The sequence below is a fragment of the Mustela erminea genome, chromosome 3 (assembly GCF_009829155.1).
Source record: "Mustela erminea isolate mMusErm1 chromosome 3, mMusErm1.Pri, whole genome shotgun sequence".
Taxonomy (NCBI): Eukaryota; Metazoa; Chordata; class Mammalia; order Carnivora; family Mustelidae; genus Mustela; species Mustela erminea.
Genome location: NC_045616.1, coordinates 23,748,649 through 23,820,737, shown reverse-complemented (window position 1 = coordinate 23,820,737; position 72,089 = coordinate 23,748,649). Strand labels below are relative to the sequence as shown.

Below are 72,089 nucleotides of genomic sequence, written 5' to 3'. Positions count from 1 at the left end.
ACTCTGAGATTATATCTGTATGGTTCTTGAGTTAAAGAAATAGCGTGTTTGCTTACCTGCCTTCCCCATGAGAGGGGGATACCCTAGAAGGAGGCATGCCTTCCAATGTGTGACAGCATGGGCTACAGAGTAGTAGTACTGAGAAATACTTATCCATTTATTTGTTGAATGGATGGACATTCTTTTTTTTTTTTTAATCAGATGTCTTTTTTTAAATTTATTTATTTATTTATTAGGCATACAGAGATCACAAGTAGGCAGAGAGGCAGTCAGAGAGAGAGGGGAGGCAAACTCCCTGTTGAGCAGAGAATCTGATGCATGGCTCCCTCCCAGGACCCTGGGATCATGACCTGAGCAGCAGGCAGAGGCTTTAACCCACTGAGCCACCCAGGCACCCCATGGATGGACATTCTTAGCACCGTGTTAGTGGTAGGACATCATGGGGTAGCATACATAGACTCTAATCTCAAAACACTTAAAAAATTTCTCAATACTTTTCTATGTAGAAGTTGTCCTTGCAACTTTTGATGATGTCCAAAGATAACTGGATTATTTCTGAAAACAAGATAGCATCATTTTGGATTCAAGGACTACTATTTAGGTAGAGTATTTTTACCAGTTTCATAAAATTTCATGACTCATTGAACCATTTTACTCTTGCTCAGTTTTAGACCAAAACCCTATTTAGTAGTTGAATTTTAGTTAGCTCTTAATGGAAATTTGTCCCTTAAAATTCTAATATTCAAGAATTATAGGTTTAGAACCCTGTTTCTTGTTTTCCCTTACATCGTAAGATAGTTTTATGCAAGAATTTGTTTGTAAATGACTCATGTAGGTGAAAGAAATTGATCGATATTTAGAGGAATGATACTGCTCACAAATTATTCCTTCTGTAGTCTTTCTTTGAGGATACCTTATTTTCTTTCTTTCTATCATATATTCCATTATCTATTCTATTATCTACTCTATAGCAATAAACAATAGAAGAGCAAAGCAAGCATTTTCTTTGCTATGTTCATTTTTTTCCCTTTGCCCCAAAAGTTTTTATCCCAGTCTTTATCTATTGAGAATATGACTTATTCTCTTTTCTTATCCTTCCCCCATCTCTTATCCTTCCCCCATCTCTTTCTCTGCCTATCATTCTTCAAGTATTCTTGAACACTAACAGTACTAGGCATTGGAGATACCATGATGGACAAGACAGATACAATCCTTGTTCTCATGAAACTTACATCTAAATTGGAGAAGATACACAACAAGTTGACAAACTGGACAGCTAACATTTGTGGGAAGTACTCTTAATTAAATAACCAGGGTGATGCAGAGACAGGGGCTGAGAATTTATTGCCATAGTTCTTCAGAGAAGGCTGTCAGGGAAGAACTTTCTGAGGAGCAGATATATAAGATAAATGTACTCTGTCCCCTTTATTTTTCCCTTTCTTCAGATTGAATTAATATGTTTCAAAATCCAAATTTCATCCATTAATTTAAGCTTTCTAAAATTCACATATTGTGACTTCACTGTTGGCTGCAGGATGTGGGGCATAGAAGGAAGAGCTACACATCTTCTTTCTCATTGAGAAGGTCATTTTGGTATATGCTTGTAACTTGGACCATGAACTGTTTATTGTCAGTCAAGGACAATCATAGAACATAATCCAGTCAACCGCAATAGACTGGATACCTTAGTTTTTTCAACTGAAAATAAAAGTAAAATTGATAGCATCTATTTCAGGAGTTGGCAGACTTTTCCTGTCACAGGCTAAATAAACAAATATTTTAGGCTTTGCTGAATACATGATCTGCTACAACTACCCGACTCTGCCTTTGTAGGGTGAAAGCAGTCACAGATGCTATATGTAAATGAATATGACTGCATTCCAATATGACTTTTTTTTCTTTCTTTCTTTCTTTTTTTTTTTTTTACAAAAACAGATGGTAGGTCAGATTTGGCCCCTAGGATCCAGTTTGGCAACCCCTGACCTAACTAATAGCTCCAAGTTGTAAATGAGGTATTTGACTTTCTATACTAAGCACATTGTCACAGTATGAGTCCTCAGTAAATGTGCTATATTTAGTAAAATTATGATTAGTATTATTATGGATCTTACAAAGGTGTCAAATCCAGAGCAAAATTCTCAGTTTGATCCATCATCAAACGTTTACTGTTGTGCTCTTTCATTTTCCTCATTAAAATTCACTTGTATTTGGGGTTCCTTTGAGCCTTAGCCAAGTGAGCAATAGATGAATAAGCTGGGAAATTTATGGGTAATCCTTATTGATTGTTAACCTAAATATGTTTTTATTTATTTATTTGTTTGTTTGGTTTTGTTTTTGTTTTTGTTTTGTTTTTGTCAGACCAACTTTTAGTGCCTTTAAATAACATTAGAAATAATAAATGTCTTACACATAATTCCCTAAATGGCCATGGGCTATAATCACTATCCCTAAAAACAGGACAATTTGTAGTTCACTTGGGTATTTTCTATTCTCTCTGTTCTCCGAGTCCTTTTTACCTTTATTTGTGTCTGTTCTTACAATCAATATCATCAATATCATCCCTGGGCCCTCCTGTATTTTCATTTTCTTTGTGTCTGTTATATTTAACCTCATAGCACAATGTGTAGGTTAGAAGCAAGATGATTTATAAATTGCTGCTGCAGGTTGCCTGGAAAGTTCTTTCAAGTTAGAAGGAAAGGTTTTTAAATATTTTGCCATCAAGAACAATAGAATGCTTAATTACATTAAGCATGAAGACTCCTGTGTGTATCAATTAATGTATACTCTTCTATTTTGTGTGGGTGTATGACTAATTTTGAAATGCATTTAGGTACATTGACACAGAGCAAGTGAAAAATGCAAAATATTTTTGGAATGGTTTAAAGACTTCCTTCCCACCCCTGCCATGAAATTAAGTATTAGGCCAAAGAAAGCAGTGCTAATGTTAGGGAATACACATAATTTTACCTTTTGTTTTACTTCATTTAATTTAATTTTATTATGTCATGTTAGTCACCATACAGTACATCATTTTTTTTTTTGCACCATTAGTTTTTGATGTACTGTTGCATGATTCATTGTTTGTGTGTAACACACCCAGTGCTTCATGTAATACATGCCCTCCTTAACACACATCACTGGGCTAACCCATCCCTGGGCTAACCCATCCTTAGACAGTCCTCCCCTCTAAAGCTCTCTGTTTCCCAGATTCCATAGTCTCTCATGGATCTTCTCCCCATCTGAGATCTGCCCCTCCTTCATTTTCCCTCCCCTCTCCTAATGTCCTCCATGCTATTTCACATATAGGTGAAACCATATGGTAGTGCTATCTTCATTTATTATAAATACTGGTGGGACAATCAGCTGGATTTTAGTTTACACTGGGTATGATTTACATTGAGAAAAAATTAATTACATAAATTCAGTTACATAAAAATATTGTGGTTACTAAGATACCTCAAAGTATATATTTAGTGATCCTGGAGAAGAGAAAAATTCAAGTGTCTGGAAAGCACATCAAACTGGAATGCTGAGACAACTGGAAACGTTAAATGTGTGAAAGAGAAGACCAGTCAGTTGGGGGAGAAGAAGATGGCTGCTTTCAAAGTAATGAGAAGGTTGATATACTGAAGAGGTACCAAATTTTTAGGCTATAAAATTCCTATGGCACAAGTAGGCGGAATGAGTTTTTGCAAGAGAGCAGAATTCATGTTGTAAATCAATGGTTGTGGACCTGTTTTGAGTTGCTGAGTTGATGGCAGATGTACTTATCAATGATATGCAAATGTTTGCTTAGGATTTCAGCCTTGTAGATCAGCTACAAGCTACATTGGAGAAGGAGTTTGTAGGGACCCCAGACAAAGTGCATAGAATAAATGAGAAAACTTTTTAATAAATAGAAGTTAATACACAGCCTGATGAATTTCCCATCACCAAAAGAGTTCAGGTGGGCAGGAGTGAATACATGATGACCTGTCTCAGATTTCACAGAAAGAACCATTGTTTATTTAATTAATTGCATACTTGCTCTTCATTGGTCCTCCCAGTGGTTCGTTGACCAAAGATAAATTTAGATACGTATTTTTTTTTACAGATAATATCTACTACTCAGCAAGTTTGTTGAATCCTTTTCTCCAAGTATTTAAATTAGGGTAATTGAAATCTTCATCCATATAATAGTGCCTGCACAGAAATGAATCAATAGTTAGTGCAAAATCCTTACCAAGAACCATTTGAAATCATTACAGGTGTTGAGTGTGCTATCTATCTAGAGCAGTACAGACAGTAGCATTCTACAATGAATATCGTGCTCATTTGGACACTTTATTAATTCTTCAGTTCTAACCATACAGCTCATAGAATCATTCTGTTCAGAGAATTCTCTGAAAATTCTGATATTTGGCTTACTCGGGAATTTAGGAAACCATGATTGTTTTGAAGTGTTTTTGTTTTTGTTTTTGAAGGGAGGGAATTCAGATCTCCATTTAATAAAGGGAAATACATTTTGCCCTATAACCAGTCTTCAGCCTGGATTTTTAAATGATGAAATTGAATACAGATGCATTATCTAGCCTTTTCACATATCCATCTACAGGTTTTTAAAAAGGGCCTTCTAAGAGAGATGCAGTTACCACCAATTTATCCTGAATTTTCTGAGAGACTATATGGTATGGTTCAGTCAAAATGTGGTCTTTCGAATAGGGACATCATGTGAAAGCTGGTTATAAATGCAAATTCATGGCTATCCCCTTAGTCTTCTCAATCAGAACCTCTGTTGATCACATCCAACAACTATTTTTGACAGGATTTCCAGGCTTTTTATTACACTGAAGTTTGGGAACCACTGGTGTAGTTGAAGCTAAGTGGGCTTTGTGTTAATTCATTTTATTTATTTATTTATTTGTTTGTTTTTTTTATTTATTTTAAATATTTTATTTGTTTGACAGACAGAGATCACAAGCATGCAGAGAAGCAGGTAGAGAGAGGGGAAAGCAGGCTCCCTGCTGAGCAGAGAGCCCGATGCCGGGCTTGGTCCCAGGACCCTGAGATCATGCCCTGAGCCGAAGGCAGAGGCTTAACCTACTGAACCACCCAGGCGCCCCAAACATTCATTTTAATCTGAATTTCTCTACTTACTAATTCTCTAAGCTATTGGATCTGTCTGTGCCTGTTTTTTATAAAGCAGGGATAATGAATTTTTCAAGGATGCTAGAGGGCTAAGGAAAATGTATGAAAAGTAATCAAGTCTAGCCAGTGTATAGTATTGGCAGAGTTGTTTTTTTTTTTTTAATTGGAGTAATGATATGTACTATTATTTGAGTCTTTACTTGGTATGGAAGTAATTACTTTGCATATATTGGCTCACTTAATCCCCATTGCCACCTTATTTGTTATGTATTCTTTTATCCATTTTATAGAGGAAGAAGGTAAGGTATAGGATAGTGAATTTTCAGCTACATGATCTGCTGAAAATTGAATGAATGTTAACTTAAAGTTCCAGTGGTAACTATTTGTGTTGAATTTCCAGGTTTTAATTAAAGATACTATGTTTGGGATTGGTACTTTGGGTTCTATTTTGAATTTTAAAAATGCAAAAAAAAATCATTTGTCACTAAGTGCTAATTCTCAAATGAATGTTACCTTCTTATATCTCACTGTATCATCTACATGGTGGTTTATTCATTGGTTTACTAATGGCTAATTTAATTTCTTAGAGTCTTTCCATCAGCTTTAAAACATTGTCGATGATGCTCTGAGTCAAATAATACCCGAGGTCTCATTGAGAGATAATCATTTTTCCTTAATCATTTTTCCTATTTGTGATTTGAATAGCCCTTCTTTAGTACATTATTATTTTTTGCAGTATATGGATTGAACCTAGGGTTAATTACATATTTTTGACTTAACCACCATTTCCAATTTCAATAGACTCCAAGTAGAATGTACCTAGAGTGTTGATTTCTTTATTGTCACACTAAAAGGATAATATATTTTCTTGAGAAAGATGTCCTGAAATCATGGAGGTTTTTGACTAGGGGAAAAAAAAAAAAAAAGGCTGGGTTGAGTTCAAGGCTAATAAATATGTAAAATATTCCTTCAGGACTGGGTCATGAACTTTTCAAATGAAACGCTCACGTGATACTGCTGTGAATTGAAAATCAGTGCCCTCTGGCCTGCCAGGTTCTGATGGCCCTCTGAACACTTTTAATCAGCACTGCCTTCCTGACAGTGATTAGTGAGAACTCAACTATTAGGAATTACTTTTTTCATGATTCCTAATATTTTCCCCACCTCTCTGTTGAAATTATTGCTAGCTCTGTGGGATATAAAGTTTATAGTCTCAAATTTTTCTCTAATACAGATGAGACGATCTCATCACTTCTTTAGTTCTGAGCCTGTGGGAAGTTAGACTTCTGACTAAGGAATCTTTCGAAGTGAACTACAATATGTTTTGTGTATTCTCTTGAATATAGGAACAGTGAAATGGAAATAAGTTTCTAGAAAAAGAACACCTTATAATGTACTGCTCTCAATTAGCAAATTAATTCTCTTCTTGGTTGAAACAAAAAAACACAAGCTACCCCATTGTCATCGTCAAAATTAGTATCCTTGCTGCTGACATAATACTTGATAGGTGTTCATTAATTCTTAAAGTGCAGTTTTGTTTCCCTTATATAATCTTCTAGAACAGTATGTTTCCGTATGCAATTTTAATTTATATTATACAGGAGATTTTTGTTCTTAATTAGTTCTTCAAAGCTGTTAGTTACTTTAATTGATAAATTAAACAAACTTTTCTTTGTTAGGTTTTATTTTTATATTTAGAATGGTTTCCCTTCTTAATTTTCCACTTCCTCAAGAACTATGATCTTTTTTTAAAAATTTTTTATTTTTTATAAACATATATTTTTATCCCCAGGGGTACAGGTCTGTGAATCACCATGTTTACACACTTCACAGCACTCACCAAAGCACATACCCTCCCCAGTGTCCATAATCCCACCCCCTTCTCGCAACCCCCCTCCCCCCAGCAACCCCTTGTTTTGTGAGATTAGGAGTCACTTATGGTTTGTCTCCCTCCCAATTCCATCTTGTTTCATTGATTCTTCTTCTACCCACTTAAGCCCCCATGTTGCATCACCACTTCCTCATATCAGGGAGATCATATGATAGTTGTCTTTCTCTGATTGACTTATTTTGCTAAGCATGATACGCTCTAGTTCCATCCATGTTGTCGCAAATGGCAAGATTTCATTTCTTTTGATGGTTGCATAGTATTCCATTGTGTATATATACCACCTCTTCTTTATCCATTCATCTGTTGATGGACATCTAGGTTCTTTCCATAGTTTGGCTATTGTGGGCATTGCTGCTATAAACATAGTTCTATTTTCAACATTTTGAGGAACCTCCATGCTGTTTTCCAGAGTGGCTGCACCAGCATGCATTCTCACCAACAGTGTAGGAGGGTTCCCCTTTCTCCGCATCCTTGCCAGCATCTGTCATTTCCTGACTTGTTGATTTTAGTCATTCTGACTGGTGTAAGGTGATATCTCATTGTGGTTTTGATTTGTATTTCCCTGATGCCGAGTGATATGGAGCACTTTTTCATGTGTCTGTTGGCCATCTGGATGTCTTCTTTGCAGAAATGTCTGTTCATGTCCTCTGCCCATTGCTTGATTGGATTATTTGTTCTTTGGGTGTTGAGTTTGCTAAGTTCTTTATAGATTTTGGACACTAGTCCTTTATCTGATATGTCATTTGCAAATATCTTCTCCCATTCTGTCAGTTGTCTTTTGGTTTTGTTAACTGTTTCCTTTGCTGTGCAAAAGCTTTTGATCTCGATGAAATCTCAATAGTTCATTTTTGCCCTTGCTTCCCTTGCCTTTGGCGATGTTCCTAGGAAGATGTTGCTGCAGTTGAGGTCGAAGAGGTTGCTGCCTGTGTTCTCCTCAAGGATTTTGATGGATTCCTTTCTCACATTGAGGTCCATCATCAATTTTGAGTCTATTTTCGTGTGTGGTGTAAGGAAATGGTCCACTTTCATTTTTCCGTATGTGGCTGTCCAATTTTCCCAGCACCATTTATTGAAGAGGCTGTCTTTTTTCCATTGGACATTCTTTCCTGCTTTGTCAAAGATTAGTTGACCATAGAGTTGAGGGTCTATTTCTGGGCTCTCTATTCTGTTCCATTGATCTATGTGTCTGTTTTTGTGCCAGTACCATGCTGTCTTCATGATGACAGCTTTGTAATAGAGCTTGAAGTCCGGAATTGTGATGCCACCAACTTTGGCTTTCTTTTTCAATATCCCTTTGGCTATTCGAGGTCTTTTCTGGTTCCATATAAACTTTAGAATTATTTGTTCCATTTCTTTGAAAAAGATGGATGGTACTTTGATAGGAATTGCATTAAATGTGTAGATTGCTTTAGGTAGCATAGACATTTTCACAATATTTATTCTTCCAATCCAGGAGCATGGAACATTTTTCCATTTCTTTGTGTCTTCCTCAATTTCTTTCATGAGTACTTTATAGTTTTCTGAGTATAGATTCTGTGCCTCTTTGGTTAGGTTTATTCCTAGGTATCTTATGGTTTTGGGTGCAATTGTAAATGGGATTGACTCCTTAATTTCTCTTTTTTCTGTCTTGTTGTTGGTATAGACAAATGCAACTGATTTCTGTGCATTGATTTTATATCCTGACACTTTACTGAATTCCTGTACAAGTTCTAGCAGTTTTGGAGTGGAGTCTTTTGGGTTTTGCACATATAGTATCATATCATCTGCGAAGAGTGATAATTTGACTTTTTTGCCGATTTGGAAGCCTTTAATTTCCTTTTGTTGTCTGATTGCTGAGGCTAGGACCTCTAGTACTATGTTGAATCGCAGTGGTGATAATGGACATCCCTGCCGTGTTCCTGACCTTAGCGGAAAAGCTTTCAGTTTTTCTCCATTGAGAATGATATTTGCGGTGGGTTTTTCATAGATGGCTTTGATGATATTGAGATATGTGCCCTCTATCCCTACACTTTGAAGAGTTTTGATCAGGAAGGGATGCTGTACTTTGTCAAATGCTTTTTCAGCATCTATTGAGAGTATCATATGGTTCTTGTTCTTTTTTTATTGATGTGTTTTATCACATTGACTGATTTGCAGATGTGAAACCAAACTTGCAGCCCTGGAATAAATCCCACTTGGTCGTGGTGAATAATCCTTTTAATGTACTGTTGAATCCTATTGGCTAGTATTTTGGTGAGAATTTTTGCATCTGTGTTCATCAAGGATATAGGTCTATAGCTCTCTTTTTTGATGGGATCCTTGTCTGGTTTTGGGATCAAGGTGATGCTGGCCTCATAAAAAGAACTTCCCCTCCTGCTTTCGTCTGATGTCCATTAGCATGGTAAATTCTTTTCCACCCCCTCCCTTTAAATCTGGAGGTGTCTTCAGGCTTAAAATGAGTTTCTTGGAGGCAACATATAGATGGGTTTTGTTTTTTTATCCATTCTGATACCCTGTGTCTTTTGACAGGGGCATTTAGCCCATTAACATTCAGGGTAACTATTGAAGATTTGAATTTAGTGCCATTGTATTGCCTGTAAGGTGACTGTTACTGTATATGGTCTCTGTTCCTTTCTGATCTACCACTTGTAGGCTCTCTCTTTGCTTAGTGGACCCCTTTCAATATTTCCTGTAGAGCTGGTTTGGTGTTTGCAAATTCTTTCAGTTTTTGTTTGTCCTGGAAGATTTTTATCTCTCCTTCTATTTTCAGTGATAGCCTAGCTGGATATAGTATTCTTGGCTGCATGTTTTTCTCATTTAGTGCTCTGAAAATATCATGCCAGCTCTTTCTGGCCTGCCAGGTTTCTGTGGATAAGTCTGCTGCCAATCTAATATTTTTACCATTGTATGTCACAGACTTCTTTTCCCAGGCTGCTTTCTGGATTTTCTCTTTGTCACTGAGACTTTTAAATTTTACTATTAGGTGACGGCGTGTGGGCCTATTCTTATTGATTTTGAGGGGCATTCTCTGAACCTCCTGAATTTTGATGCTGGTTCCCTTTGCCATATTGGGGAAATTCTTCCCAATAATTCTCTCCAGTATACCTTCTGCTCCCCTCTCTTTTTCTTCTTCTTCTGGAATCCCAATTATTCTAATGTTGTTTTGTCTTATGGTGTCACTTATCTCTTGAATTCTCCCCTCGTGGTCCAGTAGCTGTTTGTCCCTCTTTTGCTCAGCTTCTTTATTCTCTTTCATTTGGTCTTCTATATTGCTAATTCTTTCTCCTGCCTCATTTATCCTAGCAGTGAGAGCCTCCATTTTTGATTGCACCTCATTAATAGCTCTTTTGATTTCAACTTGGTTAGATTTTAGTTCTTTTATTTCTCCAGAAAGGGCTTTTATATCTCCCAAGAGGGTTTCTCTATTACCTTCCATGCCTTTTTCGAGCCCGGCTAGAACCTTGAGAATTGTCATTCTGAACTCTAGATCTGACATATTACCAATGTCTGTATTGATTAGGTCCCTAGCCTTCGGTACTGCCTCTTGTTCTTTTTTTTTTGTGGTGAATTTTTCCGTCTTGTCATTTTGTCCAGATAAGAGTACATGAAGGAGCAAGTAAAATACTAAAAGGGTGGCAACAACCCCAGGAAAATATGCTTTAACCAAATCAGAAGAGATCCCAAATCGTGAGGGGGGAGAAAGGAGATAAAGAGAGGTTCAAAAGGAAGAAAGAAAAAAAAAGAAAAAAAGAAAAGAAAAGAATTAAAAAAAGGAAAACCAATAAAGAAAAATATAAAAAAGAAAAAAATATATATATTAGATAAACTAGTTAAAAAACGTTAAAAAAGAAAAGGGTAAAAATTAAAAAAAAATTTTACCAGAAGGCGAGAAAAAAAACGAAAAATGAAAAAGAAAAAAATTAAATTAACCTCAAGACTAAAAAAAAATCACAGTGTCAAAGCCATGAGTTCCGTGCTTTGCTTTCTCTTCCTCTGGAATTCTGCTGTTCTCCTTGGTATTGAAATTCACTCCTTGGTAGGTAGACTTGGTCTCAGCTGGATTTCTTGTTGATCTTCTGGGGGAACTGCCTGGTGTTGATTCTCAAGTGTCTTTGCCCCAGGCGGAATTGCACTGCCCTTACCAGGGGCCGGGCTGAGTAATCCGCTCGGGTTTGCTTTCAGGAGCTTTTGTTCCCTGAGAGCTTTCCGTAGAGTTCCAGAGGACGGGAATACAAATGGCGGCCTCCTGGTCTCTGGCCCGGAGGAGCTGAGAGCCCAGGGCCCCACTCCTCGGTGTGCTCTCAGAGAACAGCGCCCAGTCACTCCCGTCTGCCTGACCTCCCGCCGCGCTCCGAGCTCACCGAGCCTGGTTCAAGGTAACCCCGAGCTGTGATCTTACTGTTGGCTCTGTCTCTGTAGCCAGCTTTCCCGTTCCAATACCCACAAGCTCTGCGACTCTCAGACACCCCCGATCCTTCTGTTACCCTGCGGGACCTGAGGTCACGCTGACTCCGCGTGGGCTTTGCCCCGGTTTAGCCTCTGGAGCGATGTCCCTCAGTGGAACAGACTTTTAAAAGTCCTGATTTTGTGCTCCGTTGCTCCACCGCTTGCCAGGAGCCAGCCCCTCCCCCTGGGGTCTATCTTCCCGTCACTTTGGATTCACGTCTCCGCCAGTCCTACCTTTCAGAAAGTGGTTGTTTTTCTGTTTCCAGAATTGCTGTTCTTCTTCTCTTCGATCTGCCGATGGATTTGCAGGTGTTTGCAATCTTTAGATAAGCTATCTAGCTGATCTCCTGCTAGCTGAAGTAGTCTCAGCCTGCTATTTCTCTGCCATCTTGACTCCTCCCCCAAGAACTATGATCTTGATGGTACTTTAGGTACTGCTGTTTAACTATGATACTGTTAGTTACATACTCACTTTTTTCTCTTTTTATTTTCATTTCCATCATTGTCCTTTGGAGGGGGAATGTTCTTTATTAAAGTTATGAACTACAGAATTTTTACTAGAAATAGCAGTTGAGTGTTTGCAAAAGAACACTTGAAATCAGGAAGAAGAGGGAAAGAGAGGAAAGAATAGGGATTAACAGAAAATCATAGCACACACTCTGAGTGAAGGAATGACACGAACACACTGTCCATTGATGAATTTGTGGCCTTATGTTAACCTAATAATAGAAACTATTTCTCTCTGGTACTGCTTATGTCCAGTACTGTTTATGTCTGTTCTAATAAAAAGCTTTTAAAACAGGAGTTAAGCTTTTAAAACATGATTCTCTTTACATGTCACATTTCCTAGGGATTGTCTCATGCCATGTAAAGAATCATTTTGCCTTTGTATTAGAAACTGTGACTAAGAATTTTTTTGGTACAAAATATGTAAATGGCCAAAAAATATTTTTCCAAGGCACCCACACAAATGGGCTTTCTATTGTTTATAGTTTGGCTCTTTAAATGAGTGTATGCATGTTCTTTGTGTTAATTACAACAAGTTTATAAAACAGTTATTGGCTTACCATTTTGGAAAGCAAACATTAGTATTAGGTCTATTTCTTTCATTTTGTTTTTCTTCATTAGTTTGACAATTCCTTAGAAAGTGATTATACAATCTTTTATTTATGGCCAGGTCAGAATTTGCTGTTTATATATTTAATAGAATGTATGACAGTCTAGTTAACGGGAGTGTAGACTGTGGGATTTTAGTCTTCTGTCATGTTGTATGTGTTAATTTGACAAATATGGAATGTTTGCATATATCAAGAAATATCAAAGGTTTGGTCTCTATATTCTTGAAACTGTATGTGATATTTTCCACATAATTGTAAAAGAGCACCTTTCAAGATGTTTATCTTTATCTTTAGACTCAGTAATTTTAAGTATAATTAAAATCTATTATTTTTCTATCACTGAATTAAAATAAAACTTTTAAAGCCAGTATTAGGCAAACTTTTCTTTTGCAGACAATTCTATTCTTACTACTATTCCTTATATGCCCTTCTGACATTTGTATATTTTATTTTAAAATTGGTGCTGTTGAGCTCATTGGAAAATCTGACTATCTTAGGCACTCAGTGGTTCTAACTTGAGTTGTCGCTCATTACGATTTCAGTATAAAATATAAGCCGGTGTAATGTTTCATGATGGATTCTTTGTATACAAACATATCAGGAAAAATAAAAAAATATATAAAACCCTAGATAAGATTTTAACTCTTCCCTGAACTAACCATTAGCTGTTTTTCATCATACCTATTCCAATTTTATTTTATCCTATTGTTAATATCGTCTAGGATAACACATGCATAGCATCTTACCCTACTCCTAACCCCTTGGGAATTCAAAGCATCATTAAAATTTCATGAACAAGCAAGTCAATTAAAAAAACACATACCATTTTGTATCCTGTTTATCAAATTGCTTTGGAATCCTATTTACCTAGTATTCTATTTCTTTTAAAAGAATAGGAATTAGTTGGAATATCTGCAGCAAGTTTGTTTTATTTTGTTGTTTTGTTTATTTTTACACACTGTTTCTAATTCCTTTCTCTTTAAAACTTCTGACACCAAATATGTGGAAGTTTTTCTTCATATCAATGAGTTCTCTTAATTGTCTGGACATGAACAGGGTGTCCTACAGTTCAATTCTGATATTAACTATCTAGAATAAGAACTCAGTCCCACAACACCACTCTCACATCAGATACAAATTGCAAGTCCCAAATTTCTACCTGTGCTCCTGGCCACGTGGCTAGAGATTGGGGGTTCTTTTTTTTTTTAATTTTATTTTTTATTTATTTACTTTTTATAGACATATAATATATTATTATCCCCATGGGTACAGCTCTGTGAATCGCCAGGTTTACACACTTCACAGCACTCACCAAAGCACATACCCTCCCCAATGTCCATAACCCCACCCCCCTCTTTTCCACTCCCCTCTCCCAGCAATCCTCAGTTTGTTTTGTGAGATTAAGAGTCACTTATGGTTTGTCTCCCTCCCAATCCCATCTTGTTTCATTTATTCTTCTCCTACCCCCTTAACCCCCCATGTTGAATCTCCACTTCCTCATATCAGGGATATCATATGATAGTTGTCTTTCTCCAATTGACTTATTTCGCTAAGCATGATACCCTCTATTTCCATCCACATCTTCACAAATGGCAAGATTTCATTTCTTTTGATGGCTGCATAGTATTCCATTGTTTATATATACCACCTCTTCTTTATCCATTCATCTGTTGATGGACATCTAGGTTCTTTCCATAGTTTGGCTATTGTAGACATTGCTGCTATAAACATTCGGATGCACGTGCCCCTTAGGACCACTACCTTTGTATCTTTAGGGTAAATACCCAGTAGTGCTATTGCTGGGCCATAGGGTAGTTCTATTTTCAACATTTTGAGGAACCTCCATGCTGTTTTTCAGAGTGGTTGCACCAGCTTGCATTCCCACCAACAGTGTAGGAGGGTTCCCCTTTCTCCACATCCTCACCAGCATCTGTCATTTCCTCACTTGTTAATTTTAGCTATTCTGACTGGTGTGAGGTGATATCTCATTGTGGTTTTGATTTGTATTTCTCTCATGCCGAGTGATATGGAGCACTTTTTCATGTGTCTGTAGGCCATCTGGATGTCTTCTTTGCAGAAATTTCTGTTCATGTCTTCTGCCCATTTCTTGATTGGATTATTTGTTCTTTGGGTGTTGAGTTTGCTAAGTTCTTTATAGATTTTGGACACTAGTCCTTTATCTGATATGTCATTTGCAAATATCTTCTCCCATTCTGTCAGTTGTCTTTTGGTTTTGTTAACTGTTTCCTTTGCTGTGCAAAAGCTTTTGATCTTGATGAAATCCCAATAGTTCATTTTTGCCCTTGCTTCCCTTGCCTTTGGCGATGTTCCTAGGAAGATGTTGCTGCAGCTAAGGTTGAAGAGGTTGCTGCCTGTGTTCTCCTCAAGGATTTTGATGGATTCCTTTCCCACATTGAGGTCCTTCATCCATTTTGAGTCTATTTTCGTGTGTGGTGTAAGGAAATGGTCCAATTTCATTTTTCTGCATATGGCTGTCCAATTTTCCCAGCACCATTTATTGAAGAGGCTGTCTTTTTTCCATTGGACATTCTTTCCTGCTTTGTCGAAGATTAGTTGACCATAGAGTTGAGGGTCTATTTCTGGGCTCTCTTTTTTGTTCCATTGATCTATGTGTCTGTTTTTGTGCCAGTACCATGCTGTCTTGATGACAGCTTTGTAATAGAGCTTGAAGTCCGGAATTGTGATGCCACCAACTTTGGCTTTCTTTTTCAATATTCCTTTGGCTATTTGAGGTCTTTTCTGGTTCCATATAAATTTTAGGATGATTTGTTCCATTCCTTTGAAAGAAATGGATGGTATTTTGATAGGAATTGCTTTAAATGTGTAGATTGCTTTAGGTAGCATAGACATTTTCACAATATTTATTCTTCCAATCCAGGAGCATGGAACATTTTTCCATTTCTTTGTGTCTTCCTCAATTTCTTTCATGAGTACTTTATAGTTTTCTGAGTATAGATTCTTAGCCTCTTTAGTTAGGTTTATTCCTAGGTATCTTATGGTTTGGGGTGCAATTGTAAATGGGATTGACTCCTTAATTTCTCTTTCTTCTGTCTTGTTGTTGGTGTAGAGAAATGCAACTGATTTCTGTGCATTGATTTTATATCCTGACACTTTACTGAATTCCTGTACAAGTTCTAGCAGTTTTGGAGTGGAGTCTTTTGGGTTTTCCACACAGAGTATCATATCATTTGCGAAGAGTGATAGTTTGACTTCTTCTTTGCCAATTTGGATGCCTTTAATTTCCTTTTGTTGTTTGATTGCTGAGGCTAGAACTTCTAGTACTATGTTGAATTGCAGTGGTGATAATGGACATCCCTGCCGTGTTCCTGACCTTAGCGGAAAAGCTTTCAGATTTTCTCCATTGAGAATGATATTTGCGGTGGGTTTTTCATAGATGGCTTTGATAATATTGAGGTATGTGCCCTCTATCCCTACACTTTGAAGAGTTTTGATCAGGAAGGGGTGCTGTACTTTGTCAAAATCTTTTTCAGCATCTGAGAGCATCATATGGTTCTTGTTCTTTCTTTTATTAATGTAGTGTATCACATGGATTGATTTGCGAATGTTGAACCAACCTTCCAGCCCAGGAATAAATCCCACTTGGTCGTGGTGAATAATCCTTTTAATGTTCTGTTGAATCCTATTGGCTAGTGTTTTGGTGAGAATTTTCGCATCTGTGTTCATCAAGGATATTGGTCTGTAGTTCTCTTTTTTGATGGGATCCTTGTCTGGTTTTGGGATCAAGGTGATGATGGCCTCATAAAATGAGTTTGGAAGTTTTCCTTTCATTTCTACTTTTTGGAATAATTTCAGGAGACTAAGAATTAATTCTTCTTTACATGTTTGGTAGAATTCCCCCGGGGAAGCCATCTGGCCCTGGGCTTTTGTTTGTTTGGAGATTTTTGATGACTGTTTCAATCTCCTTACTGGTTATGGGTCAGTTCAGGCTTTCTATTTCTTCCTGGTTTAGTTGTGGTAGTTTATATGTCTCTAGGTATGCATCCATTTCTTCCAGATTGTCAAGTTTGTTGGCGTAGAGTTGCTCATAATATGCTCTTATAATTCTTTGTATTTCTTTAGTGTTAGTTATGATCTCTCCTCTTTCATTCATGATTTTATTTATTTGGGTCCTTTCTCTTTTCTTTTTGATTAGTCTGGCCAGGGCTTTATCAATTTTATTAATTCTTTCCAAGAACCAGCTCCTAGATTCATTGATTTGTTCTATTGTTGTTCTGGTTTCTATTTCATTGATTTCTGCTCTGATCTTCATGATTTCTCTTCTCCTGCTGGGTTTAGGGTTTCTTTTCTTGTTCTTTCTCCAGCTCCTTTAGGTGTAGGGTTAGGTTGTGTACTTGAGACCTTTCTTGCTTCTTGAGAAAGGCTCGTACCTCTATATATTTTCCTCTCAGGACTGCCTTTGTTGTGTCCCACAGATTTTGAACCGTTGTGTTTTCATTATCATTTGTTTCCATGAATTTTTTCAATTCTTCTTTAATTTCCTGGTTGACCCATTCATTCTTTAAAAGGATAATGTTTAGTCTCCATGTATTTGGGTTCTTTCCAAATTTCCTCTTTGATTGAGTTCTAGCTTTTGAGCATTGTGTTTTGAAAATATGCAGGGAATGATCCCAATCTTTTGATACCAGTTGAGACCTGATTTAGGACCGAGGATGTGATCTATTCTGGAGAATGTTCCATGTGCACTAGAGAAGAATGTGTATTCTGTTGCTTGGGATGAAATGTTCTGAATATATCTGTTATGTCCATCTGGTCCAGGCCTTTATTTCCTTGCTGATCCTTTGCTTGGATGATCTGTCCATTTCAGTGAGGGGAGTGTTAAAGTCCCCTACTATTATTGTATTATTGTTGATGTGTTTCTTTGATTTTGTTATTAATTGGTTTATATAGTTGGCTGCTCCCCCGTTAGGGGCATAGATACTTAAAATCGTTAGATCTTCTTGTTGGACAGATACTTTGAGTATGATATAGTATCCTTCCTCATCTCTTATTATAGTCTTTGGCTTAAAATCTAATTGATCTGATATAAGGACTTCCACTACTGCTTTCTTCTGATGTCCATTAGCATGGTAATTTCTTTTCCACCCCCTCAGTTTAAATCTGGAGGTGTCTTCGGGTCTAAAATGAGATTCTTGTGGGTAACATATAGATCGGTTTTGTTTTTTTATCCATTCTGATACCCTGTGTCTTTTGATTGGGGCACTTAGCCCATTAACATTCAGGGTAACTATTTAGAGATATGAATTTAGTGCCATTGTATTGCCTGTAAGGTGACTGTTACTGTATATTGTCTCTGTTCCTTTCTGATCTATTACTTTTAGGCTCTCTCTCTGCTTAGAGGACCCCTTTCAATATTTCCTGTAGAGCTGGTTTGGTGTTTACAAATTCTTTTAGTTTTTGTTTGTCCTGGAAGCTTTTTATATCTCCTTCTATTTCAATGATTGCCTAGGTGGATATAGTATTCTTGGCTGCATGTTTTTGACATTTAGTGCTCTGTAATATCATGCCAGCTCTTTCTGGCCTGCCAGGTCTCTGTGGATAAGTTTACTGCCAATCTAATATTTTTACCATTGTATGTTACAGACTTCTTTTCCCGGGCTGCTTTCAGGATTTTCTCTTTGTCACTAAGACTTGTAAATTTTACTATTAGGTGAAGTGGTGTGGACCTATTCTTATTCATTTTGAGCGGGGTTCTCTGTGCCTCCTGGATTTTGATGCTTGTTCCCTTTACCATAATTGGGAAATTCTCTCCAATAATTCTCTCCAACATACCTTCTGCTCCCCTCTGTCTTTCTTCTTCTTCTGGAATCCCAGTTATTCTAATGTTGTTTCCTTTCATGGTGTTACTTATATCTCCAATTCTCCCTTAGTGGTCCAGTAGCTCTTTGTCCCTCTTTTGCTCTGCTTCTTTATTCTCTGTCAGTTGGTCTTCTATATCGCGAATTCTTTCTTCTGCCTCATTTATCCTAGCAGTGAGAGCCTCCATTTTTTATTGCACCTCATTAATAGCCTTTTTTATTTCAACTTTATTAGATTTTAGTTCTTTTATTTCTCCAGAAAGGGCTTTTATATCTCCCAAGAGGGTTTCTCTAATATCTTCCATGCCTTTTGTGAGCCCGGCTAGAACCTTGAGAATGGTCATTCTGAATTCTAGATCTGATATATTACCAATGTCTGTATTGTTTAGGTCCCTAGCCTTCGGTACTGCCTCTTGTTCTTTTTTTTGTGGTGAATTTTTCCACCTTGTCGTTTTGTCCAGGTAAGAGTATATGAAGGAGTAAGTAAAATACTAAAATGGTGTGAAAGACCCCAGAAAAATATGGTTTAACCAAATCATAAGGGATCCCAAATCATTGGGGGGAGAAAGGGGATAAAAAGAGGTTTAGAAAAAAATAAAAAGAAACAATTAAAAAAAGAAGATGAATAAAGAAAATATATAAAAATTCAATATATATATATATATATATATATATATATGATAAACTAGTTGAAAAATGTTAAGAAAGAAAAGGTTAAAAGTTAAAAAAATTTAGCAGAAGAAGAAAAAAAATTGAAAAAGAAAAAAAAATTTAAATTAACTGCAAGACTAAAGAATCATGAGTTCCATGCTTTGCTTTCTTCTCCTCTGGAATTCTGCTGCTTTCCATGGTATTGAAACTGCACTCCTTGGTAGGTGAAATTGGTCCTTGCTGGATTTCTTGCTGATCTTCTCGGGGAGGGGCCTGTTGTAGTGATTCTCAAGTGTCTTTGCCCCAAGTGCAACTGCAGAGCCCTTACCAGGGGCCAGGCTGAGTAATCCCCTTGGGTTTGCTTTCAGGAGCTTTTGTTCCCTGAATGCTTTCCGAAGAGTTCCAGAGGACAGGAATGGAAATGGGGGCCTCCCAGTCTCCAGCCCAGAGGAGCTAAGTGCCCGGAGCCCCACTCTTCAATGCGCCCTCAGAGAATAGCGCTCAATTACTCCCATCTCCCTGGCCTCTGGCCGTGCTCTGAGCTCACCAAGCCTGCGACTGGTTCAAAGTAACCCCGAGCTGAGAGCTCACTCCTCGGCTCTGTCTCTGTAGCCGGCTTCCCCGTTCTAATACCTGCTAGCTCTGTGACACTCAGACACCGGCTTCCTTGTTCTAATACCTGCAAGCTCTGTGACACTCAGACACCCCCGGTCCTTGTGTGGCCCTGTGGGACCTGAAGCCTTGCTGACCTTGTGTGGTCTTCACCCCACTTTAGCCTCTGGAGCGATGTCTCTCAGGGGAACAGACTTTTAAAAGTCCTGATTTTGTGCTCCATTCCTCCACTGCTTGCTGGGAGCTGGCCCCTCCCTCTGCAGTCTATCTTCCCCTCGCTCTGGATTCACTTCTCCGCTAGTCCTACCTTTCAGAAAGTAGTTGATTTTCTGTTTCTAGAATTGCTGTTCTTCTTCTCTTTGATCTCCTGTTGGATTTGTGGGTGTTTGCAATCTTTAGATAAGCTATCTAGCTGATCTGCTACCTGAAGTAGTCTCAGCCTGCTACTTCTCCGCCATCTTGACTCCTCCCCCGAGATTGGGAGTTCTTGTCATTCTGCCTCAGGTTTGATAATGTGCTAGAACAGTTAACAGGTCTCAGGAAAGCCCTTTATTTATTATTACTGATATTCTAAAGAATTATCAAGCTATTAATGATTTATTATAAAGGATACAACTCAGAAAGTCAGATGGGAGAGATGTATAGGGCAAGGTGTATGGGAGGGGAGGGTTGAACCCTGCCAGCCCTTCCATATGTTGACTAACCTGGAAACTCTGCAAACCTGGTCAGATAGTGTATGTTCTGGTGTTTGCACTACATATACATGATGAATTAAACCAGGGACCATAGGTGCCAACTAAACCTCCCCTCTCTCTCTCCCTTCTCCAGAGACTGAGATATAGGACTGAAAGCCTCAGACCAGGCTTTGGTCTTTCTGGTGACCAGTCCCCATCCTGAAGCCATCTAGGGGCCCACCAAGGGTTGTCTTACTATATTAGGTGCTCCTGTGACTTAGGAAATTATGTAGGATTTGAGAGCTCTGTGTCAGGAACTAGGGACAAAGACCAGGTATCTATTTCTCATTGTACCACATCTTCTATGATTAAAAAGAAGCCCTGTGAAAGACTGCTGCTTCTCTCATGCCTGCTGAAACATCCAGAATGCACAGAACTCTCCTTTTTATTCAATCACAGATGTGATAACCAAATAACCCCTTTTTTTTTCTAGCTAAGTCATCTTCTTGCTTTTCAATCTCACATTTACAACAGGTAAGAAACAAGCCTGTCCCCCCACCAACCTTTTTTTTTTTTGTATCTCTCCTAGCCTTTAACACATTGCCCTGTCTATAGCATACTCCCAAAATGTTTTGAATGGACTCTAAAATCAGCACCAGAGTACCTTCTTGAAGTTTTCATTCTTTTACATATTAATAAACATTAAAAACAACCATCACAACAATGAAGACTTGCAAAAATTGAATTCCACTTGTGTGGAATTGTGCTTAAATCTATGCTATGCATTCTCTCTAATTCTTAAAAGATTTTTATTTATTTATTTATTTGACACAGAGAGAGAGAGAGATCACAAGTGGGCAGAGAGGCAGGAAGAGAGAGGGAGGGAGAAGCAGGCTCCCCGCTGAGCAGAGAGCCTGATGTGGGGCTTGATCCCAGGACCCTGAGATCTTGACCTGAGCTGAAGGCAGAGGCTTAACCCACTGAGCCACTCAGGCACCCTCTCTAATTTTTAAAATATGTCAAGGTATGTCTTTGTTTCCCCCACTTAATACATGAAGCTCAGACAGCTTAATTGACTTTCCCAGAGTGACACAGCTGAGATTCAAATATAGGACTGTTTGTAATATACTGCTCCTTATGCCAGAAACTTTTTAAGTGTTGTCTATATATATGAACTGGATTTTTACAAAATGAAATAGAGTTGGGAAAAGTTACAGTGTTATTTTTACTGCCCTATTTTCTAATGCCTCAAAAATTTTGGTACGTCCCTATCCCCACCCCCATGAGTGGAGATATATTTTATATTTCTACATGAGGTTTATTTCATCTATTATAATATCCATGATGATGACGAAAATGAAATTAGCTCTGTATCAATGTTTTTAGTATTTTGTCTTAAAATTCAAGAAGAAAGGGGCATTTTCCTTACTGTACAGCTTTGTGTGTGAATACAAAATAGTAAAAAAAAAAAAAAAAAAAAAAAAAAAAAAAAAAGAAGTGACTATTCACTTCTATCAGTAGGGTAGAGTTTTATCCCTAGAGGTTTACTGCTTATTTAGAGCAATCAGTACCTTCTCAGTATTAGTGTGTGGCAGGGGTGTATAAAAACAGCAACACTTTCAGCTTTGAATTTTATAATAAAAACCATCAAGTAGCAATTTTTTATTCCCATTTTCTATCCTCTATCCAGGTGAAAATATTTACCCTTTGTATCACTAGTTCAGTACTGTCAGAATTTTACCATCAGACAATCTGTTGATTGAAGATGATAGCTTTTTGGATAAGAGGTAGAGGGCAACTTAACTAATAAATGTGGCAGAATGACATTGACAAAGTTTTAGACTCTGCATTCTAGCTAGCATATATTCTGCATATAAATGGAAAAAAATCACATAGTGTGACAAATTCTAATGTTTCATAGAAAATTCTTTTCTGAGCTCTCTATTTTGCACAGATCTGATGGGAATTAAAAAGCTCTCTGTCCTCAACTGAAAAATCGATATTCAGAACTCATCTGATGTCAAATTTGGATCCCAGTTTAACCCATGATTAATTGAAACATGTCCTATATTTCTTATTTTTTATTGTCCTTTTAAAAATGCCATACAAAAATCTTCATAAATCCATTATTTTATCATATAGTTAAATGATAAATTGGGATGGCATCAGCTTAACAAAAAATGCAGGATTTTTGTCAAGCTAAGATTAAAAATGTTTCATTATTCAATTTACTCAGCCATACTTTCTACAGAAATTCAATACCTACAGCTTTCCCATCCCTCTGTAGAATACTTCATCATCTGAGTATGACCTCAGAACATCTCTCGGGTGAGCATACATGTTAAAGGAAAAGAAAGGGATTACAGAATATTAGTGTTTCCCAAAATTACTTCTCTGTTGTGGAAGAAAATTATGATTCCTATCTGTTTCTTTTTTATTTTTTTAAGGTTTATTTATTTGAGAGAAAGAGCTTTGGGGCTTGTGAGTAAGGGAGGAGGAGCAGGGGCAGGGAGAGGGAGAGAGAATCTGCAGCAGATTCTGTGCTGATCATGGAGCCCAACACGGGTCTCGATCTCAGGACCCTGAGATCATGATCTGAGTAGAAACCAAGAGTTGGACACTAAACTGACTGTGATAGCGCCAATCAGGTGTCCTGGTTCCTATCCATTTCTATGCAAATTTCTGTGTGTCCTGCTGAAATTGAGATTCCTTCCCCACAGACATTGGCCTTTTGGCCAAGGGAGTGTGATGGAAGTTGAATATATCACATCCAAGCACAAATCTTCAATGGCTGTTGTGTCTGTTTCTGCCAATTCTCTGGTTATTATCCCCCCCTTCTCTGCGAACTATATGTCCCAGGTAGATGTATCACCTTCACCCTGGGTCCTTGAATAAAAGGACATGAGAAGGGGCTCCTGGGGGGCTCAGTGAGTTTAGCCTCTGCCTTCAGCTCAGGTCTTGTTCTCAGGGTCCTGAGATCGAGCCCCGCATTGGGCTCTCTTCTTGGCGGGGAGCCTGCGTCCTCCTCCCTCTCTCTGCCTGCCTCTCTGCCTACTTGTGATCTCTATCTGTCAAATAAATAAAATCTTCAAAAAAAAAATGGTTATACCCAACTTTTGTAGCAACATGGACAGGACTGGAAGAGATTATGTTGAGTGAAATAAGTCAAGCAGAAAGAGTCAATTATCATATGGTTTCACTTATTTGTGGAGCATAACAAATAGCATGGATGACAGTTAGAGAGGAGAAGGGAGTTGGGGGAAATTGGAAGAGGAGGTGAACCATGAGAGACTATGGACTCTGAAAAATAATCTGAGGGTTTTGAAGGGGTGGGAGTTGGGAGGTCGGGGTACCAGGTGGTGGGTATTATAGAGGGCACGGATAGCATGGAGCACTGGGTGTGGTGCCAAAATAATGAATACTGTTATGCTGAAAATAAAAAATAAATTTAAAAAAATAGGACCAGGTACCAGGTGGTGGGTATTATAGAGGGCACAGATAGCCTGGAGCACTGGGTGTGGTGCCAAAATAATGAATACTGTTATGCTGAAAATAAAAAATAAATTTAAAAAAATAGGACCCCAAAATTTAATGTATTAACAAATTAAATAGTCTTATGAAAACTCAAAAAAAAAAAAAAAAAAGACCTGAGAAGCAGAGACCCATAGCTGCCAACATTAAACAGCAGTGAGGAATAAATGTCTGTTGCTGCATAAAGATCCTTGAGTACATTTCTCCATCAGCAGGTGTTGGGTTGGGATGGGTTTCTATTAGTATAGCATTCTGAACCTATTGAGATTTGGAGGTTGTTGATTACCATAGCACAGCTGACTAATGAAAAGTAGTTGTTTGTACTTTTCACTCCAGGAAATTATGAATAGCGTGGGTTTATTTCAATAATAAAGACAAGAAAATGGTTAATTCCTTTTAGGGTTTAGAGCAGAGCATTGGGATTAATCTCATCTTAGAACTGATCTGGTTTAAATATGGATTCATGGGTGATAGCTACTACTTGCAATTTACGAATATATGGAAATAATGGTCTATTATTTGGAACTTTATTACGTTGTGATATAAACAATGAATAGCTATTTTTCAACAATAATTGTTTTTGTTCCCAAAGGCAAACATTTCCAAGTCTAATTCTGTTCCCATCAAATCTAAGAAACCGTCAAAGACTTTTGTTGGACTGAAATGGAATTTTATTGTGTTGAATACTTTAAAAACAAATAGAACTTTTACTATAGTTGTAAATCTTATTCTATGCTTCATTTTAATACGGTTTATTTTGTGTAAACTTGATTTGAATGTAACGATTATCTGGTCTACTACACCAAATTTAAGTAAACAAATTAAATAGTTAATAGGTTTAGAACAGCTATGCAACTATGAATATTGTGTAATCATTGGGGTTCCCACTCCTTTATCTTTATAATAGCTATAAAAATAACATTTAAACACAAACTCTACCCATAATGGAATCTGAAAAGTAAAAATTTACCTCTACTTCACCCTATACTCTTGCTTTTTAGAGGTAATAACTGTATCTTTTCTTAAAAAAAATTCTATTTTTAGTTCAGCTTGTTACTCCCTCTGCCTGTGATCCTAAATGTCATTCTTGAACCTTGACTTCTTGATTTGTCAACTTTTGAGTTTATCAATTGACTTGTGATATGGTAAACTAGCCATTTAGTGCACTCACACCAAAGTTTGTCAAGCTTTGACATGCATACAGATCACCTAGTGATCTAATTAAAATACACATTATAATTTAGGACATGCAACATTTTAATCATACTTATTATTTGGTCTGTTTGAATTGGATTCCTCTGTCAACATGGGAAAAAGTGACCATGTTTTAAAACATTTTTCTTCGGGTGCCTGGGTGGCTTCATGGGTTAAAGCCTCTGCCTTTGGCTCAGGTTATGATCTCAGGGTCCTGGGATGGAGCCCTACATTGGGCTCTCTGCTCAGCAGGGAGCCTGCTTCGTCCCTCTCTCTCTGCCTGCCTCTCTGCCTGCTTGTGATCTCTATCTTGCCAGATAAATAAATAAAATCTTTTAAAAAGATGGACATTTTCCTTGGATATTCCTTCAGGTCCTCTTTACAGTTTTTTAGCTGCAAATATCTGTCTATTGCTTTTAAAATCAAATCTGATATTTTGAATGTAGAGTTCTAGATTCAAAATCTCTTTTTTTCAGAATTTCAAAGACATTGCTACATTTTCTAGTTTCCAGTAATGCTGATGGAAAATGCAAATGCAAATCCTATTTTTATCCTTGGGAAGGTAAACACTTTTTTCTTTTTAGATGATTGTATACATTTTAATTCATACTTGGCATTCTGAGTTTTATTAGGATGAACCTAGGATTGGGTTGTTTCAAATTCATTATGCTGTGCATGTAAAGTTCCCTTAAAATCTGAGGGCTTGTGGCTGGATTTCAGTTACTAAAAATTGCTTCTTATACTTTCTTTTTTCTTCCGCTCTACCATTCTCTACTATTGAACATTTGAGTAATCTCTGAGCCCAATTCTACTGACTTTTGTATCTCTTGACAGTGAGTTGTTTGCTGTGTGTACATCTCCTAATTTTTTATTAAGCTATGGATATAATATATAGTAAGAATGGATAGAGAGAAATGAGATTTAGGACTGGAAATGTGTAGGTGTCTTCTGCTGTGTCCTTAGTATAAGGTGTTGGGTCTATGTAGTCAGGAGGTGAGCTGAATTTGGAATTTTTCGCTATATTTACTCTTGATGCAAGACCAGGGTCAAATTGCTCTATTGTTTCCTTGCGTTTATGTTGAATCTGGTATGCTGGAGAGATTTTCTTTCTTTCTTTTAAAAATTTTATTTATTAATTTATTCATTTGAGACAGAGAGACACAGAGAGAACATGAGCAGGGGAGAGAAGCAGAGGGAGAGGGAGAAGTAGACTCTCTGCTGAGCTAGGAGCCTGACACAGGGCTCAATCCCAGGACCCAGAGATCATGACCTGAGCCCAAAGCAGATGCTTAACCATCTGAACCACCAAGGCGCCCCAAGTTTTTCTTGAGATTTTCTTGTACCCCTGGGCTTCATTTTTTCTTGTGCCATGGTGTGAGTATCTCTTCACATTTTTTCCTCTCCTCCAGAAATGTTATTGCCTGTCTGGCTATTTTTAGCCTGCTGGTGTTGTGTCTTGTCCTGATCCAGCCTTAGTCCTAAGTGGGCTGCATGTCCCTGGCTCTCAAGGGTGGAGTTTCCTCTGTGATCCTGCTCCTTGTCCCTGTGCCAGCCAGCCTCTGCCTTGTATATTTTGCAGGTTTTGTGCTGGAACAGTTTTTCTGCCTTTCCTCATGAGTACATATGGGATTGGTATGGGATGCTACTGAATGGAATTCTGGATGCAGTAATGTGTGTTGCCCCCCATCAGGAGTAGGATTTTCTCTACTTTTTTAGCCATAATGAAAAGTCCCCAGGCTAGTAGAATTTCCTTTGATGTTTAAGGTGTTTTAGAATTTTATTTCATCAAGAATTTTAGGCTTGGAGTTTTAGGATTTTCTCATCATGATCATCTCTTTATTCCTATAGACCTGCCCACCAAGGAAGGATCTCCTCAGCTTTCCACTTTGCCCCTGGTCTTGTTCATGAGCACCAAAGGAGGTCACTGGAAGAGAGTAGGAACAAAATTGCCTGTGCTTACAGCTTCCCAGGGTTCTGTTCTCTCCTGCTAACCCACATTCAGGCTTCAGCTATCATGAAGGGTAATTGCTTTTTAAAATTTACTTGATAGAGAGATCACAAGTAGACAGAGAGGCAGGCAGAGAAAGAGGGAGAGGCAGACTCTCAGCTGAGCAGAGAGCCCAATATGAGGCTCCATCCCAGGACCCTGAGATCATGACCTGAGCCAAAGACAAAGGCTTAACCCACTGAGCCATCCAGGTGCCCCATCAGGATGGGTAATTTTATATGTCAACTTGTCTGGGTCACAGTGCCCACATATGTGGTCAAGTGTTCCTCTGGATGTTTCTGTGAGAGTGTTTTTGGTTAAGATTCACATTTAAATGGGTGAACTATGTGTAAGGCCAGTTGTCTTCCACTGTATGGCTTGGCCTCATCCAATCAGTGGAAGGCCCGAATAAAACAAAAGTCTGACCTCTTCTGAACCGACAGAGTTCTGCCATCAGAGGCCTTTGTAGTGACCTAAAATATCAGTTCTTCCCTGTGTTTCCATCTGGCTGGTTTATCCTGTAGATTCCAGACTTGACAGCCTCCGTAAATGTGTGAGCCAACTACTTAAATTTTCTCTCTGTCTTTTCCCCTTCTCACTTGCCGATTACTTCTGATTCTCTGGAGGATGCTGACTGTTAGAACAATTAAAATAAATTTACCTGGATTCTTATAATCTTACATACATACTTACATACTTGTATCTTACATACAAGATACTTATATCTAGTATCTTGTATGATACTTCAATTTCTTCCTCCCTTGTTGTGCTACAGGTGAGTCAAAGATTACATCCCATCGCTCTGAGGAAGGATCTGTCTTGCCTTTAATTTTAGGCTATAGGATTACCTTGCAAATTCATCGTTCTGACAGGTTTGAGAAAAATTAGAATTTTTAAAAAAGTTATTCACCACTTTTTTGTTATTTATTTATTTATTTATTTATTTATCTATTTATTGTTTTGAGGAACACAATATTCATTCCAGCTGTCTAAATCCTAGACAGAAGACTATTCAGTGACAATCTTCTTTAATCTCTCTTAGCCTAAAAGTAGTTTTTTTTTTTAAGATTTCTTTTTTTTTAAATTTCTTTTCAGCATAACAGTATTCATTGTTTTTGCACCACACCCAGTGCTCCATGCAATCCATGCCCTATATAATACCCACCACCTGGTTCCCCCAACCTCCTACCCCCCACCCCTTCAAAATCCTCAGATTGTTTTTCAGAGTCAATAGTCTCTCATGGTTCACCTTCCCTTCCAATTTCCCTCAACTCCCTTCTCCTCTCCATCTCCCTATGTCCTCCATGTTATTTGTTATGCTCCACAAATAAGTGAAACCATATGATAATTGACTCTCTCTGCTTGACTTATTTCACTCAGCATAATCTCTTCCAGTCTCATCCATGTTGCTACAAAAGTCGGGTATTCATCCTTTCTGATGGAGGCATAATACTCCATAGTGTATATGGACCACATCTTCCTTATCCATTCATCCGTTGAAGGGCATCTTGGTTCTTTACACAGTTTGGCGACCATGGCCATTGCTGCTATAAACATTGGGTACAGATGGCCCTTCTTTTCACTACATCTGTATCTTTGGAGTAAATACCCAATAGTGCAATTGCACAATCATAGGGAAACTCTATTTTTAATTTCTTGAGGAATCTTCACACTGTTTTCCAAAGTGGCTGTAATAACTTGCATTCCCACCAACAGTGTAAGAGGGTTCCCCTTTCTCCACATCCTCTCCAACACATGTTGTTTCCTGTCTTGCTAATTTTGGCCATCCTAACTGGTGTAAGGTGGTATCTCAATGTGGTTTTAATTTGAATCTTCCTGATGGCTAGTGATGATGAACATTTTTTCATGTGTCTGATAGCCATTTGTATGTCTTCATTGGAGAAGTGTCTGTTCATATCTTTGGCCCATTTTTTTATATGATTGTCTGTTTTGTGCGTGTTGAGTTTGAGGAGTTCTTTATAGATCCTGGATATCAGTGTATCAGTACATTGTCTGTACTGTCATTTGCAAATATTTTCTCCCATTCCATGGGTTGCCTCTTTGTTTTGTTGACTGTTTCCTTTGCTGTGCAGAAGCTTTTGATCTTTTTTTATTTTTGTTTTTCAACATTTCCTTAGCAATTCAGGGTATCTTCTGATTCCATACATATTCTAGGATTATTTTCTCCAGCTCTTTGAAAATTACCGGTAGAATTTTGATCGGAATGGCAATAAAAGTATAGATTGCTCTAGGCAGTATAGACGTTTTAACAATGTTTATTCTTCCAATCCAAGAGCATGCAATGGTCTTCCATCTTTTTGTGTTGTCTTCATTTCTTTCATGAATGTTCTGTAGTTCCTCGAGTACAGTTCCTTTACCTCTATGGTTAGGTTTATTCCCAGGTATTTTATGGTTCTTGCTGCTATAGTAAATGGAATTGATTCTCTAATTTCCCTTTCTGTATTTTCATTGTTAGTATATAAGAAAGCCACTGACTTCTGTACATTTACTTTGTATCCTGCCATGTTGCTGTATTGCTGTATGAGTTCTAGTGGTTTGACGGTGGAGTCTTTTGGATTTTCCATATAAAGAATCATGTCATCTGCAAAGAGAGAGAGTTTGACTTCTTCATTGCCAATTTGGATACCTTTTATTTCTCTTTGTTGTCTGATTGCTCTTGCGAGGACTTCTAATACTATGTTGAACAAGAGTGGTGAGAGTAGGCATCCTTGTCATGTTCCTGATCTCAATGGAAAGGCTGCAAGCTTTTTCCCATTGAGGATGATATTTGCTGTGGGTCTTTCATAGACAAATTTTATGAAGTTCAGGAATGTTCCTTCTATCCCTATACTTTGAAGCATTTTAATCAGGAATGGATGCTGGATTTTGTCAAATGCTTTTTCTGCATCAATTGAGAGGACCATGTGGTTCTTCTCTCTTCTCTTATTAATTTGTTCTACCACATTGATTGATTTGTGAATGTTGAACCATCCTTGTAGCCCAGAGATGAATCCCACCTGGTCATGATGGATAATCTTTTTAATGTGCTGTTGGATCCTGTTTGCTAGGATCTTGTTGAGAATCTTAGCATTCATATTCATCAGTGATACTGGTCTGAAATTCTCCTTTTTGGTAGGGTCTTTGCCTGGTTTCAGGGTGTGGGTAATGCTGGCTTCAAAAAAGAGTCTGGAAGTTTTCCTTCTACTTCAATTTTTTGAAACAGCTTAAGGAGAATAGAGATAGCACTTTGCTTTGTGCACTTAACAGCCTTTTCTGTTGATTCCAATTATTTCCAGTCAGATATTATAAATGAAGAGCAGAAAAAGTATTTAATAATCAATGCAAACTATCTTTTTCTTTGCAAGTTTTATCATATGGAGACAGGTTTCATAAAACAGGATGAAGTACTAGAACGCTGATGGCTTGCTTTTCTAAAGATTATTGTAGGAATGATGCATATTTGAATTTAAATTACTAGGACTCTGAAGTATTATCATGGCCGTGCCTTTGGAAGGCCTATAGGTAACCCTAACTGTTTACATCTTGGGTAAGGACAGGAAAAATAGTGCTTCCCCTGAAGAATTTGAGGAAAATTGATTGTGTCGGTCACATGACTGAAATCACATGGAATGGCCAAGATTTCAGAGAACTTTCAAGTCAGAATAATCCTCAGAGATTATTTTCTCAACCCTTTAATTAGAGAACAAGCTAATTCCCAGAGAATATGAGATTTTACTAAAGGATACACACAATATATTGCCAGATTCACCATTAGTATTCTGTTCTCTTTTATCCCTGGGCTCTGCTCTCAGTGTCTTCTGCCATTAGACATGGTCACATATGATCACAAGTTGAAACCATGCATTTGTATGAAAACAAAAGTCCCAGGGTCAGTATTCAGATACTTCCAGTGAGTGTTTGCAATGTTTCATGCATAGCTAGTTTCATGAGATTAGAAAGTTGGTATTTCCACTTATAACTTCCTTACTTAGTTTTAATTTCTTTAACCCAGTAGGCTAGATAGGTTATAATGTCTAGGACCAAAATCTCAGGTGAGTTGAATTTCCTGGAAACCATCTTGATTTACAGTTGAATGGGTGAGTAGATGTTTGGCAGTCAGCCTGTTAATGTTAAAACACTCAATTAAAGTAGATGGTGTTGTATTTTCATATCTTGGTTCCTCTTTTTGGTGTCACCTCATATGGACATGCTTTTCTCTCCACACCTTTTTCATGGCTAGAATTAGTGTGAGACACCTCGGACACACAAGTCAAGAAGACTGGCCAGAATTCCCAAAGAAAGCACCTCTTTGGATTTTGTAGCTTGGGAGTCTCTCACCCACCATGTTCTTGGCCCTTCCTTTGGCCGTTGATCTCTTCTCTGACAGTGTATGGAGAGAATGACAGGCAGTTTTGTCTGCAAGGCAGTTTTAGCTCCAGAGAAGAGACATTTGGCAGTAATATCATATAGTATTGATAATATTTTAGTCAGAATGTCTTGCAACTAAAATATTCAAATTGTGAGAATTAAGTAGATTAGGTATAATGTGTAGTTCAGATAACATTCTCCTGGTTATGTAACATAGATTAGCAAATAACCAATGGTTTCCTCAGAAGGATATCACCATGGGAGGAGTCTCCTGATCTTTTTTTTTTAAGAGTTTGTTTATTTATTTGACAGGCAGAGATCACAAGTAGGCAGAGAGAGGCAGGCGAGGGTGCGGGAGGAAGCAGAGAGCCTGATGAGGGGCTTGATCCCAGGACCCTGAGATCGTGACCTGAGCCAAAGGCAGGGGATTAACCCACTGAGCCACCCAGGCACCCCGAGTCTCCTGATCTTAACATATTGAGTCACAGAGTTTTAGCCAGGCTCTCTGTGATGTTCTGTATTCCCTGTTTTTATTCAGGTGCCTCATCAATTTCATATTCTTATTTCCTTTTCTTAGTTTTATTCTTCTTCCTGTTTAATATGCTGTGCACACTGAAGAGAAAGGGTGGAAGGAAAGAAACATTTATTGAGCTCTCTGCTGGGGAAGCCCCTTGTTAGATTCTGTCCATCTGATAATCTCATGTATTTACTTACTGTATTCCTAAAATGTCACAATATATTTTTTTTTTTTCTGTGAAAGATTTCTTAAGAGTTCTAGAGTTCATGACTCACTATAATAAAGGCTTTATTTCTCCCTCTTGTACAGATTTCAATAACATATTTTTTATAGTTATTTATGTATAGGTATAAAACTTACATATCACTGAGCAAATCTGGCATTGATTTAATCTAGCTTTAGCTCAAGAATAATGGGACTCTCTCTTTTCATCCTTAGGAGTTAAGCACAGGTTTCTTACTTAATTCAAAGATGTAGACATAGGTAGATAGATAGATAGAGATAGGTAAATAGTCCATTGTTGAGGTAAATAAAGTGAAAACCACTTAAGCACAGCATCTGTGTTGCAGCCACAGTTACTCCTCTTGGCCGAAGATGATTGATGTGAATTGAATCAAAGCAAGAATGGTCTGCATATGGTGAATCTTGTTCTCTTTTCACCTAATAGGCCACATTACAATGAGTTTACCCTTGTACATATTTACCTGGCAAGAGAAATGGTTGAATGTTTTCTCATGTATATATCAGAACAACCCAGTAATGAATGAATGAGCACACACACACACACACACACACACTTCCTTCCCACTGAAGGCTAGAGAGGCCAAGGATATAGTCAGTAAGTAATAAAACATTCAAACTCAACCCTATTTGACTCTAAAGATCAGTCTTAAATCCATTCATGAGCTAAATACCATTATTATTTCTTTGTTTTTGGTGCTCCTTGAATGAAAAAAAAAATTTAGTAAAATACATGCCACATAAAATGTACCATCTTAACCATTGTTAAGTGTACACTTCCGTGCCATTAAGTATGTTAACATTGTTAGGCTGCTATCGCTATCATCCATCCATAAAAGTCCTTACATCTTGCAAAACTGAAACTCTACCCAATAAACAATAACTCCTCATCTTCCTTTCCTCCAGCCCCTGGCAACTACTACCCTACTCTCTGTCTCTGGTTCAACTACTCTTGTATATATTGTTGGGTCCATTATCAAAGGAACGAGACTGAGAAAAGTTATGCAAAGCCTTATTCTATGCCAAGCATTAGAAGTTAGACTGACCGGCCAGGGAAATGAGGCTGAGACAAAGGGAAAGTTATGTAAACCTTTATTCTATGCCAAGCATTAGAAGTCAGACTGACCGGCCAGGGCCGCCTCCGAAGAGAGCGACGCCCCTTGGTATTACAGGCTAGTTTTTATAGGGCACAATCACAGACATTTTAAAGCACATGCTTACATAGGATTACGGATAGAAGAAAATATAGAAACTGGTTTTTCTGGTCTGGCAAAGAGAAAACCATTTATATTCTCTCCTTAACAGTTGATCAATTAATCTAAGAAAACTTTGTGTTTTTTTTTTTCTTGTGAATACATCCATCAAAACTGATCTAATATGGTTAAATTTCCAACATATTTCATTGTTCTCTTTCAAACCTATAAACCAAGGCAAATAAAGTCACTTTCCCCAAGCCTTTTATGACTTACAAAATACCCTCAAGTTTAGTTTTTATTTCTTTTCATGTTCTGAGGCAACCAGATATTTTTATTTTAAGACAAAACTATTTACTCTCTAAAGCCCTCTTTTTTTGTGTGTACAATTTTTCTAAACTTACTATCAGTCATCAGTCAACTGCTTTTCCTCTGTTTTTTTTAGACAACATTAAAACTTTTAATAAAAACCTTAATGGCGTTTTTCTTTTGGTAATCTAGAATACATGGAGTCATTTTATGTGATTTATTATTCTGATGTGCTACATTTTAAAATTCATTTTAATTTTAGTCTGTCCTGACCATACCTAAAATTTTTTTGAAGATTTTTCTTCACAAACCTTTTACAATTTTTTTGTATCTAGGTTCTGTCCCAAGCCATTTTTTAAAATAATTATCTCATTTAGGACAAAATTACCTTTTATATTTAACAAAATGTATTTTTATTCCCTTTTTTTGGTATCTCCTAATTTTTATATATAGGGTGTTTTCCTTACTTTCTTCAGTCTTAGTTACAGTTAGAATTTTTATTCTTAGAAACACTTTAGTCTCTAGTGATGACTAAGTATTAACCAATTGTGAACAGTTACAACAGAATTCTTTAGATGGCAAATTTATGAATCAGTTAAACACAAAACTTGTTTACCAACAGATTTACATATTTTTAGTTTCTTTGCAGTAAGAAATTAAAAGCACAAACCTGGTTCCAGTAATTAATGCTTTAGTATTTTTATCCCATTTGGTTAAGTCCTAGATGTCCAACAAATTAATTCCATTTGTCATCCAAGTAAACCTTCAGTGTTTCAGGTTACTAAAGACTTTGAAAGCTATTTTAACAATTATCCATTAAAACTTTGAGACAGACAATTAATCATCAGTTAAGTTATTTCTTTGCTAACAGATTTTAACAAATAACATGAGTTTATTTGACCTTCAGTAAACTTTGAAGTTTCACATTTACTGATGTAACTTTAAAGCCATGTCTATTTTAATTAAATCAACATACTTAATTTAGTTTAAATACTGATTTACGTTTCACCTGGACCCACTCCATTTTTAATGTTTACCTGAGACACGGGTGGGAATATCTGGAGTGGGGGGGATGTTAGGTCCAGGGGGTGCTCTTTTTGTTTCTTGACCGTGAAGAGAGAAGGAGCCATGGTGCAGGAAGCACCGAGGATGGTCTAGAAGCCAGTTATGCAGGCTGCACCCAAGTTGGTGCAGAAACAGAAGGAGGAGACAGAACAAACAAAGTTCTGCCAGAAGGCACCGCCAGCAAGGGAGAGGGGCTAGGCAGTCGAGGTTGGGCCAGAGAAGGCGAGGAACTTCCCCTAAACAAAGGGAGTTTGGGCAGCTGCTTGGGAATATTCCTTAAAGTCTCTATCTCGAGTTAGACCAACCACAGTTGGCTCCAGTTATAGCCATTAACATAAGAAATGAGCAAGGGAGAAGTCCCACATCTATTAGGAGGAACGGAGAGATGAGAGTCAGAGTCCCCTTCCTCTCTGCTTGTCCCATTTTTTTCAAACACTACAAACAACACAACAGACAACAAAAAGACAAGATACAGACAACCACAGACACAGCAGCCCTTACCTAAAACCTGCCGCTGGTGGGGATTTTCTCAGTCCCCTACAAACATTTGCCAGTGGGGATTTTCTCGGTCCCCTAGAAACGAGTAACAAAACAGACAACAAAAAGACAAGACAAAGACACAGATCCAGCGGACCTCACCCGCTGGTGGGGGTTTTCCCTGCCCCCTACAGATGAGGGTTACCTGGCCCCCCTACAAACCCAGATGACCGCCTAGGGGGGCTTAGACCCCCAGACGATCTACCAGAAGAGGGATGGGGCGTCCCCACATCCACTCCAGCCCTGGAGAGCATGGCTGCGTCCAGCTTCTCCCCCGTGGGCCATACCCTGGAGCTCCACAACCAAACAGACCAGATCTCACAGAATATGGAGATCTTACCTCCGGAGGCTTTTCCCGGAAATTCTGATGCTGGCTCAGTTCTCGTCATTTGATCCCGGACGAGCCCCCATATGTTGGGTCCGTTATCAAAGGAACGAGACTGAGAAAAGTTATGCAAAGCCTTATTCTATGCCAAGCATTAGAAGTTAGACTGACCGGCCAGGGAAATGAGGCTGAGACAAAGGGAAAGTTATGTAAACCTTTATTCTATGCCAAGCATTAGAAGTCAGACTGACCGGCCAGGGCCGCCTCCGAAGAGAGCGACGCCCCTTGGTCTTACAGGCTAGTTTTTATAGGGCACAATCGCAGACATCTGCATATGTGGCTTTGGCTGATTGGATGTCTCCTACCTGTGTGTTTTAGTAACGGATACCAATGGCCTTGTTTTAGGTATGTGTTTTAGTAATAGTTACCTGGAATTGGCCTTATTTTAGGTGTGTGTTTTAGTAACAGTTACCTTGTTTTAGGTGTTGTGTTTTAGTAACAGTTACCTGGAACTGAGAGCAGTAACTTTTCTAGACAACAAAATGTCTACCTAGGCAACATGGGTCACTATGGCTAAGTAGGCCCAGGCAGGCCCTAGGGGGTTAACATGTTTTAATGTGGAATCGACCCCAACATATATAAATACATAAATGAAATATATAAATATATATAAATGTACATATAAAGGTCATATAAATAGAATCATAACAGTATTTGTCTTCTTGAAACTGGTTTATTTCACTTAGTGTAATGTCTTCAAGGGTCATCCATCTTACAGCATATGTCAGAATTTCCTTCCTTTTTGAAATTTAGTATTCATAGTTGTGTATACCACATTTTGTTTTCCATTCATCCATCAGTGGACGCTTAGGTTGCTTTCAGCTTTTCACCTTATTTATTTATGTGAACCCTCCATAGGTTCTTTGCTGTGCATACTTTTAAATTAACATTCTAAATAACAGATCCTTAATCCTAACAGAGAATGAAATTACGAGTTGATATCCTTCCTTTTTGAAATTTAGTATTCATAGTTGTGTATACCACATTTTGTTTTCCATTCATCCATCAGTGGACATTTAGGTTGCTTTCAGCTTTTCACCTTATTTTTTATGTGAACCCTCCATAGGTTCTTTGCTGTGCATACTTTTAAATTAACATTCTAAATAACAGATCCTTAATCCTAACAGAGAATGAAATTATGAGTTGATCCTAAGACAGCTGTGGAATTATTTTGTGTGTTACAAGTAAATGGTAGAGAGTTTTTGAGAGTCAATTTTAATATTTAGGAAAAGAAATAAAGAGCATGGATTCATTTGCTCTGTGTGAAGGAAAGCAGCACATGCTTCCATTTTACCACAAAAGCGAAAATGGTTATGTCTCCCTGGAGCAGCATTTCAAAGACTTTTGGAGATTTGGGTCATGAAACATGTTGTAAATTCTTATCTTCCCCCCACTCCTTCTGGTAAGTATAAGTAAACACATTATATAAGTAGCCTTAAGGACAATTCACTGGGGAAGAATCAAGTAAATTCCAGAGAAAAAAATTTTTTAAAGACTTTTATTTTACTTATCCGACAGAACACAAGTAGGGGGTGTGGGAGGGGGAGAAACGGGCTCTCCACTGAACTCAGGGCACGTGACACCTGACGGCTAGATCTCAGGACCCTGCCTGAGCCACAGGCAGATGCTTAACCTACTGAGCCACCCCGTCGCACCTGGAAGAACATTTTAAATCAAAACATATGCAACAAATATTTTCTGATAATCACTTTGACATGAAGTCATTGAAGTTATTGAAGCCATTTTTTTCTTTTTTCTTTGTTTTTTTAAGATTTTATTTATTTCAAAGAGATCACAAGTAGGCAGAGAGGCAGGCAGAGAGAGAGAGAGAGAGGAGGAAGCAGGCTCCCTGCCGAGCAGACAGCCTGATGCAGGGCTCGATCCCAGGACCCCAGGATCATGTCCTGAGCCAAAGGTAGAGGCTTTAGCCCACTGAGCCACCCAGGTGTCCCGAAGCCATTTTTTCTTAAATAAAATTACTTTTTTATTTATACAGTTGTGTGTATAACATGCCTGTTGAGTGTATATCTTCTTAGCTTAGAATTTTGAGTCTTGGGTTTATAGCACAAGCTCAGCTTAAAGAGTTAGAACCCAAATTATTACAGTTTTATACTCAGAATGAGTAGAGTGCTGATAAAAAATAATTTTTATTAAATGCCTTTAAATCTGCATAATAGTGACATATTTTAAAATTGACATTTAAAGAAAAATTATTTTTTGGTTGAAGATAATTCTAGAATGTCAATGTTAAATTTTATAACATTTTGCTTTATTAATTCATATTATACTAAAAGGTATTTGGAATACATTTAATGCTCTTTTCATGAGTTTAATATTCAGAATTAACTTGAATACTCTGAAAGAATTGTTTTACTTATGAGCATTTCATATTTTAGGTTAAGAAAGTAGTTATGAAAATAAGAAGCCAAATGATGATTATTTTATTTTTTCATTGGGAATATTCAGTGAGGAATCATTTAATTCTTTATTTTAGTTTTAAACACATGTAAAATACTTTGACCTACACACCTTGAAATTTATGAATTACATGAACACTGATTATCTTACATTTTTATTTTCCTTATTTTCTGTGCATTTTCAATAGTTTAGCTATCTCTTAAGACATGTTTTATTGGAGAAGTGTCTCTCCATATCTTCTGCCCATTTTTTGATATGATTGTCTGTTTTGTATGTGTTGAGTTTGAGGAGTTCATTATAGATCCTGGATATCAACCTTTTGTCTGTACTGTAATTTGCAAATATCTTCTCCCATTCCATGGGCTTTCTCTTTGTTTTCTTGACTGTTTCCTTTGCTATGCAGAAGCTTTTGATTTTGATGAAGTCCCAAGCGTTCATCTTCGCTTTTGTTTCCTTTGCCTTTGGAGACATATCTTGAAAGAATTTGCTGTGACTGATATCGAAGAGATTACTGCCTATGTTCTCCTCTAGGATTCTGATGGATTCCTGTCTCAATAAAGACATACAAATGGCTATCAGACACATGAAAAAATGTTCATCATCACTAGCCATCAGGGAGATTCAAATTAAAACTACATTGAAATATCACCTTACACCAGTGAGAATGGCCAAAATTATCAAGACAGGAAACAACATGTGTTGGAGAGGATGTAGAGAAAGGGAGCCCTCTTACACTGTTGGTGGGAATGCAAGTGGGTGCAGCCTCTTTGGAGAACAGTGTGGAGATTCCTCAAGAAATTAAAAATAGAACTTCCGTATGACCCTGCCATTGCACTACTGGGTATTTACCACAAAGATACAGATGTCGTGAAAAGAAGGGCCATCTGTACCCCAATGTTTATAGCAGCAATGGCCATGGTCGCCAAACTGTGGAAAGAACCAAGATGCCCTTCAGCGGACGAATGGATAAGGAAGATGTGGTCCATATACACTATGGAGTATTATGCCTCCATCAGAAAGGATGAATACCCGACTTTTGTAGCAACATGGATGAGACTGGAAGAGATTATGCTGAGTGAAATAAGTCAAGCAGAGAGAGTCAATTATCATATGGTTTCACTTATTTGTGGAGCATGACAAATAGCATGGAGGACATGGGGAGTTAGAGTGGAGAAGGGAGTTGGGGGAAATTGGAAGGGGAGGTGGACCATGAGAGACTATGGACTCTGAAAAACAATCTGAGGGTTTTGAAGGGACAGGGGGGTGGAAGGTCAGGGTACCAGGTGGTGGGTATTATAGAGGGCATGAATTGCATGGAGCACTGGGTGTGGTGCAAAAATAATGAGTACTGTTATGCTGAAAATAAAAAATAAATTAAAAAAATAATAAAATTTAAAAAGAAGACATGTTTTAATTTTACTTACTTAAATTTGTTAAAATTGTCAAAGCACTCCATTTCCTTATTAACCCTGTAGTACCATATTATATTATTTCTTTAATTTTTTAACATTACACTTTTAAATCAAATTTATAATTTTTTTCTAATATCATCTTAAGACTATTTTTAATTGAGTTTCCTACCAAATTACCAAAGTAACCAGTCAATTTAGTTGAAGTAGCTCATTTCCTTGAGTGGAAGATATCACTGACAATTACTATTTAGTGTTTTTACCTCTAAAATGATCAAATGATAGACTGAGACTTTCATTTTTCTACTTATTAATAGTTATTAATTTACAAATAATTTCCACTATTTTATTTTTTGGGCACAGACTAGATAATAAATTTTTATTTGCAATTTTAATGCATGTAAGTGTATATTAGCTTTTGGAATATGTTTCTCATTTCCAAGGATCTATTAATGTAATAGAAGAGATGAGTTGGGTAATAGAAAATCATTCAAACAAAACAAAGCAATCATAGTAACTATAGGAGTGAATCAAAGTGTCTTATAGGAACTTGGGATTTGGTACACTTTGCATCCTAAAAGACTCTGGGCATATAAAGTCTGAGAATATAAATGTATCCTGAGTTTAGTCATAGAAAGTTATGTGTTCTAAGAATGTGTACTCTAAGGAGGTCAATAGCTGAGAGACTGTGATTTCCATTGGTCTCTATGCCAGAATCCTGTGGCCCATCTCAGTTCAATTATATAGGCACAGATTCTGAATTTTTTAAAAATTGCTGATGGCAGTTGTTACTTCATTTGTTACTCAACTGTTCTCTCAATGGCTCTGGAATCCTTTGCTCTTAATACTCTACATCTGCCCTATGAAGTTCAGGGCAGCTGAAACTGAATTTCACTATGAAAATTCAACAAACTGATAAAATGTGAAGAAATTGACTGGGATAATTTCCCAAATATTACATTAGAAATTAATAGTAGTTTTCAGGAAAGAAATAGTAATAAATAAATAGTAAGGCTTTGCTTGCATGTGGAGGAGAACTGGCTTGTTGGATTGAGCTTGAGCATGAAGTTCAGGATGGAGGTGCAAAAGAGAGGAGGGATCACACAAGATATATTTCCTTGGAAAAGTAATCATTCATAAATGCTTGCTTCTGGGGGTATTTGGAAGCCAGAACCCTTGGAATGAATTAAAGGAAAAGACCATTATAACTTGCATAAAATCACAAAAGTAAGAAAAGTTAATTGGTGATATTCATATTCTATAATTTTTAAAAGATTTATTTATTTGAGAGAGAGAGAATGCATAGGGGGTGAGGAGGGCCAGAGCAAGAGAGAGGAGCTCAAGCTGACTCCACGCTGAACATGGAGCCCTACAGGGGGCTTGATCTTACTACCCTGAGATCATGACCTGAGCCAAAGCCAAGAGTCTGACATTCAAATTACTGAGCTACCCAGGCCCCAGTGTTCATCTTATATTTAAATCCATGAAATATATAAAACTAATTAAAAACATACACTAATTATTCTAGAAAAAAATGGAATTTATTCATGGTTTCTTTGACCCAAGTTGGTATATTCTTTCTTTTAAAAATTTGAACTCAGTCCACTAAATTTATTATTGTGCCAAAATTAGAAATAATTAGATTATTCTCTTATTTTGAATTCTCCCACAGGGAGCAAGGTTTTACCAGAAAATGGATTTGTGCTTGGTAAAGTTATTTTTATTATTCAGTTTGTTTGATCCATATTAAATTCCCACCACAAGATACGCATTTTGTTTTGTTTTCCAAGGAAACTGTCCTATGGAATGTATGTTTGTTTGAATCAACATTTAAAACATATGTCAACTGCCTTAGAAGAAAAACTAGCTTGTGAGATTTGAACACAGTACTGATACAGAATTGAAGAAAATGTTTGCATTTACTTCACATAGTAACAGGCTGCTCTGTGTTCCTGACTTCTGTTTCCTTCTTTCCCTTTGCCTTTCACACATTTTGTATAGCTAAACAAACCTTCAAATCTCATGAAAGGAAGGAAGGAAGGAAGGAAGGAAGGAAGGAAGGAAGGAAGGAAAGAAGAAAAGGAAAAAACTATGTGCACTAAGTTTTTTTTCCTTTGTCACAAGAATTACATTTGCCTAAATAATGCTTCATTCAGAATTATATATGCCTTTCAACATATGCAATAATACCCAGTTTTACTGACAGTTGTACAATAGGTTTCTAGCATTGCATTCAGCATCATTAGGATCAAAATTCCTAGACAAGGCTTGTCTGATGATGCTGCCCACAGGATCAGTCATTCTAGCTCCTGTGATAAAACATACATATATATTAAAACAACCATCATTCATAAGCATTTCATATTGGTTTTCTAATCTACAAAATATTGACTTACCAGCAGAACAGAATAGAGTAAAATATAATTTTTTTTAAAATTGTGGATTGACAATAAGGGGAAATTCAGCAAAGAAAAGAATAGAATTGATGCCATCAAGGAAACTTTATTAGGCATCTGGACTTGAGCCAGACTTTAAAGAATTGGAAAAACATGCCTAAAAAGAGAGGAAGGAAATATTTCAGCAAATTCTAGTGTATTGGTTGCCACAGACCAAGTGGAATTCCATTAACCTGTTAGCCTTATTATCATCTCTCTCATATTAGTGGGCCTTTATTTTCCTTTTCCATTGCCCCTGGCAGTTGAATTCCCAGAAGAGATTTCATATCTGCTTGTCATATAAATGTCAGCTCTGGTCTAGTGAGGATTAAAGTCTCCCTGAGATCCTGACTGAGCAGCATTTCTCCCAGTTTATTTGACATAGCATTCCGTCACGGTATTGCTGACTCCTTCCCCACTCCCCATGTGTGGTAAATCCTCTTCACACCGCAAGGTCAGCTGGGTATTAGATGCAGATTCCTGTCAAAGGTGCTGACAGCTCCATCTTTCTGAGGGAAAGGGAGTTCTGGGTCCTCAAATTCTGTTGCAGTCCCGGCCCAAGAATCAAAAAGGTTTTTATCTTGAAGGATGTGATGATTATTATAGACTGTATCCTTAAATCTCTTCCTAGACATGCATCTTGTATTGTTCCTTCTTAAAGTTTTTGGAAATGCTAGGAGAGAGAAGAAGCTGAAATTGAAATGGGCAGGTGTGGCAAGAGGAAAATAAGTCCAGAAAGTCATGCAAAATTACATATATTTTCTAAGTATCCAGAAGTTGTGTTATTCATTTTTCTTTAGCCCATGAAAGGAGATTTGTTTTAAGAATACCAACTCCTGGGGCACCTGGGTGTCTCAGTGGGTTAAAGCCTCTGCTTTTGGCTCAGGTCAGGAGGAATGAGCCCACCCAAACATGCAGCCAGAGAAGACAGGCGCAGTGAAGCCCAAGTGAAGTATGAAAAGTCACCTGTGTATTATTATTGTTGAGTTATCATTCCTGGGGTTTCTGTTTGACCTAGAAATTGTTGGTGGTGGAAGAGGATGCCAGAGGGACATGAATAATTAGATGATTTTCTTGGATGAGAGATTTATCAAAAGAGATCTATTCTTACTTACCAGAAGGAAATACAGTCTCATATCCCACCACCAGTGTTGTAGGAAGAACCCAGTACAGGACATTTAAATTTCAGTGGAGAGAGCAGAACCCACAGTTTTCCAGTATTTGGCTATAGCTGAGATTTGTTGGTAATACCCAGTTATCATACTCAGTTATCATACTCCAGCTCATAGGGAAACACAGATTCCCAGTGAATTTCCCCTAGTCTGACTACAAATTAGCTGAAGGTAGTGGTGAAACTAGCCCCCTTAAATGAATGGACCTGTATACTGACATATAGATTTATAAATTGTGAATGATGTAAGTTTTAATGCTCTTCCATTGATAGGGTGGTGAAGGAAGCCATCATTTCTAGTCAAATTAAGAGTCTATAGGGTTACAGATTCTCAACATTCCAGGGAATGCAGAACAACTACAAAACAGGAAGTGGGGGGGCACCTGGGTGACTCAGTGGGTTAAGCCTCTGCCTTCTGCTCAGGTTATGACCTCAGGATCCTGGGTCCGGCCCCTCATCTGGCTCTCTGCTCAGTGGGGAGCCTGCTTCTCCTGCCTCTCTCTGCCTGCCTCTCTGCCTACTTGTGATCTCTCTTTGTCAAATAAATAAACAAAATCTAAAAAAAAAGAAAGAAAGAAAAAAGAAAAGAAAACAGGAAGTGGGAGGTAGTATTCTGAAAACTTTTAAGTCACCAAAGAAGTGGATGCTTCTGTTTGGAGAGGAAAAGTACTTTTATCAGAGAATTTCAGCAGCTGTGTCAGTACCAATATGAACTAATCTCATAGACACTTCACTTAGTTTCTTGGCAAAGATGTCATTGGGACACATCTTGGGGAACTGAGTTCAGTTACAACTCTTAACTGAGTGTGGCTAGGCATTTTGGGATTGGACAGTCTTGGCCTTGGTATCTTCTCAAACCTGGTAAAATATTAAACTAAAATAAGTTGGTCTTTTACTTCAGATATATTAGTGGTGCTTAAAGTCAATTGCTAGGAGTATTATCAGGTTGCCTCAATCACTTTTCAGCCCTGAACTACTTTGCATCAGTCTAATGACTTAAAAAAAAAATTCTGAGTAGAAATGCATTGAGACTTCTATTTCCTCCAAATATGGTGAAATAGCATGGACCTGCATTTTTCCTTGTACAATCACTGTTGTGGACATGGTACCAAAGGCTTAAGGAGGCTGATGGGTTTGTTAAACTATGATAAAAAATAAGAAACACTAAGGGTAAGAAATACAAGTGGATGGGTAGAATCCAAGAGTGGGATAACATCCAAGAGTGGGATATAGAAAAATAATGCATATATGAATATGAGTGAGGAAGAGGTTTTTATTTTATTTTTTTTTAAAGATTTTATTTATTTCTTTGACAGAGAGAGACACAACAAGAGAGGGTACACAAGCAGGGAGAGTGGGAGAGGGAGAAGCAGGCTTTCTGCCCATCAGGGAGCCTGATGCGGGGACTTGATCCCAGGACCCCGGGACCATGACCTGAGCCAAAGGCAGATGCTTAACTGACTGAGCCACCCAGGAGCCCCAGAGGAAGAGGTTTTTAAGTATGATCTGGTCTTCCCATCACTACCTTTTGTGGGTCAGTGCCATGATATTTGTTTCCTAAAGCAGAAAATAAAAACAAACAAACAAAAAAATCTAGCACTGGGCTAACCAGGATGGTGAGGTAACATCAGAATTATTCTCAGATGCTCCAGTTGAAGATGGGAGTAAGTAACAACATAACACAAGGGATAGTGATTTACCCATGGAAAAAGAATTGTCAGTGGTCTTTGCCCTGAGTAGCAATGCCATTTCTATCCTTCAAACCTGGAGGCTGGGACTTGCAACTTGATCTCTGTACATGGATTCAAATTACTAGGCTTAGGAGCCAGTTTCCCCAGGAAAATATGAAATCAGAGAGAAAACATTAAAGGCTGTTTTCACAGAACAACCATTAGTGAAAAAAAAAAAAACACAATAAAACAGACCATTTTGGGAGCACCTGGGTGGCTCAGTTGGTTAAGTGTCTTCATCTGTCTCAGGTCATGAACTCAGGATCCTGGGATTGAGGTCTGAATTGGGCTCCCTGCTCAGTGGGGTGTCTGGCTCTCCCTCTGCCTCTGCCTGCTGCTCTCCCTCCTTGTACTCTCTCCCTGTCAAATAAATAAAAAGTTTTAAAAAATGTACCATTTTAACAGGTGAAAATCAATTTATAGGAAGAGGCAGAATAAATACAGGGGATGATAACAGAAACATTAAGCAAGAAAAATAAGACATTAGAAATCGTCACTGGAAATACTGAGTCTGAAAAATAATTGATGAAATAGTTGATGAAAAAACCAACTCAAGAAATAAGTTGAATTGCAGAATGGATACAACCCAGGAAGAAATACATCAACTAAGAAAAAAGGCAAAGTAACTCTCCCATAGCACAGACAGTACATTATGACTAGGGTAGAATTTATTCCAAGAACATGGGTATTTGATATTAAGAAGTATAGTAGTAATATTCATTATATGCTTAAAGATAAGTCCCCTATAATAAATCTCCATAGATGAGGAAAAAGCATCTCGTAATTTTTAACAGCTGTTCTTGATTTTCAGATGATTAGTAGTTACTATTTACCTAACATGACAAAAATATTTATTGTGACTTAAAATCCAACAACTTAGGAGGAAAAAATGGCATATTCCTTCTATAATAAAAAAAAAAAAAAGTATATCGGGGAGCCTGGGTGGCTCAGTGGGTTAAAGCCTCTGCCTTCAGCTCAAGTCATGATCTTAGGGTCCTGGGATCGAGCCCCACATCAGGCTCTCTGCTCAGCAGGAAGCCTGCTTCCCCTTCCCTGCCTGCCTCTCTGCCTACTTATGGTCTCTGTCATAAATAAATAAAATCTTTTTAAAAAAAGTATAAAAATGATCACTATTACCATTACTACTATTACTATTTGAAGTATTAGTGACCACAGCTAGCCAAGTTAATTAGAACAAAATTGAGGGTTAAGATAAACAAAATTAATGTATAAATCAATAATCTTCACATGTAAAAGCATTTTGCTACACAACATGTTGAGGAGTATATCCCCTTTAAAACAGCAAAGTAAAATAAAATTAATTATTATTATTATTTTATTTATTATTTATTATTATAATTTAATTTATTATAATAATAAATTATTTATTTTTTTATTTTTAAAGATTTATTTGTTTTAGAGAGAAATCATGAACATGGTGGGAAGGGGCAGAAAGAGAGGGAGAGAGAATCTAAGGCAAGCTTCTTGCTGAGTGTGGAGCCTAACTTGGAGCCTAACAGTCTCGTGATTCTGAGATCAGATCTGAACTGAAACCAAGAGTTGCATGCTTAACCGATTGGGCCACCCAGGCACCCCATAAAATACCTTTAAATACCCTTAAGTAGCAGTAAGCTAGATGTGAAAAATTAAAGTGTTTCTGAAGAAACCAAAAACCTAAAGGAGACTTGAAAAAATGAAAATGCTTTCAATATATTTTTTAAAGATTTTATTTATTTATTTGACAGATCGCAAATAGGCAGAGAGGCAGGCAGAGACAGAGAGAGGAGAAAGCAGGCTCCCCGCTGAGCAGAGAGCCCGATGCGGGGCTCGATTCCAGGACCCTGAGATCATGACCTGAGCCAAAGGCAGAGGCTTAACCCACTGAGCCACCCAGGTACCCCTGCTTTCAATATTTTGAAATATGTAGGATTTAACATCAAAAAGACATCAGTTATCCATAAATTTATTTATAAATATAATATCAACTTGATAAATACCAACAGAATTCTCTCATTCCTCACCCACCCCATTTGGCATGATTGAAGCTGAAGAGATACTGGGTAGGGGAGAAAGCAGTGTCCACTTGATAGGCCATGGGAGAGTAGTGTCATCAAGGTGGTGGACAGGGAATGCCCTGAGAGGAAGTTGGAGCATCATAGGGAGTTGTTGTCAGTGGGGCAGTCCTGAAGACACAGTGAAAGGGATTTTAGGAAATAAGGAATTTGGGCCAGAAAGAAGTCAAATAGGGACTAGTATAAGGATTTGATGAATGGTGTACAGTAGAGAGATTTCTGATGATAGAAGACTCTTATGGATATAATCTTCTCCTGGACATGTGTAATAGCCTTCTCAAGTTGAGGGTTATTCTAGATACAGTATGATTGTCAAGAAGAAGGTGGAGAAGGAGGAATTGCCCATCACTTACCTAAGCACGTATGATAACCTTACCTGCATCAATGTGGGGTACTATGTGCTCAAGGGCAATCACTTTAAAAAATGCTCTGAGTGGGCTCTGGTCACAGAGCTGCTGAGCTCTCAGTAATTGTACTGATGAGAACAGGGAAGGTATGATGGAGAAACATTGTCATGAGGTAAAATAATACCTCATGAGGTAAAAGGAAAGTCTGGTTTTGTTTTGGCAGTGTTCAAGTTTACTGATTTCTGTACTCCTGGAAAACAGCAATGATTAAGAAATCCCCCTACATTTTGCATTCTGTGAAACAGCTTGATGCAAAGAATCACCCTTCTCTGTATGATGTAAGTTTTGCAGTGTTCCCCTTGATTACCCTTGACAAGTCTAGACACAGCAATTCTAAATCCCCATTCTTTGCCTCAGGAGGGATTAACCACCCTCTTTGTTCTCACTGATGGACCTGAACAAAATGCCCAGGCATGTGACTTCACTAAAATTTAGTTGGACTCTTCTCCTCCCCTCTGATCTCTGGCTTGCTCCTGAGGTTCTCCAAGGCAGTGGAACATAAAACAGCTCTTCTTTTATGGCCCCTCCCAAGAATGAGGACCAAAGAGAAAGCTTACGGACGTACATAAAAGCATTCCTTGCTCAAATGGCTGATCATGCCACCTGTTCATTCCCCCACACCTGGTTGTTTGTGGTCTTGTTTATTCCTCCCCAAAAATGTCCTTTCTGTCTGACCTTTAAGGCACTTAGGGATCAGATGGCCAGTGCATTCTCTAATTGCAGTAGTCTCCCCACCCCCATAACATTTTCCTTCCTGATGCCTGGATTTCAATGTGTTTTTTGATACTTTGTAACTCTTGTTTTCTTTTGCTGTCTGACATCTGCATGTTGCTTGTTCACCCAAAGTGATATCTGAAGAGTGGCTAAAGCCAGAATAGGGCTGCAGATACACACTGGAGACCTCTCTTCATGGAGGTGGGAGGTGACAACCGGCAGCTTGAAGTAATGAAGTAAAAGAATTTTCAGAAGAGTTCAGAAAGAGAGAATAGACTTGGGGTTAGAACCTTCAAGCATATTAAATATTTGAGGAAAATCAAGAAATCCTAGTGCTGGTGACATTCAGACAACACAAGCGTTGGCACACCAACCCCTTCTTCATAGTGGAAAATACATGCACAACTTGACTCCCCCAAAACTTACCTACGAGTTACCCACTGTTGACTAGAAGCCCTACCAATAACATGAACAGTTGGTTAACACAGATTTTGTATGTTAGATGTATTCTCTACTGTATTCTTACAGTAAAGTGAGGTAGAGAAAAGTAAATGTTATTGAAGTTATAAGGAAGAGAAAACACATTTACATACTGTACTCTTTTAATAAAAAAAATCTGTGTGAAAGTAGACCTTTGGAGTTCAAACTCATGTTTTTCAAGGGTTAACTACAGAGGGAAAGCAATAAAGCAAGAAATCTTTCCTCTTCCTGCTCTTCCTCCTCCTCCCCTACCTCCTCCTTTCTTTTCTTTATTCTTTTTTAAATGATTAACTCCATGAATAATTAGACAATCATATGTTTTTCACTTATTTGTGGAGCATAACAAATAGCATGGAGGACATGGGGAGTTAGAGGGGAGAAGGGAGTTGGGGGAAATTGGAAGGGGAGGTGGACCATGAGAGACCATAGACTCTGAAAATCAATCTGAGGGTTTTGAAGGGGCGGGGGGTGGGGGTGGGAGGTCGGGGTACCAGGTGGTGGGTATTATAGAGGGCATGGATTGCATGGAGCACTGGGTGTGGTGCAAAAATAATGAATACTGTTATGCTGAAAATAAATAAATTAAAAAAATAAAGGAATCTTTAAGCAGCAGTTATGATACAGTGGAAGGAGCATTGAAAATGAAGATATTTGGAATCTTCTCCTATTTTAACAATAGTTACCACTTTGACACTAAAAGTAATTTTATGTATTTGACTGTTAAATAAAGGGAGTAGAATTGATATTGTGAACAGAAGCATCTAAAATGAAGTAAAAATGTCAAGAGGCCATATATTAAAGCCGCGGGACCCTGGGCAGGTTAGGCTTATGCTCAGTTGTACTTGGATAGAACATGAACTTTTTAGACTGCCAACCACAAATAGCATATCCTGTTGGAATTTTCAGAATGAGATTTATTTTGCCATACTCCAGCCTAGCAGTTAGCGTAGTAACCTGGCCTATCTAGATCAGTGTTAATTATTTTTACCTATGTCCATCATAATTTTTTTCAAAACAACTTATACAAGCATTTGGTTTTGCCTTTATAAACTATTTCTCCTCCCTCCTTGGAGCACTTTTCGTTTTCCTTCTGAATCGCTGACTCACCGATTCAAATTCCTAAAGACCCCAAATAAACTTTAGGTTTGCTTTATTGCCTGAGTTCTTTCTTCTTCAAGGTATTATCTGTCTAAAAATCTAAAAATCCTAGTTCTGTTATGTCTTCAGCAGGATTCACTGGCTTTCATAAAACATGAAAATGCTGCTGTCAGAGCTTTCAAAGATGCAATGCAGAATGTTATTGAAGTCAAGTCCTTAAAGAAAGCTTTGGAAGAAAACTATTCTAAGGACAAGAAACATAATGACTATGATTATGATTATGATACAAGTAAATGATGGTGTGAAGTAATTATCTGAAGTGAGCAAACATGAAAAGAAGCCAAAATATTGACAAACCAATAAATCATTTAAAAGGAAAAAAAAAAAAAAAACAGCCAAGATGGAACTTGGGCCCAAATGAGTGCCCATTTCAAATTTTCCATCACTGCCTTCTGAAAAAGACTTTGTAGTTCCCCCTGAACTCTAGAAGACACCAGCTGACCCCAGCATAAAAACATTAAGTGAACAAAAAAAAAAAAAAAAAAAGAGAGAGAGAGAGAAAGAGAGAGAGAAAGAAAAAGTCTGAAAGCCCTGTTAGCAGTAGGAGTGATGGGGAAGAAAGATAAGAAGAAGAAAAGTTTTACCAACTTCCCTGTCTGAGGTTAGTGATTTGACGGTGATGATGGCTTCTTCATTGGGAAAATTATTGTTCATATTGAAAGAGGGAAAGTGGGGACGCCTGGGTGGCTCAGTTGGTTGGACGACTGCCTTCGGCTCAGGTCATGATCCTGGAGTCCCGGGATCGAGTCCCGCATCGGACTCCCAGCTCCATGGGGAGTCTGCTTCTCTCTCTGACCTTCTCCTCATTCATGCTTTCTCTCACTGTCTCTCTCTCAAGTAAATAAATAAAATCTTTAAAAAAAAAAAAAAAAAAGAAAGAGGGAAAGTGGTTGCCATTCTTCAGTTAAGGAATAGAGAAGCCCCAAAAAGCATTACCCTAAAAAGACATCCTTGAAGCCTATAGAGTTAGAGGAAATGGCAAAAACTGTTCAAGGATTGACAACAGGAAGTCTGAATCCATGCTTTCCTGTTCTTTCTCAGAATCCAAGAGCTCTGGAAAGAAATTATGGGGGGAAAACTGCTCTGAATTGCAAAATAAAGTTGAGATCAAGAATTTGTCTCTTTATGGGCACTGGGTGGCTCAGTGGGTTAAAGCCTCTGCCTTCAGCTCAGGTCATGATCCCAGGGTCCTGGGGTAGAGCCCCATATAGGGCTCTCTGCCCATCAGAGAGCCTGCTTTCTCCTCTTTCTCTGCCTGTCTCTCTGCTTACTTGTGATTTATGTCTGTCAAATAAATAAATAAAATCTTTTAAAAAAAATCTGTCTCTTTAAAAATAAACAATTGCAGCTACTTCCTCATGGTTTATGGGAAGCAAGCAAGAGTTGCTGTTCTTTCGAATAACAAATTAAAATTGTTTTAATCAAATGCACATTTGATGAGTGATCAGTGAATTCTCTGTGGACATTTCCATCTAATTTTTTTTTCTTTTTTTTTACTAGCCTATTATTTAATTTGCTTTTTATTTTTTATTAACATAAATGTATTATTAGCCCCAGGGGTACAGGTCTGTGAATCATCAGGCTTACACATTTCACAGAACTCACCATAGCACATACCCTCCCCAGTGTCCATAACCCAGCCACCCTCTCCCTACTCCCCTTCCCCCAGCAACCCTCGGTTTGTTTTGTGAGATTATGAGTCTCTTATGGTTTGTCTCCCTCCTGATCCCATCTTGTTTCATTTTTTCCTTCTCTACCATCCCCCCACATTGCCTCTCAAGTTCTTCCCATCAGGGAGATCATTGCAAATGGCAAGATTTCATTTGTTTTGATCTAGCCTATTATTTAAACATGTATTTGACTCAGCCTCTTTGGAGTAGTCCTGGAAATAAGTTTGTTTTTGTCTCTGTTTTTCTTTTTTAAGTGTGTTCAAGTTACGTTTATGTAAGCCTTTCACAAACCAAGTATATATTTAAACTCATTTTCAGTAATGTGCTCCAGAATGTTTGCTCTATGAAATGATTTTGGATTTATAATTGTCTCCTATTTTCCATTTGTGCTTATCATGAAATACATTTCACTGGTTCAACTCTAGTGTTTTTGCCTTGAAAATAAATGTCAAGATAAATTTAAAGTAATAATAGAAAATTATTTGGAGGAAATTATAACAATTGAAAACAGATCATTTTTGGGGCCCCTGGGTAGTTAATTAGGTTAAGCATCTACCTTCAACTTAGGTCATGATCCCAGGGTCCTGGGATGGAGCCTCTCACTGGGCTCCCTGCTCAGCGGGGTGTCTGCCTCTCTCTCTCTCTCCTCCCTTTGCCTCTCCCCACTGCTTGTTCTCTCTCTGTCTCTCTCAAATTAACAAAATATTTAAAAAAAATAGAAAATAGATCACCTTTGTTAAGTTATGCCTGTTAGCCAAACTAAGATAAACTTTTATTATGGAAAAAAACCCTTTTATTATGGGTATATAGGTAATAAACTATACCAATAAAAATTATTTTTAAATGTAGTTTAAAAAATAAAATAAATAAAATAAAATAAATTCCTCAAGAAATCTCAAATTTTGGCACCAGGCATTTAGCACTGATGCCTCTGTGAAAAGATTTATGTTTGTAAACCATCTGTCAGTGAGTAAGTACTTTCTCCTGGGGTGATTGGGTTAGTTTATTAAAAGCTTGTAGAACATTACTTTTTCCTTTTATGCAAACTCCCATAAAGAAACTTAACTACAGGTAATTTGACAAGTGAAATGTTAAATATCCTTTCATCTCCATAAGAAAAAATGTTTTTATCACCACAGGTAGTAAAAGACAGCCCTTGCCAGAAAACATATAACTTTTGCATCTAATCAGTCAGAGCACCCATTTTAAAGTGCATTTAAATGAAAATGGAAACATATTCATCAAAGCAGCACCAAACCAATTTTCAGGAGAATTTTACAAAAGCAGCGCTTTCATCAGATTATCAAAGGCAAATGAGAATTGCCATTTTGGACTTATAAAGGAGAACAGAGAAGGGAAATTGACTTAAATGACTAGCATCATTAAAATTAAGTAGGATGTGAAAATATTTACACAGAGTAAGTGCTGTAAGTAAGTTAGCTATTTCAAATGTCTTCAGTTTGCACTGGCCCAAATCTCAGTGCTAAATCCTGACATTTGACTTAAATTTGTAATTTTTTACACCCATCTTGTACAAAAACAGCATAAAGACAACTCTTGATGCATATTTATCGAGTGTTAACAATCATCCAGGAAGTGTATTAAGACTTTTATTACTTAATCTTCAACTCCATAAGATGGCCACCATATTAAGAGGAAGAAATTGGGGCACTGAAGGTTCAACTCACTTACCCAACCTCCAACAAGTACTAAGTGACAGATTTGGGATTCACACTGTGAGCTCAACCTCAAGCCTGTGCTCTTAAACTGCCCTGCCTCACAGTCATAAATCTGGAAATTTTAGGAAAGACCATTACAGAAATTAACCTCACTTGTCCCTTTTCCTTCCAGCTACATATTCAATATGAAGTGGCAGAATTCAAAGGAGAGGACTGGAGGAAGGTTAGGGATATCAGCTCTCCCTCACAATTTTCTTGCTTACTCAATCCTCATTCTACCTTCCACCAGTGGTCAGAGACAGAAAATAAGCAGACAAAGATTGGGAAGGCTGACTTTCAGCCTTCTTTTTCTTTCTTTTTCCCTTGTACTCTCCCTGTACTTCTCCTTGGATAGCTTTGCATCAGTAGGGAGATTTGTTAACAGGAGGGTGTGACATTTATTATTTAAATTTACCCTTGATAGCTGGCATCAGGTAAGTGCCATTCCACTCTATATTCTTGACCTATAAAATCTCCTTTTGGGGAGTGTTAAAAAGGTAAGCATTGTTGGGGTGCCTGCGTGGCTCAGTGGGTTAAAGCCTCTGCCTTCAGCCTGGATCACGATCCCGGTGTGCTGGGATGGAGCCCCACATCAGGCTCTCTGCTTGGCAGGGAACCTGTTTCCTCCTGTCTCTCTGCCTGTCTCTCTGCCTACTTGTGTTCTCTGTCAAATAAATAAATAAAATATTGAAAAAGAAAAAAAAAAAGAAGATAAGCATTGTTAAAAAATCCCATAGCCTGTTCCTTAAGTCAAAACCAACGACTCACCAGCTGTGTCCCAAAACACACTTGCAACTCCACAAGACACACCACACCCTCATGCCGACATAGCTAGACCATGTACACACCTCAAAGCATAGCACTCAGACACTTGCTCTGTGAGAGCAAATGTCATGTGTGGTAATGTTGTCTAACTTAGAGTGTTTACTCAGTGTGGCTCTTTTGAAAGGATACAGACTGCAGAAGATGCCGCATCTCAATATATTGTTTTATTTTTATTCCATTCACCAGAATTCAAGACGACCCAAGAGGGTGCACCCCATCCTAAGTCCTCTGCCGTGGTCCCTCCTGGTGGTGAGGCAGCAGAACAACAATCCTCTGCCTCACAGTACTTCTCCTGTTTCTCGTCCTTATCTGAGATCATTCGTGCTAATGAGGATGGTAAGGGAAATACACAGGTGGGGTCTGAGCATGGATGGGAGGTACAACTGAGCTGTTCAGCCCAAGCCGTCTTATTTAAGTCTCCACTTAAAAATCTGAAGAGGGTTCCCCTTTCTCCGCATCCTCGCCAGCATCTGTCATTTCCTGACTTGTTGATTTTAGCCATTCTGACTGGTGTGAGGTGATATCTCATTGTGGTTTTGATTTGTATTTCCCTGATGCCGAGTGATATGGAGCACTTTTTCATGTGTCTGTTGGCCATCTGGATGTCTTCTTTGCAGAAATGTCTGTTCATGTCCTCTGCCCATTTCTTGATTGGATTATTTGTTCTTTGGGTGTTGAGTTTGCTAAGTTCTTTATAGATTCTGGACACTAGTCCTTTATCTGATATGTCGTTTGCAAATATCTTCTCCCATTCTGTCAGTTGTCTTTTGATTTTGGTAACTGTTTCCTTTGCTGAAAAACAATCTGAGGGGTTTGAAGTGGCGGGGGGGGGGTGGAGGTTGGGGGAACCAGGTGGTGGGTATTAGAGAGGGCACAGATTGCATGGAGCACTGGGTGTGGTGCAAAAACAATGAATACTGTTATGCTGAAAATAAATAAAAAATAAATTAAAAAAAAAAACAAAAAAACAAAAAAAAATCTGAAGAGGGCTTCAGGGCAGAGGCACTAAGACTGAAGGCTCTGCAGAGGGACAAATGGGAATGTGCCTCCAGGGTTAGGACCCAGTTACTCGTGAGAGTGCTGGGACAGCTGGGGGCCGGGAAGAGCACTGTGCTGGTGTGGGCCTTTCATCATAGTCTTCCCCCTCAGGTGAGCATAGACTCCTCACACACACTCCTGCATCTGTCTGCCTTCCTACAGTTATGGTCCCATTTCTCCTTCCCTTTGCTTTTAGACATGCCTTCATTCTTCATCAATCTTCCCATTCTCTTGTATGTGAGGGCGCAGCTATGCCCTCATACCCTCACTCCTTCACACAATCAGACTCACCCATTTACACACTAATGCCATACGGAATTTACATCCCCTCACACCAATCACCTGTTTAACTATCTCACACTAAGCCAAATTGTGGAAAATTGGTACACCCTGAGAGGAGTGCACCTTCATATAGAGCCTTACTCATCCATGTGCCACTTCATGCACGAAGACATTGGCACTTCACAGAGCTGCATGTTCTGGGAGCTCAGGTCACTTCTGGTAACACCCTAAGTCCTGTTGTCTCATGACAAGAAACGGCACCGGTCCTGCACTTGTTCATATGCTCTGCCCCACTGTGGAATACGCATGCACACACTCATCTGCCATCACCTTGCACCATCGTCAGAAACACTCATCAGGTTCTCCTGGGTGGCTCAGTCATTTGGGCAGCCAACGCTTGGTTTTGGCTCAGGTCATGATCTCGGGGTCATGTGATCGAGGCCTGCGTCAGGCTCCATGCTCAGCAGAGAGTCTGCTTGTCCCTCTCCCTCCACCCCTCCTGTCTCTCTCAAATACACAAAACACTGAAGAAAAAAAAAAACAAAAAGAAAGAAAAAAACCAACCACTCACCAGCTGTGTCCCAAAACACACTTGCAACTCCACAAGACACACCACACCCCTCATAGCCCACATAGCTAGACCATGTGCACACCTCAAAGCATAGCACTCAGAGAATTCTGAAATATCACATGTGTATATACCTAGGCTCCACATGTCTGCATAGGAATAGTCTCATGGGCATCTCGCCTCCTCCAGATACTGCGGACTTATTCTATTTGTCTTACACTTGAAATTTTCTTTCCTAGGAGATCCTCAAACAGACCAGCTTGTTGCTTGTTCCAAGAAATGTGAGACTTCCTCACCCTTTCTATATAGCTCCTTACTTTGCAACTGGCTGATGATCCTAAGCCTTCTGTGTCCTCAGCAAACACAGAAGAGGAAACATTCATGAATGTCTACTATATGAATGTAAGAACAAAAAGGAGGGTGGCTGTCTTCAATGATGAACAGGAAAGCCTGGAGCCTCCCACCAAATTCAAAAAAGAAAAAAAAAAAAAGACCTTTTCTGATCTCCAGGGAGCAGTCACCCCCTCTTGCACTACTAAGGAGCCACCAACTTGCAGTGCATCCAGGCAGACAATAGAAGAGCAGGAGAAAGGGAAGGAGGCTGACATTCCACCAGTGCCTCCAGCTGCTGAGGAATATCCCAGGGCCAAGATGCCTGAATGGCTCGTGGCCCTGGATAGTGGCTTCAGTTGCATGGCCTGCTGCCAGGTCTTTCCCAGCTTGGAGGTCCTCCAGGAACACGTGAAGCATGGAGTCTGTAAGGGCTTCAGCTGCCATACTTTCCATCTGACCTTGACTTTGCTGAAGAGAAAGAAAAGGGTAGAGAAGGAAAAGAGTAGGCAGACAAAGAATACTAAGAATACTGGCATATAGATGCCAGAAAGAGAAAAATTTTGGCTTGAAGTTGTCTTCATACAAATAAACAGAACTCTTTCCAGCCCCTCCAGGAGAAGCAGTAGAGTAGGCCAGACTCTACTGAGAGGGGCTTCATCTCTAAGAAGCCCTAGGGCCCATTTTTGTTTATGCACATCCACCACCACCACCACTCCCAGCACACCACCACCAGGAGCAGACAACCCCTTTCAACTATCTCCACTGCTCTCCCAAGAAGGAGGGAAAAGAAGGCAGTTCACACCATGCAGAATTGCAAGATGGTGTCATACAAACTAAAGAGCAATGACCACTCACATATCATCTCTACCTGAAAAAAGGAGACTGTCTGGAAGGGGAAACTGCTGGGGGCTGGATTGTAGAAGAGGTGAGGGCCCTAGGAGTAAGAGAAGGTCTCAGGTGTTCTTGGGACTCAGGTTTCTGCTGGAGATGCCTCCCAAGGTTCCAGGATAACTGTGTTGAATAATTTCCTTCAGAGGAATTCATACTTGGAAGTAGAATGCTTGCTTGATGACAGATTAAGGAGATTTATTCCTTTCTATGCCCTTTGAGGAGACAGGAGTAAAGACCTGACTAGCAGTTAAGCAGGGCTGGGAAGCCTGGGCCCACCATTCCTAGATTAACCAAATGTCATGGGAGTCACATCCCTTGGCCTGCCTCCCTTTCTGAGGGGTGCAGAGCAAAGCAGAGACAAACTTTGTCTGCTGGAGGATGGGTTGGCAGGCTAGATGTAGTCCTGCCCTTTTCCTGGGTGAGAGTGAGATCTCAGATGTCATGTTCTAAGTTTCATACCTAGAAGACCTGCTGAAGAGTTATAATCAGAGGATTCCTTTTCTTCCCCCCTTGATATGTACTTGGAGCCAGTAGTTCTGGCTGCTTCCTTTAAAGTGTCAGAAGCAACTGGAAAGAAATAGGGATAGAGGTTACCCTTCTGTCATGGACCATTTCTGGCAACATTTTTTTTTTTTTTAAAGAGCAAGAGCAAATAGGTGAAGAGAGTAGAGGGAGAGAAAAAGTCTTCAACAGGCTCCCCACCCAGTGCAGAGCCAGACTTGGGGCTCAATCTCATGACCCTGAGATAATGACCTGAGCTGAAATCAAGAGTTGGATGCTTAACCAACTGAGTCACCCAGGCACCCCAGTTTCAGGCAACTTTGAATGTGTTGCTTTTTTGAGGATTCCCATGTTCTTTTATGAAAGTTCATGATTCCTGCATGTTATTATTTATTTTTGTTATAGCATCAAGTGCTTGTTCTAAGGGATGAGTAGGGGGGTTAAACATAGATGAGACTGCAAAGACTAGCAAAACCAGCTTTGTACCACAATGAATGAGAGTATATCTTAAAAAGAAGGGCTCTTCTTCTAGGGTCCAAGAGTCATAATGGAACCTGGGAATTGCCCTAAATTTTTTGAATCACATAGAGTGAATGAATGTATATCAGTAAAATAAGAAAAGCTGCCTTCCTCATTGAAGGATCTCCTTCCCTGTTTTGGTTTTCTTGTAGCAACACAGACCCATTGGCCCAAAGATTTCAAATGATGGTGTCCAGCACATCCCTGAAGTCTGATGGGAGCACAGAAGTTCTCCTAAGCCCCCCTAGCATCAAGGGATGGCTGGCTGAAGATAGATATATCTGATACTCTGCAGCTTTTCCCGGTTAACCTGGTAAAATGAGGTGCCCAGCTCTAGAGAAAATATCCGCCTAGAGCCATGAGAAGTCCAAGGAATGCTGGGAATTACTGGGCACTCAGGAGCCCCGTCGAATAACTCCTGCTGACCCTCCCCACCCTGCCAGGAGGCAGGCACCACTGAAAATCCCTGCAAGATTGCCTTGTTGGGAAGAGGGCAGTATAGGTAGAGAGATGTTAGTACTGTGATCAGGCCATGACACCTTCCTAGAGCTTTGGCTGGTGGAATAAGAAGATTGATGGCAGCTTGGCAGAACTCAAGGGAGGAGACTGTTAGCTTGACAGAGGATCTAAAAGGATATTCTGATCTCTTTCCTCCGTTTGACTTCTACTCGTTGCTTCTCAAGTCCCTCGATTTACTGTAGGTTTGAAGACCTGGCTTATAGTCTTACTCTCCAGCCCCGCCCTTACTCTTCACTCCTCCACGTCTTCTCTCTGAATATGTGCCTGAACACTCCAAATATCAATGGTCCAGATTGTAATCCATATTCTTCCTCCCCTCCACTTGCACCCATACATTTGCTCCACTGTAGTCTCTGTTAACTTATACTTATTTTTCTATATCCTTTTCTTTATATGAACATACACCTTTCTCCTTATCTTTTTCTAACATTTTCACTTGCACAGTTATCTGGCTAACAGATAGGCATTCTTATTATTGAGAGAGAAAAAGCTATTTCACAAATGAAACAAAAGCAAAGAAAACCCCCCACTTGGCTTCTCTGAGCTTGTGCACACATAGGTGTGCAAATATTTCTTATACAGTCATAGGAGAGAGGATGGAACATGTAATAAATCATCATGGATGATCAAATATGTGTACACAAGGGTGTCACAGAAGTCATAATGCAGCCTTAAGCTTAATTTTAGAAGCATAAAAGACACCAAGTTTTGAAAAATATAATTTGCATGTTCAATTATTTGCAAGTCACTTAACTTCAATTGTGCATTTTCAAAGATAAATTTTTAATTTTTCTTTTGTCACTCTGCCATCATCAATCAGAGGGGCAGAAAAGGGAAATTTTCAAGTGTTCTTTATAGTTGGCAAATAATATAAGGAAAATTAAAATAGTTGAACTTTGAAATGGGATCATTTATAATTTTTAGCTTTGCACTTTCAGAAGTGCATGTTTCAGAAGTTCATGAGTGCTATATGGCGTTTGGGACATACATATTTACATAGGTATATACAGGTTTGTATAACAGTTTATATATGTATATATATATACAAACCTGTATATACCTATGCATATACATGTATTTCCATATATATATATCTCAGATACAGTAAAGCTGTCCCCATGAATATGTGCATATAAGAAGTTTATGTGCACCTGTGTGTCATTGAAGCCAAGAGAAGAATTATAATTGTTTTTGCTTTCATCTGCCTAGTTCTTTATCCTTCTTCCTGTGATAGAGTCTTCACTTTCTGGCCAAATATATGGGCAAGCAAGTCAGACTAGCCAAGTGAAGTCCTTACTTCACGACTTGGCTTCCATAGAATACCTAGGTGTAGGAACTGTGTTGGTACAGTCTGTACTGATAGCTTAGACAATTGAAACAGGAGCTAGAGACTGGGCAGTTTCCTGGTGAGTGATCTTTTGTCCGCAACCCAAATTAAAGTCTGTGAGCCTGCACTGCACTGCTTCAGTTCCTCTTTTTTGGGTAACCTGGCCATTTCAGTTAGTACTTTAATATGCTAAGCATCCCCACCAACCCTTAAATAAATTCTTGTTTTGTTTCCACTAACCTGAGTCATTTACTGTTGTTTGAAACCTAATGTCCCTTAATTTGGATCCCTTAATTTAGCTTCAATATGATCATTTCTTCCGTTTTATTTATTGAAACAGTATGGCCTAGAAAGAAATAATACTATATTCCTCTGACTTTATACTGAAACAGCAAGGGATATACTTAAACTCAGTAGGTATACTATATCCTTGATTAATTAGGAAGGTGCAGGAAAAATGGGTGTATAAGCAAAAGATCAGACTTCAAAACAGTCAAACTGGATTTTATCTCTTACTGCCCCTTAGCAAATTTGCAGACTTTCTGAGTCAATGTTCTGTCTTAAAAATGGATTTCATAATACTAAAGTAATACTAGTGGGGAGGATATTAAAATGCAAGTAAAACACACTACTTAGCTACTCAAAAGAGTTATTCATTTTTGGTATTTGCTTTCCTTACCTTTGATTATCAGTAGTTTGAGTAGGATGTGTCTGGGTAGGAATTTTTTTAAAATATTGTTTGAGATATGCTGAGCTTTTTAAAAAAGTTTTTAATTTTGATAAAACTCATCAGAGAAGTCCCATGTATACCCATCACCCCCTTTTCTTCAACATAGTTATAGTTCATTACCAAACAAAGGAAATTGACTGGAACAAAACAACTAAGCACATTGCAGACCTTACTCATATGTTACTCTTTTTGGGTGTGCTCATATTTTTGTCTGTTCTTATAATTCCATGCCATCTTATGCCCTGTATAGAATTATATACATATCACTGCAGTCACAATACAGAAACGTTCTGTCACCACAAAGCACTTCTCCGAGGCTGGTCTTTATGGACACCACACCCCACCTCCCAATTGTCCCTTGCCCCAACTCCTGACCACCACATCTTTTCTCCATCTCTGTAGTGTTTTCATTTCACAAATTTTATGGAAATGTAATCATACTGTATGTCAACTTCTGAGACTGGCATTTTCCACTAAGCATAATTTTTTTAAGATCCAGCCAAATTGTTTGAATACACTGATACTTCATTACTTTATTGCTGAAGAGTATTCTATTTAACTCTGTAGAGCATTGCGCACATCCTATGTTCTAAGGTCCTTGGCCATTCATGACTAAAAAGCTGCTGTGACATTCGTGCAAAGGTTTTTATGTGGATATCAGGTTACTTCCTCCTAGAGTAATGCCTAAAGGTATTACAGTATAAATATTAGTATAATGTATTATATATTACAAGTATTAGTATAATGTATTAATATAAGTATAGATATAAGTATTTTTAAGCCATTTTAAGAGATATGCAATAGTTATTTGTGGTTGTTTGAATTCGTGCTTTCTTGTGACTAAGGATGTTGAATATCTCTCCATGTAATTGACATTTGCAAACTCCCTTTTGTGAACTGTGTGTGTAGGTCTTTTACTTCTTTTTAAATTAGGTTGCTTTATTATTTGCAGAGTGATTTGTATGTTTTAGATATCAGTTACCTGTTGGTTATGTGGTTTGCAAATATCTCCCTCCTGGTGGCTTGTTTTTTTGTCCTCTAAACAGGGTCTTAGGCCTAGCAAAAATTCCAATTTTTAGGAAGCCAAATATATCAACTATTTTCTATTATGGATAATACTTTTGGTGTCATGTCTGAAAACTTGTTATCTAAATCTAAGTCCCAAAGATTTTCTGTGTTTCTTGCAAAATTTTTAGGCCTTTCCATTTTTCGTGTATATTTATGATCTATTTGAGTTAATTCTTATACAAGGTATGAGGTTGAGATGGATAATTTATGGTCCCTGATGTCCATTTGTTCCAATACTGTTTTATAAAAAGAGCTTTTCCTTGGGGCACATGGGTGTCTCGTTTGGTTAAGTGCCTCCCTTCATCTCAAGTCATGATGCCAAGTTTCAGCTCCAGCCCCACATCCTGCCCCCTGCTCAGCAGGGAGCCTGCTTCTCACTTTCCCCTCCCCCTCCTACTTGTGCTTGCTTTCTCTAAATATAATCTTTAATTTTTTTTTAAAGGGATGTTCTTCCAACACAGAATTGATTTTGTAATCTTTCCCAAAAATGATCTAATCCCATTTGTGTGGATCTTTTTCTATGTTCCCTATTTCTTGATCTGTGTGTCTAGATATTGATTTGCTATTGTATTGATTGCTATAGATATTGAACAAGTCTTAAAAATGGACAGTATGGTTATTCCAGTTTGATGTTTCTTTCTGAAACTGTTTTAGCCATTCTAAGTCCTTTTGTGTTTCCACGTAAATTTTAACATACGCCAGTACATGTATACACAATAATCTTGGGTTTATATTGAATCTGTAGATCAAAGAACTGACATCTTTAATATGCTAGGCATTCTAAACCATGAATATTATATGTGTCCCCATTTATACTTATTATATTTCAGTCTTCTTTGAGCTTTTTTTTTTAATTACATTTTTTCCCCACTTATTAACATATAATGTATCAGTAACCCCAAGGGTACAGGTCTGTGAATCGTAAGGCTTACACACTTCCCAGCACTCACCATAGCACATACCCTCTCCAATGTCCATAACCCAACACCCCTCTCCCTTCCCACATCCCCCAGCAACCCTCAGTTTGTTTTGTGAGATTAAGAGTCTCTTATAGTTTGTCTCCCTCCCAATCCCATCTTGTTCATTTCTTCCTTTCACTACCCCCCAGACCCCCACTTTGCTCTCAAATTCCTCATATCAGGGAAATCATATGATAATTGTCTTTCTGTGTTTGACTAACTTCACTCAGCATAATACCCTCTAGTTCCATCCATGTCATTGCAAATGGCAAGATTTCATTTATTTTAATGGCTACATAGTATTTGATTCAATATATATACCACTATTTCTTTATCCATTCACTGTTGATGGACATCTAGGTTTTTTCCCATAATTTGGCTATTGTGGATATTGCTGCTATAAACATTCAGGTGCACGTGCCCCTTTGGATCACTACGTTTGAATCTTTAGGGTAAATACCCAGTACAATTGCTGGGTCATAGGGTAGCTCTATTTTCAACTTTTTGAGAAACCTCCATGCTGTTTTTCAGAGTGGTTGCACCAGATTGCTTTCCCAACAAGAGTTTAGGAGGCTTCCCATTTCTCTGCATCCTCACCAGCATCTGTCGTTTCCTGGCTTGTTAATTTTAGCCATTCTGACTGGTGTGAAGTGGTTTCTCATTATGGTTTTGATTTGTATTTCCCTGATGCCAAGTGATGTGGAACACTTTTTCATGTGTCTGGCTGGCCATCTGGATGTCTTTGCAGAAATGTCTGTTCATGTTCTCTGCCCATTTCTTGATTGGATTATTTGTTCCTTGGGTGTTGAGTTTGATAAGTTCTTTATAGATTTTGGATACTAGCCCTTTATCTGATATGGTGTTTGCAAACATCTACTCCCATGCTTTCAGTTGTCTTTTAGTATTCTTGACTGTTTCCTTTGCTGTGCAAAAGCTTTTGATCTTGAGGAAGTCCCAATAGTTCCTTTTTGCTCTTGCTTGCATTGCCTTTAGCAATGTTTCTAGGAAGAAGTTGCTGCGTCTGAGATCAAAGAAGTTGCTGCCTGTGTTGTCCTCAAGGATTTTGATGGATTTCTTTCTCACACTGAGGTCTTTTCATCCATTTTGAGTCTATTTTCACATGTGGTGTAAGGAAATGGTACAGTTTCATTCTTCTACAAGTGGCTGTCCAATTTTCCCAACACCATTTGTTGAAGAGACTGTCTTTTCTCCAATGGACATTCTTGCCTGCTTTGTCAAAGATTAGTTGACCATAGAGTTTATGGTCCATTTCCAGGCTCTCTATTCTGTTCCATTTATATATATCTGTTTTTGTGCCACTGCCATACTGTCTTGATGATGACAGCTTTGTAATAGAGCTTAAAGTCTGGAACCAACTTTGGCTTTCTTTTTCAACATTCCTCTGGCTATGTCAGGTCCTTTCTGGTTCCATATAAATTTTAGGATCATATGTTCCATTTCATTGAAAAAATTGATGGTATTTTGATACAGATTGCTTTAAACATGTAGATTGCTTTAGGTAGCATAGACATTTTCACAATAATTTTTCTTCCAATCCATGAGCGTGGACCATTTTCCATTTCTTTGTGTCTTCTTCAATTCCTTTCAGGAGTACTTTATAATTTACTGCCTACAGATTCTTTGCCTCTTTGGTTAGGTTTATTCCTAGGTATCTTATGGTTTTGGGTACAATTGTAAAGGGGATCGACTCCTTAATTTCTCTTTCTTCTGTCTTGTCTTTGCTGTATAGAATTGCAACTGATTACTGTCCATTGATTCTATATCCTGACACTTTACTAAATTCCTGTATGAGTTCTGTCAGTTTTTTGAGTGGAGTCAAGATACTTGCTGTACTTTGTCAAATGCTTTTTCAGCATCTATTGAGAGTATTTTATGGTTCTTGTTCTTTCTTTGATTAATGTATCACATTGATTGATTTGCAGATGTTGAACCAACCTTCCAGGTCCGGGATAAATCCCGCTTGGTTGTGGTGAATAATCCTTTTAATGTACTGTTGAATCCTATGGGCTAGTATTTTGGTGAGAATTTTCATGTCATGTTCATCAGGGATATGGGTCTATAATTCTCTTTTTTGATGGGGTCTTTGTCTGGTTTTGGGATCAAGGTGATGCTGGCCTCATAAAATGAGTTTGAAAGTTTTCCTTTCATTTCTATTTTTTGGAACAGTTTCAGGATAATAGGAATTCATTCTTTAAATGTTTGGTAGAATTCCCCTGGGAAGCCTTCTGGCCCTGGACTCTTGTTTGTTGGGAGATTTTTGATTACTGCTTCAATCTCCTTACTGGTTATGGGTCTGTTCAGGTTTTCTATTTCTTTCTGGTTCAGTTGTGGTAGTTTATATGTTTCTAGGAATGCATCCATTTCTACCAGATTGTCAGATTTACTGGTGTAGAGTTGCTCATAATATGTTCTTATAATTGTTTGTGTTTCTTTGGTGTTGGTTGTGATCTCTTCTCTTTCATTCATGATTTTATTTGTTTGGGTCCTTTATCTTTTCATTTTGATAAGTCTGGCCAGGGGGTTATCAATCTTATTAATTCTTTCAAAGAACTAGCTCCTAGTTTTGTTGATTTGTTCTACCATTTTGTTGTTGTTTGTTTGTTTCTATTTCATTGATCTCTGCTCTGATGTTTATTACTTCTCTTCTCCTACTGGGTTTAGGCTTTTTTGGCTGTTCTTTCTCCAGCCTCTTTAGGTATAGGGTTAGGTTGTGTAATTGAGACCATTCTTGTTTCTTGAGAAAGGCTTGTCTCACTATATATTTTCCTCTCAGGACTGCCTTTGCTGTGTCCCACAGATTTTGAGCCATTGTGTTTTCATTATCATTTGTTTCCATGAACTTTTTCAATTCTTTCTTAATTTCCTGGTTGACCCACTCATTCTTTAGTAGGATGCTCTTTAGCCTCTATGTATTTGGGTCGTTTCCAATTTTCCTCTTATAATTGAGTTCTCGCTTCAGAGTATTGTGGTCTAAAATATGAAGATCTTACTGCTTAAGACCTGATTTGTGACCCAGGATGTGATCTATCCTGGACAATATACCATGTGCACTAGAGAGAATGTGTATTCTGTTGCTTTGAGATGGAATGTACTGAATATATCTGTGATGTCCATCTGGTCCAGTGTGCTATTTAAGGCCTTTCTTTCCTTGTTGATCTTTTGCTTGGATAATCTGTGCATTTCAGTGAGGGGGGTGTTAAAATCCCCTACTATTATCATATTATTGTCGATGTATTTCTTTGATTTTGTTATTAATTGGTTTATATAAATGGCTGCTCCCATGTTAGGGGCATAGATATTTAAAATTGCTAGATCTTTTTTTTCAGTTGACACTTTGAGTATGATATAGTGTCCTTCCTTGTCTTTTATTATAGTCTTCAACTTAAAATCCAATTTATCTGATATAAGGCTTGCCACCCCAGCTTTCTTTTGATGTCCATTAGCGTGGTAAATTTTTATCCACCCCCTTACTTTAAATCTGGAGGTGACTGGGTTCTAAAATGAATTTCTTGTAGACAGCATATTGATGTTCTGTTGTGTTGTTGTTGTTGTTTTAATTCATCCCGATACCCTATGTCTTCTGATTGGGGGCATTTAGCCCATTTCAATTTAGGGTAACTATTGAAAGATATGAATTTAGTGACATTGTATTGTCTTTAAGGTGACTATTGCTGCATATTGTTTCTGTTCCTTTTTGGTCTACTACTTTTAGGCTCTCTCTTTTCTTAGAGGAACCCTTTCAACACTTCCTGTAGGACTGGTTTGGTGTTTACAAATTCTTTTTTTTTTTTTTTTTTTTTTGGTACGTTCTGGAAGGTTTTTATCTCTCCTCCTATTTTCAATGATAGTCTAGCTGGATATAGTATTCTTGGCTGCATGTTTTTCTTGTTTAGTGTTCTGAATATATCATGCCAGTTCTTTCTGGCCTGCCAGGTCTCTGTGGATAAGTCTGATGCCAACTAATATTTTTACCATTGTATGTTACAGACCTCTTGTCCTGAACTGCTTTCAGGATTTTCTCTTTTTCGATAAGACTTAGAAGTTTTACTATTAGATGACAGAGTGTGGACCTATTTTTGTTGATTTTGGGGAGGGGTTCTCTGTACCTCCTGGATTTTGATGCTTGTTCTCTTTGACATATTAGGGAAATTCTCTACTATAATTTGCTCCAATATACCTTTTGTGCTGCTCTCTCTTCTTCTGGGATCCCAATTATTCTGGTATTGTTTCCTCTTATGCTATCACTTATCTCTTGAATTATCTCCTTGTAGTCCAGTAGTTGTGTCTCTTTTGCTAAGCTTCTTTATCCCCTGTTATTTGTTCTTCTATATCACTAATTCTCTTCTGCCTCATTTATCCTAGCAGTAAGAGCCTCCACTTTTTATTGCACCTCATTAATACCTTTTTTTGATTCCAGCTTGGTTAGATTTTTGTGATTTTATTTCTCCAGACAGGTTTCTCTAATATCTCCCATGCCTTTTTCGAGCCCAGCTACCACCTTAAGAATCATCATTCTGAAACCTAGATCTAACATGTTACCAATGTCCATATTGATTAGCTCCCTAGACTTCAGTACTGCCTCTTGTTTTTTTTTTTTTTTTTGTGGTGAGTTTTTCCACCTTGTCATTGTATCCAGATAAGAATGTATAAACGAGAGAGTAAAATATTAAAAGGGTGGCAAAGACCACAGAAAATGGTACACTAAGCAAATCAGAAGAGTAAACAAACTAGGGGGAGAAAAAAGGGGGTACAAAGAAGTCTAAAAAAATTTTTTTTAAATTAACTCTTGATTTTGGGTGTATTTTGGTCTCCTAGAAGAAACTACATACCAAAATTTTAAAGAAAAATTTAAACGTATGCCAGAAAAAAGTATAAACACGATGATTGGATGGAATATGACTGTAAAGATGAAAATTTTAAAAAATTTTAAAAAATCTAAGAAAGGAATTGATAAGTTGGTTCAAAAAAGAAAGAAAAGTGGAGAGAATTTGCTCAGGCTGGAGACTAGAACAACACCTTGTGCTAGATTTAGGCTATATTTTGATCTATTAGAAGAAATTGTATCCCAAAAAAATTTTTTATAGGAAAAACCCTATATGTATATGAAAAATAAAGTTAGATACAATGAAGGATAAAAATGACTATAATTGTGAAGGTTTAAAAAAATTTTTTTTAGAGTGTATTGTTAAGGTAAACTAGTTAAACATTAAAAGAGGAAAGAGGAAAGTTTAATCAATTAGAATAAGAAAAAAAATAAAATTAAAAATATTAACTTTGGAAGACTAAAGTGTCATGGGGAGAAAGCCATGAATGCCATGCTTTGCTTTCTCCTCCTCTGGAATTCCTTCTATTCTCCTTGATCAGTGAGCTTAGTTTTAACTGGATGTTCTTGAGGATTTTCTGGGAAGGGCCCTGTTGTAGTGATTCTCAAATGTCTTTGCCTGAGGCAGAATTATGCCACCCCTGCCAGGGGCCAGGCTACGTTACATGCTCGAGTTAGCTCTCGGGAAATTTTGTTCCCTGAACGCTTTACATAGAGCTCTGGAGAAGGGAAATGAAAATGGCATCCTCTTAATCTCTGGCCTGGAATAGCCGAGAGTCCCGGATAACACTCTTCAGTGCATGCACCCTCAGGAAAAGCACTCAATCCTCAATCACTCCTATCTCCCTGGTCTCTGGTCGTGCTCCAAGCTTACCCGGCCTACAACCGAGTGCCTCCATCTGTGGCACACAGCCCCATTTGGAGTCTCCAAACCCAGCAGATTACTGCCTCCAGAGAAGGAAGGTAAGTCTCCCTGGATCTGCCACTTGTGGTTTCCCTGCTCAAAGAGCAGGGGCCTGATTGTGCTGATCACATTTTAAGGTAACCCTGAGCTGAGAGCTCACTCCTCAGCTCTGTCTCTGTAGCCGGCTTCCTTGCTCTGATACCTGCCAGCTCTGCCACACTCAGACAAACCTAATCGTTCTGTGACCCCATGGGACCTGAGACCACAATGTCCCCACAAGGGCTCCACCCCCACTAGGCCTCTGGAGCAATGTCCCTCATTGAAGCATAGTTTTAAAAGTTAGAATTTTTTGCTCTGTTCCTCCTCCGCTTGCCGGGGACTGGCCCCTATCTTTCTGTCGCTTTGGATTCACTTTTCTGCATGTCCTACCTTTCAGAAAGTGGTTGATTATCTGTTTCTAGGATTTCTGCTCTTCTTCTCTTCAGTCTTCTGTTGGGTTTGTAGGTGTTAAGAGTGGTTTGATAAATGTCCAGCAGAACTCCTACAACCTGATGTCATCTCAGTCTGCTACTACTCTGCCATCTTGAATCCTCCCTCGAGGTTTTTTGTTTTTTGTTTTTTGATTTTTTTTATCAGCACTTGTACTTTTCATTATACAGATCCTGTGCATGTTTTAAAAGTTTCATGCATAAGCTTCTTGAATTGGTAAATTTGTCTCTTACACAATTTGAAAAATCTTTAGCCCTTATTTCTTGAGATATTTACTGCACTAATATCTTCTTTCCTTCTGGGACACCAACGGCCTGAATGTTAGAGCTATTGACATTATTTGACAGTTGTCAGAGGCTCTGTTCACTCTTTTAGCATTTTGTTCTTTCCCTTTTTTGGATTGAATTTCTGTTTATCTGCCCTCACATTCATTGACTATTTCCTTTGTCATTGCCATCCTGCTCTTTGGCTCCATTCATAATTTTTATAATTTAGGATATGGTAATTTTCAGTTCTAAAATTTCCAGTTGGCTCATTGCTTGTCAGTCTTTTTAATACTGTAATTTTCCACTCCTTCCAAGTTAATCTTTACCTCATTAACCACAGTTAATAGTAGATGAAGTAAATTCTTTTCCTGAAAATTCCAGCATCACTGTCATCCTTAAATGGGCATCTGTTGGTTACCCATTCTCTCGAGATTTGATCATATTCTCTGGTCTTTGTTTATTGGGTAAATTAGAATGTATCTGATATATTTTCAGTATTACAGAGAAAGATTTTCAGTGCTATTAAAGTTCTCTGGCAAATATATTTTATATTTTTGTGAGCAAACGCTAAGTTCAGAGTGCAAGTTTTGTATCATTATATGTGAGTGATGGTTTCAATGTCAGTTCAGTTTTCAAAGCTTTTGCTCTGCTCCCTCTATTGCCTCTTGTGGGACATGCACCACTTGGGTTAGGGACTTGGCACAAAATATTAAAAATATTTTTTCATTCATTTTCAATTTTTAGTACAGCTTATTTGAAGCTAAATCATATGGAAATAGTGGATTTTAAAGGATTCTTAGCTGTTTAAAAATATACCATTCATATTAATCTGATCTTTGCAACCAACTGGCATATTTCTTTAGCAACTGGAACATAGCATGCATTCTGCAAAGTCATAAATATTGAAGGGTTCCATAGTAGATTTTGTTAAATGGGCAAAGAAAAAAAAATTCTTAGATGCTCCCAAGTCCATTTTTGACATCTGCTATTTATTCTTATTTCCTTTATAATGACTAATAATTCTAATATGTATTTATATTATATCAACTTGATTTTTCCCATTTGCCTATAAAAGTGTACTTATATTTGGTTCTGAAATTAAAAATCCTCCTCATGCTTATCTTTATTTTCCCCCTCACTTCCAATATACCTAATGTTAAGTACAGAACAAAATAATTTTTAAAAAAGTCTACTACTTTCTACAATGGCTACCACAGAGTGACTTAAGTATGTAAAATTTCTGTTTGATATACTAGGGAAAGCTCTTTAGTTTTCCTGCAAGGCGAAAATTGTGTCCATTTATAAAACACTTATTTGGGGGCGCCTGGGTGGCTCAGTGGGTTAAAGCCTCTGCCTTCAGCTCAGGCCATGATCCCAGGGTCCTGGGATAGAGCCCCGCATTGGGCTCTCTGCTCAGCCACTCTGCAGAGGGCTCTCTGCTCTCCCACTCAGAGGTGGGAGCCTGCTTCCACCTCTCTCTCTGCCTGCCTCTCTGACTACTTGTGATCTCTGTCTGTCGAATAAATAAAGTCTTTAAAATAAATAAATAAATAAATAAATAAATAAATAAATAACTTATTTGTGAAAATTGTGTCCATTTATAAAGCACTTATTTGTATTATAGTATCATCCCTTCATTTTAAGTCCACACTATTATTTACACCATGTAATTTTGCTTTATGTGGCACGGATTTTTAAAAATGTTTGCCATTGCTGATAGTATGACTTAGGAAGAGTTTGCTTTATTTTTATCTTTAAAATTAAAAATCCAGGGGTGCCTGAGTGGCTCTATAGGTTAAGCCTCTACCTTTGGCTCAGGTCATGATCTCAGGGTCCTGGAAGTTAGTCCCACATCCATCACTCCACTCAGTGGGGAGCCTGCTTCTGCCTCTCTCTCTGCCTGCCTCTCTGCCTACTTGTGATCTATCTCTCTCTCTCTCTCTTTGTAAAATAAATACATAAAACCTTTAAAAATATTTTAAAAAATTAAAATTCAACAAACTCTGCTATGTCTAACTGCTTAAATCCCATCCAGTGTATTTTTTTTTTTAGGTTTTTAGGTTTTATCTCAACATGTGTGATTTTGAGTCTTTTTAATATCTTCTATGTCTCTACTTCATTCAATATTTTGTTTAGTTTCTTGAACATATGGAATATTACTATTATAACTATTTTAATGTCCTTATCTACTAATCTACCTTCAGTGTGTTGTGATTTTGGGGTCAGTGTTGATTAATATGTGTTTTATTTTCTTGCATCGCTGCATGCCTGATAATTTTTGTTTGAAGATCAGGCATTGTAAATTTTATACATTGACTGTTTAATATTTAAATCAATATTATACATATTGTAGAATGTTTTTCCTAGGATAAGATCAGACTACCTGGAAACATTTTGATCTGTTTGGCCTAACCTTTAAACTTTGTTAGGTGGAACCAAAGCTATATTTGCTGTAGGGTTGTAGAGTTAAATTATCCCCTTCCTACTATTAAGGAAAGACAAGTTTATAACCCAATCATTGCCCATATATTGATGAATATTCCACTGTAGCTTTTAGGTATAGGAATTGTTTGCAACCCTGTGTCAACTACAAACTTTCCTCCCTCTAATACTTTCAGAGCAATTTTTTTGTGTGTGCTAATCTTGATTAAGTTCATCACATATATTCCCTTATTTGTACTCAGCTCAATATTTGAATGGGACTTTCTGAATAAATCCAGACTCTGCTCTCTGTGCAGCTCTCTTCTCTTGTTCTTATATTTTACAAACTCTTGGTTCACTGGATTCCTTTCACTCCCAACTCTGCCTCAACTTCAGGGACTCCAGAAGACTCTCCCTAGAGATTCCCTCCCATTGCCTTGCCCTTGAAATTTCCTCTAGGATGTAGGCTGGAGCAGTTTTAGGGTTTCCTTAATTAATTACCTGTCTGTCAAGTATCACTGATTCACACTGCCTGATATTTTAAGCCCTGTTAAATATTTTGC

At 38.1% G+C, this 72,089-nt stretch overlaps 1 protein-coding gene across 1 annotated transcript; it reads left to right on the top strand.

Moving 5' to 3' along the window:
- Positions 1-35,528: 35,528 nt before the first annotated feature.
- LOC116587170 (protein FAM170A-like) lies at positions 35,529-56,629 on the top strand. Its single transcript, XM_032337904.1, has 4 exons — positions 35,529-35,660; positions 49,728-49,884; positions 54,055-54,221; positions 56,066-56,629. Exons 1-4 carry the CDS (start codon positions 35,529-35,531, stop codon positions 56,627-56,629), a joined length of 1,020 nt encoding a protein of 339 aa, XP_032193795.1.
- The last annotated feature ends 15,460 nt before the right edge of the window (positions 56,630-72,089 follow it).

Excerpts from the sequence above, each read along its gene's own strand:
- LOC116587170 (XM_032337904.1), top strand. The coding sequence starts at position 35,529 with ATGGCTGCGTCCAGCTTCTCCCCCGTGGGCCATACCCTGGAGCTCCAC. Across the intron at positions 49,885-54,054 it reads TGATTATGATTATGATACAA|AATTCAAGACGACCCAAGAG; the intron begins GTAAATGATGGT and ends TCCATTCACCAG. Across the intron at positions 54,222-56,065 it reads ATGGTAAGGGAAATACACAG|CTCCTTACTTTGCAACTGGC; the intron begins GTGGGGTCTGAG and ends CTTTCTATATAG.